This window comes from Schistosoma mansoni, chromosome 2, assembly GCF_000237925.1.
Source record: "Schistosoma mansoni strain Puerto Rico chromosome 2, complete genome".
Lineage (NCBI taxonomy): Eukaryota > Metazoa > Platyhelminthes > Trematoda > Strigeidida > Schistosomatidae > Schistosoma > Schistosoma mansoni.
The window spans coordinates 19,652,892-19,724,980 of record NC_031496.1 but is presented as its reverse complement, the minus strand read 5'-3'; the positions used below and the strand labels follow the sequence as shown (position 1 = coordinate 19,724,980).

Here is a 72,089-nt window from a genome sequence, read left to right as displayed (position 1 = left end):
TGCTGATTTAGTCAGGCATCAAACTACTAGGGCTGATGAGACAAATCAAGTGGTCAACAAAATTAACTAATTCACTCTCTATGAATGATCTTAAGGGATAACTCAGACCAGTCCTAGAGCATTATTTTGAATTTAGAAAAGGATAAACTCAGACGAACCATAATTGAACTGTTTGTCAAGGGAACCATAAGACTGCACTTTGTCGGCATCCTTATACAGAACTGTGTCATCTGCACATTGTGAGTCGATAAATGAACCTCCTGGTCGGAGATCAATTCTTATAAGTTTAAAAGGAAGCACTATCTCTAAATGACTATGTGACAAAGATAAAGATGGGGGGAGTCGATGGTAAAGGATGAATGGAAAATGTACTGAAATTTGTTTTCACGGTTTTCCTACCAATAGTGGTTCCTTCAGAGATCTTGGTGATTAAGTTTATTCAACTTCAAATATATCCACTTAATGTAACCGTCTTTTCACTAATTGATTTCTTTTTAGTTACTATTGTTGTGGTTTCTCGTTTAGTTTACCGAAAAGGTCTTGATTTATTGGTTGCCATCATACCGTCATTATGTTCTCTGTTTCCAGAATTAAGATTTCTTATAGGTATGTTACTTGCTTTTTAAACACTTTTCATAATATCCTTATTCATTCGGCTTAGAAAATCTAATCTGATTGACTGGTGTATGGTAAATAAGAATATTTAATAATTTATCATTTTTCATGTTCCTCTAAAATACATCATCCGGGTTTTGTAAAGCTGATCAAAACAGTTCGCTCATATTTAATATTACGAAATGTTTTCCGATGTAGCCATTGATATTTCCCGAATTTTTACTGATTCTTAAATGTGATTAATGGTGATGAGACTGAAAATGAATATTGAGAATAATCTGTTTGTTCATGACCATTGTATATTAGGGAAACGATTGTTAAAGTCAGTAGCTTTACCGAAATTAAAGTACCAGGTGCATCTAACAAGATTTTTTTTCATTTTGTGCCAACCATCTGAAAAATAAAGTTTAATTTCTGTAAAACATTGTTTCGTGTGGGCAAATATATCTCTTATACATCTTCATCTTTGAGGTCCAATGCAAATTTGATTATGCAATCAGGTTTTTTAACTATCTTCCAAGTCATCACTAGGGTTAGGTAGCGTTGCCTGAATTTTCCATTCCTCTTTAACACCACCATTTATGACATTTTGGGAACAGTGCTAAAGGTAGTACGTGTTAACAATATAGACATTTTATGTAGAAAAGTCTAATCTCTGTAATATGACGTTTTTATTTTGCGATTACATACATGCTACTGAAATTATACTCAAGTAGTTTGAATCAGTGTGTTACATCCCATCGAGATTTATGAATGGTAACTTTTGAGAACTATTTATGAACAAATATTATACATATATTCTTAATGTATAACTATTCAGTAGCTAGATTGTATATATCTATACTCCTCTTATTACAAGCTTTATTTTGACCTATGAACTATTATTATACGATTTACCGTTCTTGGGTTATGCCCAATCTATTGATTACATTCTTCCACATTCACAGCCACTTTTGGCTAGATCTTGTACAAATGTTATTTTCTATTGTACTGTACGATGTGGTCTGTTAGGTTTGTATATAAACTCAGTATGTTTGAAATACATGATTCATATCGCGGAGGCTGAGATTGGTGTTCTAGACTTAACAGGCAGAGCTAGGCAGGAAGAAAGACTGATAAAGACTCTAAACTACTCGTACGGGTTTTATGCATCATTGGCCCGGTCGATAATTAACTGTTCTCCAATTGACGGTATTATTACGTTATATATTAATAGGGCACAAGTTATAACACAGTGTTCATCAATACATTTCGATGGTCAAGGGAACCTGTTTATTTTGTTACTTGGTAATAAACCTTTGATGTTCTTGCAATAATGGTATTGCGATAGACGAGATTGGTTTTTTGGATAGCTAAAGTTGCATATGTCAGTCCCAACTATTTTTATTAATTTCATGAAAAACTTGATCAGCAGTCAGATTTTTGAAGCACCCAATTCGTCTTACAACTTCAACACATTTTTCAACCAGGCTGAGGGTATTCTGTGGATCCCTGTGCTTTTCAATCGCTGTCGCTGCAGCATTAATCACTTTCCCAAGATTACCACTCGAGTAATATTGACATCTAATGACTGATATCCTTTCGTATAAGTAACCGTATTCCACAACATCGAATCGTATGATTTAGGCACATTCTGCATATTGTATCTTAGGTGTTGTTTGCTAACATTGGGGCTTCATGAAACTAGCATAGAAATAGTCAGTTTATGTCGTGGCTCCATAAAATGAGGAATAGTTGCATTGGATGTGTATTTGTTGGTATAAAATAATTCTGTACATCCACTCTTAGTGGTCATGTGGTTAAACAGTTCCAAACATTACTGCATATAACCAACAATTGTAGTTTTTAGTCTCCTGATGTCTTTTACATTGACATCAAGACCTACTGTTTTACCCGCTTGAAGGATACCAACTTCTTTAATAATCATTAAACCTGAATTTCACATGATGTGTTAAACCAAACAAACCGATATTTTAAGTCTCATTCTTTTGCATTAACATCCTCACACTTACAGTCCAAAATACATCCATGTGTTGAGCAAATTATGTTTATGAAAATGTAAAAGTGGAGCCAGTCTTTTTACTTTTCCTATTCAGAAAGTCTAATCCTTAATAAATGATAAAATCACAGATTTATTTATGTAGTTATTGGCCTTGTTTAAAACAGTACATGGATTAGCATAGGTGTGAAATTATTTTGATGGAGTTATGATCATGAAGCTCTTTTTGTTTTATGATAACGTTGTTAGCACAGACTTCGAATAGAAGTGAGCTATTTAAATTTCTGTCCATGTTAAAGCGTCCAGTACTATGTTACATCTACGCAGGTTATTCTAGCTTTTGGACAGACCATATAATTTATTCTTCTTGAGACATTATTCACACATTTTCTTACCTTGTCAATTATTTGCTTATAACCCTGATTGCTTTTATATGGGTGTGTGTGTATTGCTTACTGTATTCATCACATATCTTTAGCTTATTTTTGTAACTATAAATATTGAGTCTCGCTTTGTTGAATCGTACCTACTCCGTTTCACTTCTCCTTCCAGCGCCTCGTCTTGATATGTCTTAGGAAACAAGTGGATGAAATAAATTCATTCAACTTAATTCGTATTTGGCTTGTCATTACAGCCATCGCTGAAACAGGGTTAACCTAGGTGTAATATACAGAATTAATCGGAAGATTTATGTTCATGGTATATTCATTCGTTCGTCCAATTCGGAGTCAGATCTTGGGCTACAATAATGTATGACTAATAGCTAACACTTGAATTTGATCGGTTCTTGTTTACACTGATCATATCACTTCTAGTTGGAGTTTACCCCGATAGTACTGTGTTGAAAAACAGTAAAAGCGTTACGATTAAACCAACCAACTCAGAGAACGCATCATCTTCCTAAGCCACGAATCTCCACTATCTCAAAGTCATATATGTGCAATATTATCTGTTAATTTATTTAAAGTCTATGATTTTAGGTGGTGATGGACCTAAAAGACTTGAACTTGAAGAGATACGCGAACAGTATCAGTTACATTCACGTGTAAACTTATTAGGAAGTTTACAGCCTCATGAAGTTCGACCTGTAAGTTGTTACATAGCAACGTTTATTTGTCGTGGTTTATCTTCTTTTGGTTCAATACATTTAATTGTGTAAAAGCTTTATATTCTAGAGAGACAGAGATCTAGATAATTACAAACGAATATTTTGTATTCGTACATCAAAAATGACCTTACTAAGCAATTCTGTTAAATGTTTGTTCCAGTTGAATATATTATTCACTTTTAATAACTAGCGCGAATTGGAAAATAAGACTGTCGACCCGTTGTTGTTACTGTGATAACAGTAAAAAAAGAGGGAATTTCGCGATTGTAAAAGCACTTAAACGTTTTGTTTACTAGTACACATTTTGCTTTGTGATACTATATGCTCTGATTTGTGTTCGTAATCTAACGATTCCAATCAAGTTTATTGTAGTAAGAGCCATTGTAATTTTCAATGATTTTAACATTTTCGAAGACGTTAGAAAGATAAATATTAACTAGAACACTTGATGAATCGACAGTATATTGTTTTTTAAAATATTATAATTTTAGACATCTTTTTTGGCTATTAAAGTGATACTGTTTATTTACTTAAGTGGACTTCAAAACTGTATCTCTGATATTACTAGCAACCCAGTTCAATACTTAACAGTGTCGTCGCAATCGAAATCCGACCGTCGCTACTGCCTTGATGTGGCGGTCGGGCTTACCTATTGTGATGAACCAATCGAGCTATACTGGTTGGAACAATCGTTCCTCAAGGTCCTACCATGCCAGACAGATCGGTTGGAGAGCAGTAAGACTAAAAGCAGCAAACCGAAGGTCCAAAGACGTATTGCTGACTGTACAGAGGTGTGACGGCAGTAGAGTGTTTCCTTCAGACAACCAACATAACAACGATGCTGCCTTCCCTCAAAGAGGGGTGGGGTTAGGAAAGGTCGACCCTAAAAATGCACACCTCGTCTTATCCCACGGATATCCGTCTCCGGCGGTAAGGTCCCAATAAGTATGGAGCTAACACAAAAATTACTCATAAAAAGGTCGTGTGTGGCCGACCTCAAGCAGTTGTCCCTTGGGCACTGCGGTCACGCTCTCAGGTCATTAAGACCACTTCTAACCCAATTTTCTTTTCAGATACCTCTAGAAGAACCCTCCCATGGTGTGGGAAGTGAGGAAGTGATAACTGCCCTCATTACCTCTAACAGCACTCAAGATCACTGTATTCATAATCAATCTCCTTCTTCAATTCCTATCATTCTTCCTACCTCGACTTTCAACACTAAGCTTCCTCTTTCGGCTTCCTTTTCAAGTGTCACCATGGCCAACGATTCTAGTACGCGAAACACTGTCCCAGGTCTACTGAAACCTCGCTCCAAACTACACATTGGAGCCTTCAACTTACGTACCCTATGTCAAATCGGTCAGCATGCCTCCTTAGCTAAGACCCTAGAATATCGTACCATTGATGTATGCTGTGTCTCCGAAACACGCATACAGGATCCTAGTGTGGTCATTCACTTGATCTCAACCTGCCAAAACGGAGAGCCGACGAGATACACCCCCCGTGTATCTGGCGACCCGGTGGCTAGTTGTAGTGAATTTGCAGATGTAGGCATATCACTTAGTATGAGAGCGGAACAAGCTCTATCAGAGTGGGTCCCCGCTAACAGTCGCCTATGTGCTGTTCGACCAAATGGCTCCGTATGAACTCGGAAGGATAGGAACACACGTCGTTGCCTTTTCGTCGTTTCTGCCTGCTCTCCCACTGATTGTAGCCCGGATTAAGTGAAAGATGACTTTTACAGAAAGCTCTCTGAACTTGTTCATTAGGCTAAAATCCCAGACATGTTATTCGTTGCATGTGACTTTAGTGCTCAAGTAGTAGCTTAGGCCAAACAGAAAGACATTTAGGTAGGTATTTTAGTATCCCAGCTCAGCGAACAGATAATGGTGATCATCTGTTGCAATTGTGCTCAGACAATCGTTTATTTTTAGCAAACACTAATTTTAAGCATAAGGAGAGATCGTCTAACATGACCACCTGCACCAAACCAACGATGGACTCAAATAGACCATATTGTCATCAGTCATCGTTGGAGAGGCTCGATAGAAGATTGTCGCTCGTTCAGGAATACATGTTTGGACTCCGATCACGCTCTAATACGAACATGCATCTGCTTTCGCCTCACTGGACGCAGAAAAGCCACACTAAGAAGACCCATTAGACTTGAACTGAGTGACAAGAAGGCCAAAATTAAGTCCCAGGAACAACTGAGGTCACACTTAGGTAGTTCTGTAAACGAGGCTGACCCAGATGTTGCTTAGAAAGATATACGAACAACTTTGGAAACAGCAGTGACATCTGTTAGTGATTCAAACCAAAGGATTACAAAAAAACCAATGGATTTCTTCTAAGTCTATTGCACTGATGGTTTCTCGAAAACTCATCCTATAAGGCTCTGAACACGATGAAGAGCGAAAGCAAATCAGATCTAGGTTAACCAAAAGTCTGCGGAACGATCTTGAGCAGTGGTGGGCAACAAAAGCAAAAGAGATGGGAAAGGCAGCGGCTATAAGTAGCACAAGACAGCTTTTCCGACTAATAGAAAGAACTGAAATTAAGAAGTCAAGTGTGAGACAATCTCGGAAAAAGATGAGACTCTCATCTGCTCTCAGCCCAGACGTCTAGAACGATGGGCGGAACACGTAAGAGAACAGTTTAGCTGGCCTTCAGCTACTGTACAACTAGCCACCATTCCCAGACAGTCTGAATTGTGCGTTGGAATAGGTTACTCGACTCTAGTTGAAGTTCAAAAGGCTATAGCTAATCTGAAATGAGGAAGAGCAGCTGGCCCAGATGGATTGTCTCCAGAGATCTTTAAGTATGGTAGTACAACTTTAGTGATCAGTTTGAATAATATTTTAGCTAAAATTTGGGAAGTGAATGTAATCCCATCCGACCGGTCACAATCTTTGATTGTCCCAATATATAAGGTGTCAAAATCATCCTGTGATAACCATAGAGGGATTAGTTTGACTAATATATCATCTAAAATACTAGCCTCAATAACTATTGGGCGCCTTACTAAGACTCGTGAACTCCAAACACGAGAAAATCAGACTGGCTTCTGTCCTGATCGTGGCTGTGTCGACCACATATTCACTATTCGTCAGGTGTTAGAACACAGGCATGTTTATGGGCGTACGACAGTGATAGTTTTTCTTGACTTGACTTGACACTCTGTAGACGGAGAGATTCTGTGGAAGTGTCTGTCACTGAAAGGTGAACCCCAGAAGTACATAAACCTTGTGAAGGCTCTTTACTCGAACACTACCAGTCGAGTGAGAGCTTATGGCGAACTGTCATATGATTTTACAACCTCAAGTGTTGTCTGGCAAGACTGTCCACTATCTCCATTTTTGTTTAACTTCATCATAGACCTATTGCTGGAAATAGCACTCTCGTCGACTGAATTTTCAGGAATTGATCTCCTACCAGTAGGTCCACTTATCGACTTGAAATACACAGCTGATAGTTCTGTTTAGTGAAGACGCTGACAAAATGCAGAGTCTTTTGATAGCACTGAGTAACAATGCCAGGATGTTTTTGATCCGTTTCTCCCCATCTAAATGTAAATTGTTGCTCCAGGACTGACCTGCGTCAACACCTGAACTAAGGATAGAGAGTGAAGTAGTCGGATGCGTCGACAACTTCACTTATATTGAAAGTCTGATCAGCCCTAATGGGTTGGTGTCTGGCGAAATCTGTGCACGGATTCAAAAAGCTCGTTTGACCTTTACCAACTTACTTCACCTATGGCGAAAACGAGATATCCGTCTATCAATTAAGGGACGAGTATACTGCACAGCAGTTCATTCTGTCCTACTCTATGGCTGCGAAACGTGGCCATTAAGAGTAGAAGATACTCGTAAGTTACTAGTATTTGACCACAGATGTCTTAGGAATATTGCTCGCATCTACTGGGATCATCGGATAAGTAATAGTGAGGTTAGACACAGGGCATTAGGGAATGATGGTAAATGAGTTGGTCATGTTGTGAATCTACATCGACTGAGATGGTTGGACCACGTGTTACACCGATTACCATGAAGCGCAATCTGACTAACGTTGGGGATGGTTGGAAGAGAGTTAGGGGTGGCCAAACCGAAATGTGGCATCAGTGCTTGAAGTCACCAACTTATAATCTGAGCTATGTTGGTATATTCAGACTACTTGGTTGTGGTCCGCTTGACGATCGTAACCAATGGTTGGAGACTGTGTGACATAGCTCCTAATGGATCACAATGTCTTCCCTTAAACCTTGAGATTAAAATTCATATTTTTCTTCCTGTACTGTATCCATATATATAATCCGTTTTTTATATATTACCACCACTGAATTAACTACTTTTTTGAATTCGGTGTTCATCTTGTGCTAATGAAGTCATGGCAACTTGGACCGATGCACAAATATACCTGGTCCCATGTTGTAGCTGACTGTCTGACTGACTCACAATGGAAAACTAAAGGTAATTTAAACTGGAAATCTTTTACGAGCATATAGTTAGTTCATTGCTAGGATAAACCCCAGACTTTGTAATATTTTGCCGTCCCACCACTATTGTTGAAGTCGGTCAGTAACTTTTAAACTGGTGGTTATCCATGTTGCATTGTAGTTTGTCTTCCAAATTTATTTACGTCGGTCTGACTTGTTTTAATTGTGACTTCTTCCCGAAACGTCCACTGAATAATCTTGTTCTGTTTTCCCCATCTTGAATAAGTTCGACTCATATAATTCACAACTTAGCTAAATATAGTTGACATTCAGTTTTTTATTTTATTTATTCTCTACCCTTCAATTCGTGTGTATTGTGTACAGTCCTAATAGAATTTAGAAGGGATAGTCATGATCTAGGTACCTGCAGCCTGTTCGAACTTCTGGGTCACCGCAAACGTGGATTTATACCCATAAATTTTCCTGTTTCAGATTTGTTTTTACTCGTAATCACACTTGATAACTGGGTTTGCTTAAGCTCTTCTAATGAGAAGGGCAATCGATGGCAATCAGAAGTGATCTAAAGAACAAGTGCATTTTATTAGCTGTGAAATAGATCAATTTCCTAAGGATTAGAGTGGTACGTACATGAGTATTTGTGCATTTTATTCGGTAGCCCGATACACTTTCTCGCTGGAGTAGCCAGTTGAGGGGGGAGTTGGTGTGTAGCACACCGTGTATCAGTATCAGATTTCGGACACCGCCCGTCACAAAATCTTCCACAATATGTTTACAGGTTACAAAGTTAATTACTGAGAAACTCAACAACTACCACCACGGTGGCTCGTACATTTTCTTTCTCTGTTGTCCTTTGAGAAAAATAGGTGATTACTCAAAAATTCATCCATTAAATATATTATCTAACGTAGGGATGTTGTGGAAGCAAAACTGGTCGTGAATATTTACTGATATCGCTGTTTAAAAACTTCGGTATGCTTTTTGAATATTCACAAGTTAAATACAGTATTACACATTTTGTGCTGAAAATTCTTAGCTGTAACCAGAAATATGGTACTAAGGCAAATACTATTATTTAAAATTACATAAACTACCAAAGAAAACACTAAACTCATTACATTACTGTCTTAATTTTTTGAATTTTTCCCGTTTTTCTTCAGCTTTTAATACAAGGTGATATCTTTTTAAATACTTCTCTTACTGAGGCGTTTTGTATAGCCATTCTTGAAGCAGTCTCATGTGGGTAAGTAGTTTTAAAATATGTTCACTGCCGAGCAGGAATTAAAGTGATTGCAATATTATTACCTACCACCGTTCTTCTATGTATAACCGTTTTGATTGTAGTTATTATGACGAAAATTTGGAATCTACTGAACGAAGAATATTCTTTTCAATAATTTCTCATCAGGTTCTACAATTATAATTATTGAAAAGAATATTCTTCGTTCATATAATTGTGTTTTAATATGATGGGAATTTTTCAGCGATTAAAATCTACTGAACGTTAAGACAGTGAATAACTACCCCTCCGTGATCTATATTTCACCTTTTAGAGGCCTTTGGTTCATAGATAATTACTAGAAGCATAGGTGGCTGTAATTTTAAGTCTTTTCACATACTTTTGTGAAAAGAAATCCCTGTGATATATTTAAAGTTAACGTTTAACTCATTACGTCACAGATTCAAATACTCGTCACCCGCTTTGATCGAACAATCGAATGCAGAGTACTTTTATCGATTATATCATAATTGTAACTTAAACTCAAGTGTACGAACCATGAACTAATGGCTAGTTCGTATTTGATATGTAATTTAATTATGTAGCATTTCTCTACGATATTTTAAATGACATCATTCATGTCATTATGGAGTTAGTTTTCAAATATCTGTTTATTGTGATTTCGTAACGTGTATCTGAATCTGATATTCTTAAAAAAATTTGATAGCCCTTAAACTGCATATTATTGTCAATAAGGAACTAACTGAATTGGATATTATCTCTGTTATCGTTGATATATTTTCTGTATAGTTTAACAGTCTTCATTGTTCGACCAAAGCAGCACACACAGACCTTTCCATAGCTGTTACTCCACTAACGATCGAATAAGTCAGCTTGGCTATCCGACAACTTAAGAGTGTGAAAGCGGAAGGACCTGAAAACACGCCAGCTGAAGCACTGTAGTCAGACATAGAGGCAACTGCAAACATGCTTCACGTTCTGTTCAAGAAGATTTGGATGGCAGAACAAGTACCAACAGACTGGAAAGAAAGACACCTCATCAAAATACCACACAAGAGATCTAAACAAATGTGAGAGCTACGGAGGCATCACACTACTACCGGTACCAGTAAAAGTTTTCAACAGAGTGTTGATGAACCGGATGGAAGATTCAGTAGACGCACAGCTTCCAGATCAACAAACCAGACTCTGTAAGGATCGGTGCTGCACAGGCCAAATCGCCACACTATGGATCATTGTTGAACAATCGACTGAATCGAATTCGTCACTAGATATCAACTTCCTTGACTACGAGAAAACGTTTGACAGTGTGTATATGAAAACTTTACAGAATCTTCTTTGGCATTATGCTGTACCTAAGAAGATCGTCAACATCATCCGTAATTCATACAACGGACTACAGTGCGAAGTCGTGCATGGAGAACGGCTGACAGACTCATTCCAAGTGAGGACCGGAGTCAGACAAGGCTGCTTACTTTTCCCCTTTCTCTTTCTTGTGGTGGTTGACTGGATCATGAAGACCTCCACACCTGAATGGAAGCACGAAATGCTATGGACAGCTTGGATGCAGCTAGACGATTCTGACTTGACAGATGACCTAGCCCTTCTATCGCATACACACCAACAAATGTAGGTGAAGACAACTAGTGTAGTAGCAACCCCTTCATCAGTAGGCCTCAACATACACAAAGGAAAAAGCAAAATCTTCAATACGAACGTCAAAACAGTTTTATTTTACGGAGCAGAAACTTGGAGATCAACTACAACTATCATCAAAATGTTGTGGGTCTTTGTAAACAATTGTGCATACAAAATACTCCATGTTCGATGGCCGAAAGACATGAGCAACAGCGTCCTATGGGAGAGAGTTAACCAGCTTCCAGATGAGGAGGAAATTAGGAAAAGCTACTGGAAGTGGATAGAACATAAATTGTGGGAGCCATCAAACTCCATCATGAGGCAAGCGCTAGCTTGGAATTTTGAATGGGAAGGGAAAAGAGGAATACCAAGGAACACATTACGTCTGGAACTGGAAACAAACATGAAAAGGATGAATAGCATCTGGAAAGGGTTGTCCAGGACAGAGTTCAATTAAGAATGCTGGTGTGGGGCCTATGCTACACGAGTGGTAACACACGTAAGCAAGCAGGTATTGTTCTACTATAACTTTCTCTTTACAGTTCGCATGGACAGCCGAAACAAAATAACAAATTCCTTCATTCATCGTGTTGCATGTATAAATTCGTATACCACTAAAGCATGTTCCGACTTGTGGCCATTTCGCCACCGTTTTCTTTAACGATGGATTAAAAAAACTGTCAATGATTACGATAAACACTGTAAAACAGTTAACTAGATTGTTATATTTCGTACTTACACCGATGGTTTTATTTTAGTCTGAGAGTCAGTTGTGGAAATTTGTGATCTCGTGTAAACTGTAACACAACTCAGTTATTGGACTGAGTAAATTATTCATAATTCATTGAATATAAAGTTGGTGATCACTGTTTCCCTCAACTGGTATAGTTTAATTCACTTATCAATGTCACATTGGTAAATATCTCTTTCGGTTTAATCTATTTTAAAACTTGGACTTTTCATGTAACTTAGATCTCAAAAGTATACGATTGATTAATTACAGATTTTCTTGTAAGAAATGCAGTAATTTATTCAAATAATTTGTGTGCTAATTAATTTTATTGAAAAATTTTCTTACAGCTTAATGGTTATCAGTACAGCTGTTGGGGGACTTCCGGAAGTTCTACCCGAGCATTTTATTAGACTTGCACCAGCAAACGCTTCAGAATTAGCCACTATTGTTGCAGATTCCATTATTCAAGTTCGGCAGCAACGTGAAGATTCGAAACTTACAGCTCATGAACAAAAAGCTATGGATAATTTGACTTCAAACAAGGTGATTTTTATACATGTATGAAAACTGATTGTTTTTCTTATGAATACAACGGGTGTTTTGTCCATTAAACATACTCGATATTCATCATATGTATACTAAGACCTGTTTGTAGTTTTTAACCTTCATTGAGAGACGACTCTATATATACTTGAAAGTAACTGATTTCTGCTGGATATATGATTTGATTAAACGCGTGGACTAATTATACAACTATCAGTCACTAAACTATAGGTTACATCCTACTTCCCATCTATTTAATAGTTATCACACGAAAGTTGTATTTTAGTTCATCCTGAACAGTTAAAGCTTTATATTCACCGTTTTATTATCCAAAGTTGATGTTTCTGATTGTCAATTTATATCTTGTTTCTGTGAGTCCATGTTAAAAGAGAACTATTTAATCTGCCAGTAAAAAGATAACCACTCTTGATTCAAAATATTTTATGTATTTGTTTGCTTTTTAAAGTTCATACTCTGGCTTGTTATATCCAACGAACCTAACTGAAATTTAAAAATTAAATTAGTGAGAAAAGTAATGTTAAACAGGGAAGTCTTGTTTTAAAATTTGTTCAATACTTTAAATAAAATAATCTTAGCTCCTTTAAAGTACTAAAAAGTTCTTTATTGGTCCTAAGTATGCTAAAACGAAAAATCCAGAAGTTGGGGTCCGGTGAACCGGAATAATCTTTGTCGCCAAAATATCACATCAAAAATTGGCTTTTCAAGGTTCCGTTGTGTATACATACATAAACATTACACAATAACAGCTTAGTGTGACTTGCAAGATTTCCTATTTTCCTTTTAAAAGTAAAATTTATATCCGTTACACGAGATAAAAGTATCTGGACTCACTAACTCAGTGGAAAATGGACTAGCATGTATGGCGAAAGATACTGGGTTTAAGTGTCGTTTTGGAAATCACTGAAATCTAGGTACTACATCCAGCCACAAGTCTTAGATGGTATAAATGCGCATTCTAGATTCCCTTAATCAACACCAATAAAAACTAAGTGCTATATACCTATATATAAACATCAGTCCTTTTTAAAAATGTTATTTACCTACTCATTTTACAAAAGCTGGACATATGTACCTCACCTCCAAATCCTCTTTGTCGATTTTCATTGATCGCCGATTCATCTACACATTTTGATGGTACTGAATTTAATTGTAATTCACTTACTGATCATTGTTGGCATATGCATAAATGGATTCGTAGTATGTATTGTTGGCCTCTAGTTGCTAAACGTACGGAAAAAGTCTATTCTGCTGCTATGTCTAAACCACCTGTTTCGCTACAAGACAGAATCTCAAGGTAAGAATATAAACTGGATTTCCAAATGTTTCTGTGAAACAAGTTACCTGATTTTAATCTTCAGCTTTTAGAGTGAAAGTAAATGTAACTCTCAAGAGAAAGAGATTTTCATCCGTGAGATATTTCTAATCTAGATCTCATTACTAGACAGTTTCCAACATGTATTTATTGATAACTTCATTTCATCTGGCGTGAATAATATGAATGAGGATTTCTAATTAGTAGTATGAATAGTATATCCAAAAGAAAGTAGTATGGTTTTTTTCTGTTTCTCAGTAAGTAGCACTAGTAGTTTGTTTTAACAATCATTTTATTGTACCGTAGTTTTCTCAACTAATCAATGTTATAAGCCTGAAAATTAATCACTGTATGGAATAGTTCAAGTAAACTGACTTCTTGCACTTAAATGATGATAATATTCAGCAGCTAAATGAACGACTATTAAAAGATAAGACTAAAGATATCAGTTTGTTGTATTTGTACTAATTTGGTCAGAAGTGTTATCCTTTCTTTCTGGAGCATTTAGTTATTCCTGTGTGAAGAGTTAACAAAAAAAACAAGGACATTTCTATAACAAAAACACCTGACAAAAATTCTATTTATAAATCAGCAATGGAAAAAACATTCAGCCGGTCCAGTTACTAAAAAGTACAAATAAGCACCTTTCAAGATCATAAGAATGTATTCTTTGCGGAAAAAGTGATTTGTATGAATTATGTTTGTATCTAGATATCAAAAAACCTCTTACTCATTCGTTTATAGTTTCCATCTTAAAAGTTTTAATTTGCACGTTCCACTTTATAATAATGAAGCTAATGTTTGTAAATATCAACTGTTCTTCCGTAAACAATTTGATTATTGTATAAGATAACTTGCAATTACCTGATATTCTCATTTTCTTAAATTAGCCCATTACAAAATGTGATAACTTTGACTTTTACTGTCAGTTTGAAATAGATCACTAAAGTAATCATAAAAATTGGTAATTCGTGCAAAAGAATAACCATAATGATTCCTCCGTGACCTGCATTCACCTTCTATTACTCTATAACTTAGGTGATCGCGTAATTGATTAGTACATGACTGACCGGATAATTAAAAACACTATGTAAATTACACAGAGTTATTTAACGTAGTTACATTGACTTAGGAGTTAAATGGTTATAATGACACAGTACAATATAATCCACCACCCAGCTTAGTGTGTATGCTTTACAAATATGTCTTAGTCCAACAATCTGATCAAGGGCATTAGGGATAAAGTTATGAGTAAATTAGTTATCATCAGCCACTGAGAATCAACTGTAACAACAAATAAGTTATATGATTTTCTATATTTTGTGTATTAAATGACAGTTTTATTTACTTGATATATATCTAACAGTGGCTATCTTTGCACCATCGTGATATTAGTCTGGCTGTAAAAGATCAGGTTTTTCAGCGTGACGGCGACATCTGTTCTGTGTATTTAGAAAACATGTCCTTTCCAAGTTGAAGATGTGAGGCTACTATGTGTTCGATCGTCTCTCTCCGGTGGCAACACCATATGAGTGATGTTAAAGTTCACCAATGTGCGTTCAAATCCAACGATGATAATTCAGTTATTATTACCACTTTGAAACACTGACTTCAGTGACTTGGACATGTTTCACGAATATGTTACACATGCAGCCTTCCCTTCTTGTGTTATTTACCAACGCCAGTTGGGAAAATCAATGACATGGCTATTCAGAGGTTTAAAAAGTTATATTGTTCAGACTAGAAGCTAATAACGATCGGACTGTAGTTTATTTTCCGCTCTTCATAAAAGTAAAATGATCTTAACTGAGATCATAAACCGATCAATGTTTACCACCATTCAAAACCTGAAAGCACTGAACGGCCGTTTTAGTCCTAGTATTGGATTCCTCTGCAGTGCACACCCACGCACTATACTATATCCTTATATACAACCTATAATTTATATACTACTACCAACACTAAATTAACTACTATGAATCCGGTGTTGATCTTGTTGTGCTAACGAGGTATGGCAACTTGGACCGATGCATATATGTGCCTGGTCCTACGTTGTAGCTGACTGACTGACTGACGCACGCGAGACTCTGACCCAAAACATTCGGTCTCGTACGCGAACGCTCTAGACAACTAAACCGTCATCCAACGGCATTAATTTCTAACTTCGACCAACCTACAACATCGCGCGACCATCCTCCATTGTCTTCAGTGTGTAACTGCCTCACACCTGACACGGCTGAACTCCACTGGTCACGGCTTCTCCACAACCCTGTACTGATAAAACAGTTTTCCTTGACTGAAAAAAGTTTTTGTTAGCTATATTTTTATTTGAACAAAATTCCTATTTAAATACTATTCTTGTTTATTTACTTGATTATACTACCCTTTTCCATTTTATTTCTTCACAGTATATTCCCTTCACTCGTTTGGCGCATACTGTTTTCGGTGGCATATTGTACTAGAATCCATTACTTATCTAAATGTTTAGGTTTAACCAGTTTTAACAGACATTATCTCAATTGTTTTTCAGGATTTACTAAGCTTTGAACTAGTTTTGGTACTACGTTATCAAAGTTGTTGAGATCAAATTTAAGATGCTTTACATTTGTGCATAAATGTGTTTACTTTTCGTTATGTTCTGGTTTGTTTCTTTTTAATTCAGATTATACCAACTTGGTCCACTTACTGGGAAAATGACATGTTTTGCCGCTATTTTACACTGGCTTCTTCTTCAATTTATTTCGTGGCTTAGACCTGAACAGGTTTGTTAGTATGCTTTGATAAGCTGAGATATAGTTATTTTTCTGTATTTTATTTTCGGAAATTTCTCAGTCAATTCATTTCCTTTTAAAGAAATAAGAGAATAAATGATAGTTTTATCACTGATTTTTTAAAGATTATTCATGGCAAAGTTTCTAAATGATACAATAAAATCAAAATAGTTAAGTTTAGATAAATCAGAACTGGTTCCAGAAAATTTATCAGCTGTACGAATGCACCAAATGCAATCCAATCTGTAATTGTTGTGTAACAATTTAGACTATATTAAGGAACATTGTCCATGAATAATTATTATTTGTTGTTCAAGTAAATCATACATTTTCTCACCTCTTGATCAACAAAAGACTGCGTTGAAAGGCATATTGCCTATAGCTGAGTAACGTAATTTTATTTGAGGGTTATTTACTTGTAGCCAAACTCACTAAGGTAGGAACATATGGGTGATGATTTTGTCAAGTCGAATAATTCATCCAACAAAAGCTGGCTACTACCATAGAAATCAACTCGATTTTTACTACTTGGACGAGTGCACTTGCAATTACACTGAACTACATCGATGAAAGTCGTGTAAACACTACATAACTTGCAGATATTAGAGGAAAATGAATCTTTCATCTAAGGTAATTCATAACTCCGTAATATTCACTGAGTAAGCTCGCCTCCTTTTATTGAGGTCTTTCCAAATACACTAACAGTAACTTATTTATTAAATGAGCACAGTTGAATACTATCATAATGTTAGGTAGAAATACTAGCCAGGTTTCAGTCTCACCTTGAAATAAGTTTTCAAAATATGGTTAATTTAAGTATGATAGTGTTGCAGAAATCTTTCAATATTTACAGATAGTATCTGTAATAGACTATGGATAAATGATTTATCTGAGAGCTGAAAAGCTTCTTCATGTTTATATTCTGTATTCAGAGGTTCTAACAGTTTCTTCAGAATAGTTTTATTGTTATTTCCAATGAATTTTAGAAAAGAAGGTAAACAGTGATCTACCTAAGATTTTCAGAAATAGTAATGTTAGATATAATGCACTAAATAGCAATTCCACGAGTCAACCAGTACTCTAATGGTCACCACTTAATCAGCGCCTGAGTAAGAAATAAGACTGTGGTACATACGTCAATGTATTGAGATTAGATTAACCCGGTTAGGTATTCACAAATCAATTGTTATTTCTCTAACTAATATTAGTAACTGACAGAGAAAATCACCTTTTTCTAAGTCTATTAACCTGAAATCAAGTTCTTTACGGTAATCTATTTTACTGTTCTTTAAAACTCAGATGATCGATATAATGCCATCACTTGAAACACCTATAGAAGATTTCAGTGATAGCGAATGTGAGGATTTTTCTGTTGATTCACACAAATAATATTCAAATGATGAATACAGTTTTCAATATCACGTTTATTTTGATTGTATTGAACTAATAACTGTATAATTCTCCTGTGCATAATTTTTATTTATTCGTTAAAACGTAATCATTATTCTTTTAAAGATTTAAACTCAAATTGTTTGTTGTTCTACTCTTAAATTTTACAACCAGAAAAGGTTTTCATCTGTAGTGTAATAGCTAAGATAATATCCCTACGAAATCCGCGCTAATGGTATTATTTTCAATTAGGATTTTAGCTTATCACTTAAGACATTTAGTTCAAGACCTATCTACTTTTCAAGTAGAAACGTAACTTCTCACATGGTGTTTATATACATTTTAAGAGAATAATGGTGGCTTAATTTGAGTTTGAATTTGTGTTGCCGTCGAACAAATCATGTCAGGTACCAGTATTGAAAGTCATCATTCACTGGTGGTTGTATTAAGTGATTTTCACAAATGTTTTGTAAACTGAAAAATCATTTCTAAGACCTTCTGTAGTCTTAAAAAGTATTCCCTATGGTGTCCAATAACTGACTCTTTTTAGCAAAAATAGTATGATTATGAAACGGTAGAATACGAATGTAAACCTTGCCATTACTAGTCCATGTAAAAACCACCTAGACACGAAATAAACATCCAAACTTATATTAAGAAAGTATTGATCGATCATGAGTACAGTGCCACTCATTTATGGATAACCAAATGATAGAAGACATTTTTCTATCAATAAATACAGTCGGTCCTGTCTTTATGATTCTAACCCTCACATTCACATACGAAGTTTCGATAATGTTTAAAGTTGCAACATTTTCTTCCCCGAAGTTCCATATCCCTTCTCAATTTTCAAGAGGACAGACATTTCACTAAACCTATGGATGCTGACTAACTATAATCGATCATAATAAACTCATACTGCCCTTAACTACTGTGTGATCTTTCTACCAGTTTTAATATCCTAAACTTATTATTATTAGGATGTTTATCCTTGCTTACTTATTGGCTTAATCATAGATTTTACAGCCCTAAACTCTTCCATATCCCTTAATAAGCTATCTTTCCTTGCCATCTTCGAACTACATATCATCTGACCAGCATCTTATAATTCATGCCATGAGTTAACGTTGTGTTAGTGTGATATACCAAATCGATATCTAACCCATAATACAGAATCCTTAGTTGTCTAATTTGCTTGTAACATGTAACTAGCAGGGGCAATACATTCCAACAAGGTGTGGACATGAAGTTCAGACTAAAGCAGTATTCAAACATACCACAAACGTAATATAGGCAAACATCGAAAAGGAAGGGAGGATGGCGTTTTTGACTAGTGAAAACTGCCTGTAAAGTAAGACATTTTCCTTTCTTACGGCTATTTGTGGTCTACCGGGACTTCACTAATTGGTGGTATTGTTACTTTTCTATGCCGATCACCACTTTGACTAGTGTTTGCAGTTTTAAAAAATTCGGCCCCTTTGAATATCCTTCGTTCATACAGTTCTCTAAGCATTTGCTGCAGGGCTAACGGCTTATTTTTCATGAGTTATCCAAGTACACAAATGTAACTATTAATTCCGAACCCCTTCAGCATGAAATTAACAGTGCTATACAAATATACGGTTACTGGGCGAAATCGCCTTGATTGTAGTGATCGCGTGCTATTTCTGGAGATCAAAGTGACCGGTATGGTTCCTGGTTTGTAATGCCAACCATACATAAGGAAATTCAAGCTTAAGACCGATGAATGGATATCGTGTTAAATTAGACAAATCCAGAGCAAGTGCCCTTTAGTATCTTTACGTTGTGGTTCTGACTTAAAAAGTGGGCAATCACAGTGGTAGTGACACTAGTTCTGGTTCGATGGTAAATAAGATAAAAGAATCCCAGTTAAATGGGAGCAGAAACCGGAAATACTGGAGGGAAGTGCAGCATAGAGACAGAAACTTAAACAAAATGGACGTACCACATAATTAGCTAGGTTGAATAATTCTTATCAAAAAGGGCTATCCGAATGGTTAAAGATAGACCGATGCGGGTCCGTAAATTGTCTAAAAGAAGGAACGATGAAGCCAATCACAATGGAAAGGACATTTTAAGTCAGTGTTATCCCCCATTGTCTTGGGCCTAGAGCTCCCTTAGGTAGAGTTGAGTTACTTCGATAGAGAATCAACGGAGTAATGGAAATTAATGCGGCAATTCGGGACGTACATGCGCTCAGGGTCGTCGATGACGGTCAGTGCTTATCATACCTTATATAAGATAAAGGCAGATTTCAATGGACGTGTGATGATGGACCGTTTCGTTGGTTATAATAAAGTTAGAGAGATCTTGGAGCTATTTTTCAGACAGCCTCATTGTGGTGCTTATATGAACCAACGATTTTTTTGTATTGATAACTGTTATGATTTTGAATTTCAAATGCACTTCATTCGTTCGTGGTCACTAATACTTCTTGAATAAATTGCGTTATTGCTGGGATTAATAGTTCATACTATAATTGAAATACTTCAAATGATTACATTCATGTAATTGCTTGAGTAGACAAGGAAGGCTTGTTTAGTAGTGTGAACATTCGTTATAATGATTCTGGAAAGTTACCAAAACTGGCTATAAGTGTGGAATAATGTGCTGTGATCCTGGAACAAACGTACTTTACTGCCAATTTAGACTTATTAATAAAAGAGAATCGGGAAGTTGTTGCATCAGCTACTGTAAGTAAACTTCGTTGATGAAGTGACGGAAAACGAAAAAGATCTCACCTTTTCCGAACTCACTAATTTTATAGAGTCCCCTGCCAGGATCGCTAGTAATAGGTTCGGACAGTCGAGGACCCGTCCCAGAAGGACACACAACGTGAAGATGAGTCACCACTTACAGCCTGGGCGGCAGGATAGCTTAGTGATAAAACATAAGTACAGTATATGCTCTAATCACCGAAATACTTAACAATGACTGTTTATTGGCGCTGACTGTGAGACCATGGTGTTAGATCTATTTTGAAAGTGAAAATCCCTCCATGCATACATTCGTGATTTCTTCCTTACGCGTTCTTTATTTGTATATGTTGTTAAATATTTTGATGCTAATTAAGACTGTAACGTTTAATTTTCTTGGTTTTACTATCGTTTTTATTTAGTCTCTATGTTCCTTACTGAACTGTATCTAGTTTATTTTAATTGCTATTATTCTGGCGGCTGCCATATTGGCTGCTCGCTCTTTGATTGTGCGGTTTGATTTTGACTGGGATCGTGCATTTTTGGTTGTAATTTGGAGCATTTTCCCAGAAATCGAAGCACTTTGTGTTATAAAACAGCCGCTCAAACGGAATCTTACTTGATCTATCCAGAAAGGATAGAATAACGCTTACCTTTTGGTGTTTTCGGTAATTTTCATATATTTCTTACCACTTTGCTATTCATTGTAATTTAGATTGAATATTTTGGTATCAATTGTCGGTTGAATAACTGGGTGGTAATATTTGTTTAGGTAAATGTGTACATTTGTATATATGATGAAATTTAGAACCGTTATTACCCCCAAAACACCTTGTTCTGATTTCTATTGGGGATGCGCGTCCCTAATTTTACTCGTCAGTTATTCAACAAATCAAACCTAGTTGGAAACTAGGTTTGGATCTTACACACGGGTCGCAATTTGTAGTTGCGCGACGTCTTCTCTCCGTTTCCACCTACAAAGAATATATATGGCGGTGTGGTCTTATCCAATGTGGGGTGTGGTGATGCCAAAAAACAAATGCAAGGATTCATATGATTACACTATGAGTGAAACGGCGTTACCTAAAGTAATGGATTATAAAGGTCTAGGAGTCAAAATACTCAAAGACCCTAGAACTGTTTAGCTGTCACTGTCAAAGGCTTTGTAGTCTCATGATCTATTCATACGCATTTGTTTACTTGGACGAAGAAATGCCTAGGGTAGCGTAACCGACTTTTATAAATCTGTATTTGTAACGCTTGATTCAAGCAGAAAGTCCTTGTTTCAAGTATGAAGAAACTTTTCGATCATGCCGAAAGTATGCCAGACCTAGTTTAACGGCGAGGGTCAAAAAGGGTGAAAGTTACCTCTGGCCTAACATATGAAGTCACATTGAGAGATCTCAACCTATATCTGTTATCTTACGGCAGGGTACGAAATCATTTAATACTGGACTACTGCATACTGAACGATAATCTTAGTATGAATGCCTTATCATTCCTTCCGTTCCGGACTGATAATCTAAGAGGAAATTGTAAGTAAGTGCGAAAACGGAGGTCAAACAGTCTACTCCTGGAGTTACTTTTTTTGCACCGGGTAGTCAACCATTGGAGTTTCTTCACCAGAACATGTTACACCAGCAGTTTTTGTTGAAACATTGAAAGCATTATTGGGCCCTTATAGTACAACTAATTGCAAGGATTAGTGTGGGTTGATTGACCTCTTATCCTTACTACAGAAAACTAAAGATGATAGTTTGACCTTCAAGTGCTCAGCAACTTCCATTGATGAAAGATTACACAGGATCGTTGCCGGCTGGTCCATGGGGTAGTAGTCACATTCCGTTTCTTCTACCCATTTTTGATAACGTACTCCTGTAGCGACGTCAAGTCTATTGTGTACGATTATCAACACAGTCACAGTACATTGATACCACGAGAAGGTAATTACCATCAGGTATTAACGGTGAAGTGTGACTTTCACATAAACTAGATAACAACACTCCCATCCATATCTAGTGGCCAATCACTGACACAAACTACCTACGTTCTTGATCCACTAAATAAGGATGTTATTCTAACTGTAAATGGCTGCGTGTTCTTGTCACTTCCGGCTCATCAGCGTAGATCACCAACGTAGACTGTCTGTGTCGATTGAGGGCTTACCAGAACTGAATGAGAATTGCGTGACATCCTAGCTCACATCGAAGTCACACCTCACGGTCAGTACCAGACATTGATCACCCTTTCGTCGTTTCAGAGCACTATGACTATCTCGATGAACATACCACAAAAACAACGGTAATACAGAAATATGTTGGTAAGAGTAGGTAAAAGGAACAAAGTACTACCACTTCCTTGTGGACCAGTTCATAGTGTGCATTCGGTTGATGCTCGTTGTTTGTCCTTGACCTTGGCGAGGGTCAGTAAAATCGTGAATATTCAGCGGCTCGACCACGGGCTGATTTGCCTAGTGTTCGGCAACATTTCAGCCAACGACACTGTAGATTATCAACGTTGATGATCTATGTCAAATGGTTGGAGCCTTGCTAAAGTAAGACGTGAATGGTGTGACGAACCAGACAACGTCGAAATTTACACCTGGCGGACAGTACCCAACGCGGATTACACTATCAACATATCAAAGTACTAAGGCTGCTTTGAAGACTGTATAACACAAAGGGTGTGATTACGTAAATGTATTAGTAAGAATGAGTACAGAGGTGTTAGTGAGACCAGCATCGCATGGGCCAGTCCATGACGTATGATAAAGTGATGCGCGTTGATTGTCCTAGATCTTGACAAGGATCGATGATCTATTCGATATTCAGTGACCTAATTACCTGATGATATAGCTAAGGCTTAATGACATTTCAATGCCCTTACAACACTGTAGGATCACGGCAATTTTTAAACTGGATTTTTATTTCTTCATTGTTCACGGTCGACAGTTAAAGCTAATTCTGAATAACTTTGTACACCTACAATTTCATTCTGGAACTAGGAAAATAGTATTTCTGGCAAGACTATAATTTTTGAACGAACCAATCAGATTTAAAATGGTACGTCTTAGATTCTGGCGCAAGATCCATCCACTCATTTGGCTGAATACCATTTCAGCATTATGGTTGGTATGAGTTCAAGATGAAAACATCGAATATAATTTCTGACCCCAACGTTCAACTGTAAATCCTAATCCTAGTTCCTCGAACTGATTTATAACCCTAAGAAAAGACAATTCACCTGGGCCGGATATGGTTCATTCCGCTATACTGAGGGAAGCAGATTCAATCCTGGCAACACTCTCTTAGCGTGATGTTCGCACACTCGCTAAGCCGAGGCGAACTACCGGAAATTTGGAAGCTTGCTCACATCACACCAATTTTTAAATAAGTTCGACGCAGCGAGCCTTCAAGTAACCGACCCGTGGCTATTCTCTCTATACATTCAAAAGTTATGGAGTCCCTGATATGCGGTTGTATACACGACTATTTATTATCCATAAATTTTTCATCCAAACAGCTTGGTTTCAGGAGGGGTCACTGCTGTATAACCAACCTGCTGACTGCGGTGAACAGATGGACAATCATTCTTGATCACAAGGGGAAAGGTTGACGTCATTTACCTGGATTTCTCAAAAGCTTTTGATAGGGTCAACCACATATGTTTTATCAATAAGCTTAAACAATTAGGTATCGAACCACTTCCAATCTACCGGTTCACTTCATATCTAAAAATCAACATTTTAAGGTCAGGGTTAACTTCACTTTCTCTCAGGCTATGGAATGTCCTAGGGGGGTGGCCTAGGGCTCATTACTAGGAACTCTTCTCTTCTTGATTTACATAAACGATCTCCCACAACAAGTTTCTTCCGACTTATTGTTTTTTGGTGATGATGTGAAACTTTGGAGAGGGATACGTAACCAAGAGGACATACCGGCACTTCAGGAGGAGCTGACTCGACTTCAAAGATAGGAAGACAACAAACTGAACTTACTGTCAACATTTAAAGGTGTAAAGTAGTCCATCTGCGACATGTTGCAGACCACAGTTACAACTTAGGAAACTCCTCTTTAGAAGTTTCCCAAGTCTAAAAAGTCTTAGGAGTGTTGGTAGTTCGCGAACTGTGACAAAAACGCCTTTCAAGCAAACCTTGCACATTGAAGTAAATTTTTGGCCAGTTTGACGGAAGAACTTTCCACATAATCTTCAACAGTTTTGTTTGTCCCAATTTAGAGTACGGAAACATAGTATTTCCTCCCTCTCTCCAAAAGGATAGGGACACTCTGGAACGTATCCAACGTCGAGCAACGAAATCAGTTCGGGGACTCAAATTTAAACCTTATGAAGAGCGCCTCCAATTACCTAACCTTTACCTGTTAGAGTTTAGGCGTCTTAGAGGTGAATTTCTTATGACTCACAGTATCCTTAACACTTGTGATCATCCACTTAAACATCTTCTTAAGCTTAGTCACAACACTAACCTAAGAGTTTGTAGTGGATGTCGAGTCGAAGACGGACTATGATCACCACTACAATTCGTTTACGCGCCCAGAAACGACTTGGTTCCTTTGATAGCTCGTAAATCAAAAGGCTTTATTAATCCAGATCAAGTATATTTATTGGCGATCTCGTGGTATAGAAATAATACCGAGACGTGCCAAAGAGTATAGGCAAAATGAGCAGTGCGTGAGCAAGTTCGAACCAAACAAGGCGGAGAGTGAAACAATAAGTGAAACTGATACAGTCAAACAAATATAGTAAAACAATCTCTGGTACAATTGGTTGCAATAATAATAATTGTTTCCGTTATTCCAATCGTGTTCTTATCGAGACTGGCCGGTCACTACAAGTTAACACCCCGAAACTGGAGACCCAACATAGCAGAACAGACTGCAGAAACAACTTCTACTCCGTAAGAGTTGTCAAATGCTGGAATTCTCTGCCGACTGAGCTAGTCCAAGTGACTTCCCAGGAGTCGGTTAAGAGGAAATTTGACTTATTCTTAAGGACTATGGATAACATATTAATATGATTTACCAAATTCATTTTTTTTCCTCTATAATCGTTAATATACCTAGGTTATTGTCTGGAGGTATTGGTGATCCACTGCTACTAGACACGGAAGCCCGTTAAGCGAAAACTTCTTCTATTCCGTCCTCAACCATTTGAACCATTTGAACCAACTATTGGAACTCTAGTAAGTAGGTCGCTATCAAGGTCATTATAGAGTTGCCCAAATTTCGTTCAGAAACCAGTCTCACCGGTTTTGTACTTTGCCGTACATGGGATCGCATAGTCCTTGAAAACTGGTTCTCCACGTGCTGCTGAACAGTTTTTTCACAATTACATCTCAGGTAAGCATTGATTTCCAGCTAGTCATAAACTATGTGCAGACTGATTTAGCTTTATGTGAAATAACGTGAACAAAATATATATCGTTAACATTTTACTGGCCCTACATAACCCTTCTGAGCTTTCAAATGGTTTGAGGAGTATGGGTTTAGTATGTTGTACCCAATCTCTATGAGACTATCTGGAATATTGGATTCAAGCAGGTAGTCCATATATTACTCAAGTCCTTGACACACTTGATATCTGGAGTTTTCAAGCTAAGTTAGTAATGACTTTTTTCAAACTATTCAACGACAAGCGGTTAACATGCCTAAATCTTTTTCCTGTACGGAAAAGCGGCACTTGCGGTTGGTTGCAATACCTTGTGGTATCCTTTTGTTAGTCCAACTCAAGTATTTTGGGTAACCGATGTAAAAATACAAACAAATTTTATATAATCATATGTTCACTAAAATCGCGTCATCAGTTTCCAGAATTTTTCCAACTCTTTCCTCGCGTTACAATTAGCAAGATTAAGATATGCTGTAACAATTAGTCTATAGGCCAGTGAACTACTACACAAACCCGTCCTATTTTCTTTGTTCCGTATATCTGGACGAATAAACTTCGCAGGATGAAAGATAACAGTAAGAGGTGAAAGTGTTAGTTATCAGAGGCCGATTCGTTTTTGGGGATGAAAACTCAAGAGCCTTTCACTACCCATTATGCTAAAACGTAGAAGTCCTCAGGTACAGGCCGTTAACTCTTGCCTAGTGAAAAATATACTGCCGGTAGGTTTGAGAAGACAGCAACGAAATTTACTCCGAAAATTCAAAGAGAAGTGATAGGATTGGAAAACGCTGCCCAATCCCGCTGATTTAGCGTAACAAGAGAGAAGTGTTTGTGTGCCCTCACTCCCCCTATAATGTTTGTAAGGCCGTCTAGATGGTAATGAGCCCAGTCACGCTCTTAAATAGACAATCTCTGTAAATAATCCTGTTCAACAAACCATTCATAGGTCACCTTCGACTCATCAATTGTTCTTCGGGCCTGTGTATAATAGTTAAGTTAGTAAGTTGGTGCAATTAAAGCTGTCTAAAGTAATTGTCCTTTGGATTTATTTTAGTTTGTGCCATAGAAAATCTGGAAACGCCGTTCAATATTATGGCAATATGCAACGGAGTTTCCGGGTCATTGTGTGCTACTCATGACTTTTCTTATAACGAGCAGGATGTCTACGAATCATAACTTGTATTTATACACACATCTGTTCTCAATGTAATTAATCTAAGAGCTAACTTGGAGGAAATCAAAAGAAAAACCGCGGTGTTTTTATTTTGTAGCTGGTTACCTTTTGTCCTTTTAAGGTTTACAATTTATTTCTTAATATGCTATGTTGACTCCATATTTCCAATAAAAATGTCGTTAGATGCTTCCCAATCGTTTCTCAGGTAAACTTTTGCTATATTACGTAAGGTGACTGTCAGTTTCTGTATTTTCTACACATAATTTCCTTATCTCGTTGGACATGGTTACCAACTCATTTTGACAATAATGGGTTTCAGTGCATTTAAACGCAGATCTTGTCATCCAGATTTGAAGCGAAGTTCATGGAAGAGGGATTTTCTACAACTATCAAGGAATATCAGACCGTTTTAGAGTCAGTGGATAAAAAGCTTACATCAGTCATTACTAACGATCGATTTCTTAATGACCTTGTTCCGAAGTCGGATCACGAAGAAGCTGAATCCATAAACCTGCCAATAAATAAAGAAGTGATGAATACCATAGAAGTTCACTTTGGGCGAGTAAGTTCTATTTCTGTAGCATACCTGTTCTAGCACGAAATAACAGCCTCAAACATAAATACGTATTTCAGTATTTTCGTTGTTTCAAGTTTGATCTACAGATTTTGTTAAGGTGTATTCGTGAGATTTGAGACGACAAAGAAAAGTGATTCTGACCGAGGATACATCAGTGATTTTTACTAGTTTGAATGCATAACGGATGGCTCGCTATATATGTATGTTTGTGGCGGGGGGGTTGTGTGGCTAAATGCTCAATTATTTATTTGCGTTTGAAGCCTATCAGTAAGGAATTATAATACAACGGTTATCAAGATCATAAAAAATATGACTAAATCTTTCTGCCCGTGGACAGCTACTATCATCAATGAAATTTGGTTTGTGATGAAAAACTCTCTGCTACTACCATTATCAGATGCTATTTGTCTCTCAACCATCTGTACTAGATGTTTAGGTTTGTCTACATGGAATCACTTCGATTTTTGTAAGTAGCTTATTCTGCTTTTTTGAATCATTTAGTAATCACCTCTAAAGTTTTAGTGTTACTATGCTATGCTACCGCTTGTTTGGTATCATATTAATACTATACACCATATGTGGTGGTGAAAAGCTAATTGAGATGAGATATTCTCCCACTTTTGTTTGCTCTCTATCTCAATCATTTAGAGTAGTATAAAGATTCTCGCAAAGTGGTTTAGATGTATATTGGTGAGTTTCATTAAAACGGTGTTACTCTATGCAGGAAGATAAAAACATCCCAAAATCACCCCGATAGACTAAACAAAACTTATTTTTTGCTAGCAAATTCTAGCTAACAAGTAAGCTTGCATGTTGTGATTGAGTGTGAGTGGCTCTACGTTGTGTTGACAGTGGTCTGCTTTACCAACACCGGTAGTATATATATATATATATATGACTAATTGGAGTCGCTCGAGTTAATTTATGGGAGATCGGAAACTAATACTTAGTTTCCCACACAGTTCAGTAATCTTATGATTCTAACTGCGAAAATCTCAATTTTTATTACAAACTGTGCTCAGGATGTGTCGACGGAAGTGTCTATTAGAAAACATAAACCAATCTTTTATAAATTATTTGGCTTTGTCGTTTCACATCTGTCAGTTATGTGTCAATAAAATGTTAAATACAAAATTTCCCTAATGACCTTCATGAAAATTTATCCCAATACACTCACGTTGATTTTATTGTATTTATCTCTGTTATTTGTTTTCGCAGGCTATGCGCCTAACGTTGTTGAGAGGAGATGGTGTAAGACTACCTCTGGTAGTTCCTGTTGATGCTCGTGTCTTGGAATTGCGATGGGCAGTACAAGATGCAGTTACTTCATACATGAACCATCTCTACAGTACACTAAATTTACCGAAAGATAAAGGTGAAGGGGGTTCCGCTGACTGTATTTCACCCACCAATATTCCTCCAAAGTCGATTAGCTGGCGTAATTTGTGGAAAACAAAATGTCTAGCTCTGGTGAGCCCAAATAGTTTGTGTCCACCAGAAGGTCTTCCATCTATCAGTGCTAGACTAGATGTATTAACTAATAAGTTATCATATCACCAAATTCGTAATGGTGCAATGATCACTTTTGCTCCTCGGCTTAAGCGTAAATGAACGTCAATATGCTTTTGTTACGTCACTAAACTATATTTAAGTTTTCCTCTTTTGAGATTTGAATGTTTTTACCTACTAAATAAAGCGCACGTACTATTTGGTCATCATGAGCTATTTTTATAGTCCTTCTCTCTGTCATCACTGCTATTACTTTTTTCTAAATTAATACGTTTGTTAAGCGTTAACCAATTCACTTAACAACTAAGGTGCCAACTGAGGGATTTGTGATCTAAATTAATTGAATATTTGAAAAAGAACTTAGTCTGACGACCATACCTGTAGTTAGTAGTATCTGTGCATGGTTCTTCAGTTTGCTAGTTTGTATAGGCTCAGTATCACAATCTGGACAACCTAGTCAACATGCCTCACAAAAAATCATAAATTTGGGGTAAAAATCGAGATGTCTTACTGTTTGGTATGGTTGGTGAATGGTTAGGAATTTTGACTGGTTTACGTATATTGTTAGTTATTCAGTATGTTTGGAGAAAAAAGATACCAACAATGATCATTCTTTAATCCCTCTTTGATCTTTAGTAATATGAGCGTCTTTGGTGCGCATGTAATTTGCACTATCCTGAAAGTTGACAACTTGCCTCACAGTGTTCCAAATCCCAACAGATGAGTTAGTAAGAAGGCATCTGACAAACCGTTACCAAAAATACACAAGCATTAGATCCTATATATTTAATGGTCTTAAAAAGTTCGTTTCCGTACGTTAGTTCTTACTACCGTTAACTCTGTTAAGCCAGATATTTCCATTCGGCTCCATGAAAACAAGAATGGCCTAGGGACGGCTGAAGGTTATTCACTTTAATGGACATACTCAACTAACGAGTTTACAGAAAAACGCTCGTTAAACCAGAGCTTTGACAGTAAACTCATATCGACTATTGACGTGTCTAAATGTGGAAGGTTTGAACGAGTCAGCTGATATATTTAAGTATTGAAAATAAATCGTTGGTATGGGGATTATGTTGTAATTGGATATGATGATGTGGATAAAGCTCAAGATGGACGGATTTTTAACTAAAACACCACTTAAATGACGAAGATTCACTCTATAAAATATATGATTGACAGTTCTACAGCTTACCAGATAAGATATTAGTTACCACCTATTTCAATCATCTGAATAAAGGAGTATCAAGTCAAATTAATCAAGAGATTGACGGAAATTTGTGTTTCTTGATTTCAGTTTTGGATTAGAAATTTTGGGAAATAGAAATAGTCTATTTGAAATTAATGTATATTCAAAGACATCTAAATCTGCCGATTGATAGATCAATAAGAAACCTTACATTTGTTTTGTAGACTGGAATTACCCTTAGAAATAATGTTTATAACAAGTTCCCCGAAAAGTACATTTTATACGTCAACACTCATGATAGTACTTAGAAGTAGTTTGGCTTTATTGAAACAATCTACTGACGAATAGTGACTAGAATCCACTGTGTTAACCATAGCTGTATTTTCAAGAACAGAGTTTGGCTTTTCGTAAAATGTATTTCGTAGTTCAGTTTAAGTATTTACAAATTTAATATTTTGTGAAGCAATGTGATATGAATAATAACTATTGTAACCATAATTTTGGCAACAATCAAAATAAATGAATTATAGTGAATAAGTGTGTAAAACAGTGTGATTTTATTGTTCTATCGCTCGTAATATCTATTTGCAATTAACGTATTAATCACTTTCACCACCATGTCTATCTTCAATCATATCTTGATGCCATCGGTTAAATGCTTCCGTTAAGCATGTCACAGGGCGGGATATCGCAGATTTTAAAGAATTACTCCTGCGCCAATAAAGACGATATGCTCGTATAACACGTAACTAAAACTCCAAAATAAATGCAGTGTATTATGAAGCATTCGGTTCCCAACTCTTATAAATAGTTAGTATCTGAGAGCAACCGATCAGTACCTAACCAATATTTGCGATTTTCCTTCAGCTATTATTGCGCTTGCTGTAAATTTTATGGATAATGTATCCTTACATAGATATCTCATAATTGCGTTATAGATATATGTCCTTAAGTTGTAGACAATATCCAATAAGACTGCATTTATTATTAAAGTCCGGTTTGATAATTCAGTATTGTATTTAATGAGACTGGAAATGTACTTGCTCAATGGAAAGGATCTCATAAGTGATGTTTCATAGCTTATTTCATATTCAAGATATTTCAGGTACCCTAGATTTCCAATTGGCTGACGATGATCCTAGTAAACTCTGGAATGTGGAATAACATTTTATAAGAGACCACTAATAAATTGAGGAGTGCATATTACGTGGACAATCCTCAGTTTTTGTGCAAGCCCTGAAATATAATAAATATTTATACTTACCGGTTCGCTGTAGGTAAAAGTGTTCCCTGAACGTGTATAAAAGTAAAATCTGGGAGATTTGAGAGTACTGTTTGAAGAGAACCTAGATTCTGTTACCAATAAATCATCTATATCTTGGATCCCAGAGTCCTGAGGAAGTCTCCTGAATATTCCAGTAAGAATGGATTCTTTGGAATGTTTTCCCTGTTCGTACATAAGAAAATAAATTATAATTGAAAACAGTACCATGTGGCAATTATCTAAGTATTTGCGTCCAAATTACATGAACTACTTAGTTCCTTGTATGCTACGTATGAAACATTGTGGCCATCAGAATGGAGGCGAGATTTCTGAGATAGTAATGAACCAGGTCAGAAGGATAAAACAAAATGGGCGAACCATGGCTAACTACCATCCACTTTTTTTATTCACTTGTAAGATCTCTTTCAGAAAAAGATACTTTGCCAATTATGATTAGCAGATATAATAGTTGGATTGTTGTACTAGATTATCATCAGTAAATGAATTAAAATGGATCAAATTAGTGAAAAAATGATGAACTAATTTTCAGAAGTTTTTCAAAGTGATAATTATCATCTTGACTTAATTGATCAAGATTTTCAAAGATATTTTATCAAAACCGGAGCTCCAATAACAAGTTCAGGGTAAAACGTTGGTATTTACAAAGTCGTCAAACACTATTGAAAAATTCTATTAAATCTTACCCATTTTCTACTTCGATAAAATAAAACAGAATAGAGAAGTTAAAAAAAGCACTTGGATATCTCAATTCGTTTATCATTGATGTAGGTGTCTTGGATGAATTTGTATTAGTCCGATAAACTGTTATTCCCGACAGAACAACAACAAAGGTAATTTACAAGGCGACATGTGAAGTAGAGTAACTAATTTTAATGATATGTGGCAGTGAACGTAAATATATTTAGTCACTTAGCCCACTGACTATTAAATGTGATTTCCTTTCACTGATTTCTACTCCGGACTCACTGAGAACGACTGCTTTGTAATGGCGTTGAACAAAGCATTATCTAGTCTATACTCTGGTTCTCAATTCTGAGTCGGAAATCCTGGATGTGACATGACGTATTATCGTAGTATACTTGAGAGAGAGAGAGAGAAAAAATTTCATGCCATCCGTTATATCATTTAACTACTATGGAAAAAATGTGAGAAAAACAGCTTGAAAGGGACATATAAGATCGAGCAATGAAAATTAACCAACGATTTTGAGGAAGATAGGAAAGGAATAGAATTGAATCAATGCAAAAATTTAATGCGTACTACCTGTTGTACGAACTAATTCCTGATATATGAACTATTGTGAAGATAACTGTCTTTAAGATGGGTCTCAGAAAGATTTAGATGGTCTGTAATTTTGTAATAACTTTATTTTAATTGGCACAATTTAGATTCATCAATGAATTAAGACATAAGTAAACTGGTAACATTTGGGAAGTATCGAATATGTCTGTTACGCAATATGTGTTACAAGATAAAAGATTTGTTTAATATCTTTAAAAGTTTATGTTCTGGAAATGAAAAGACAAATATGATTAACCATTTTAAGATAGTCAAACAGAAAAATAAGTCACTTCTTATTGCTGCTTATAATAGAGACCGAATTTAGAACTGGTTTGGCGTGTTTTTGGGATGTCCGAGAAAGGCTGATGTGACTTATTTTCCCAGGATGAACGATTCTATAATGCACAGGATTGTCATGCACTTTACTAGATACCCAGGTGTAAGGCTTATCTCTCACAAGTTAAACCAACTCGGATTGAGAACGCGATATAGAGATGGATCAACGTATATTAAGTTATTACAGTTACAAAGGGCTGAGTAAAATCTGTATTACGCTTCATACATATCTGTCTAAATGCAATCCTTAACCAAACACCGTTCAATTTCACCGACATGTCAATGTCATACATGTTTTTGATCATCAGGGAGTTTTTTGGTAGGTGACGATATCATTGGACCCAACGTCACTAGACTGAATAGTCTCTGTGACATCAGTTATTCATTGCGTCGGAGTACGAAAATTACAAGTTTAATTTTATATAGGATTTAAGTTAGTTGCGATACAATTACACAGTACATACTACGTAATACATATATATATACAAAACTTCACAGCTTTGATTCTTTAAAACCTAAAAATATGTTCGTATGGCGATATAGTCTGGTGGTGAAATGTTATCATAGTAAGTGAAAATATATTATTAAATATTTGTGAAATGACGTTAAACAAACAAATTATGGATCGATCACTAATGTGCACAAATACAGGATTATATCTATTTACAAGACTCAGTGAACTATAAAGGTCCAATAACTAAGGTATGATACAAACAAAAATTATTATAAAACGGGACTAACTTTATTATTAGAGGTCACTCCGAATGTCCTATAATAAGGTGAAATTGGTTCATAGCATAAACTTTTTCTAGGACCAAGTCCTAACCCCATTGATCGCAATGTTAGTGATTCAGTTGCTATTTCATTGATCAAATCAGGGGACTTTATAGAATTGAAAGAATGCGGATAACTATTATTTTCAACAATCGGTGCATAGTATGTCATTTCATATATACTATCAATATAGGTATACAGATCTCGACTTAAAATACGACGCATTAGAGACTGAGCTTGTTGAATTCGAGGAAGAAAATCTTTCGAAGTAACTTTTGATAATGATCCTCGTCCATAAAAAATATCCCATAAAAGTGAGTCATGAAGTTTAAGAAAATCATTCAAACTATCTGGATTTTGACATTTGAATGCCTCCATGCTAATAGATCGAAGATTAAGCACAGGTTCTATTAATTCAAGAGCATCAATAATCATAGCCTACAAAAAGGAGAATAAAACAATATTCCAATATAGGAATCCAAGTTTTGGAACGTCTGGGATGGTGAGTGTACAGTTGGTTGAAACCTATTAAAAACTTAATGTTTGCATACTCTGGACTCAGGAAAGAAGGTTCATATGGATGAATATGTCTTCGAATGTTGTATTTTGATACTATTCAGTAATAGTCAGCTTTTCTTATAATAGTTTGAACAAAGTTGTTCAATGTAGTAAAGTTATGATTCATTTTATCAAGCCGCTTGTTCACAAATTTATAATTATCTTAGTATATTTTTAGTTTCACTGTGAGGGGCGTTTCGCAAAATATTAATGCCTAATTGTGTACGTGGGCAAAGGAAGAAGGTTATACAGAGGTTTTTGATTTAATTTAAAAAAATTTAGCTATGTAGGTCACCTCCCAATAAAATGATTTTTTCAGAACTACAAGTATAAAAAAGGCAACTCACTGAAATACACAACTACTCTGAATTTCAAATTTAAAAAAACATTGTATAGATAGGTGAAACTATTCAGTAGGTGGGATGTTGGATTTATACAATTAAACAGTATTGACTTTATCTTTTGAACCGTTGTCAGAACAAAATAACGTTCAGAGTAATTTTTCAAAATCTCATCACAGTTTTGGTGAATCCCAGGATCTATTCACACACAATGAGTCTACAGTAGAGAGATGGTGCGCGTTCAAAAAGCGGATTACCAACTTTGTGGAATAATGGTTCGTGTTCAAAATGCGGCTCACTAACTTTATTGAAGAATGGTGCGTGTTCAAAATGCGGCTCACCAATTTTGTAGAGGATTAATTCCTCTATATCTGACTCCAATAAATAAATAATATCCCGCTAACTGATTATTTACTGCAGGCTAAATCTCCTAGTAGAATTACGGGTTTACTCGAGATTATTCAAAAGCCTGAACACCAGTTATAGAGATAATTTGTTGTTGAAGCTCGGTAAAATCCACAAGCGTACAGATAGCAAGCACACCGGGAAAACAAGTGTGTGTGTGTGTGAGTGTTAAAAATCCATATATATTTTTGAGTGTTAATGGATTGTGGATAAATTATTGATTGTCTTTGTTTACAACCAATGAGAGAACAAATTAAGGATTGATGTGCAGACATGCGCTCAATCAGACTCACACATAAATTTACAGTGGATTAAATGTTAGGATTACAGAGAGCACACAAAAAATACAGTAATTGAATGGGCTTGCTACAAAATAATGTCTTGTACTGTATTTTCACCATGTTATCTATGGTGAAAACAGTGGACTATTTAGTATACATATACCACTACCCTTTTTTTCCCACACTTCAGTTTAAATCATTAAAAAGACTGCATGTATTTGAAAGACGAAATAATGAATCCTTTATTAATATCTGAAACAACAGAGAAACAGTTTAACTTACAGAAATAGCCGTCACTGTTTTATGTTGATAAACTTTTTGATGAAGATGCTGTCGTAAACTAAATGTTCGAAGCAAATTTTCCAATTCTGTATCTCTAAATGATAAATGCCAACATTTTGATTCATTCTCATCACCTTTGTCTTTATCAGTGTGTAAAAAAGGTCGGTAGAATCTTAAAAATCTATCAATATCCACACTAGTTCCACTAGCCCCTAAACCAGCATGCAGACAATCTCGAAGTAGATAATCCCATTTGTCAACATCCATACCATTTAAACTATTGGAGAGAATCTGGATTCATTAAGACAAAGTAAAATTTAATATTCACCATAATAAGTACAGATGACTAATTTGTAATTGTAATTTTTCAAAACCTATTATTCGATATTTGTTCACAATAATTAGAAAGTTCACATCCTTCAATCTCAAGTATCTCATAGTCACACTTATATTATATTCAGAAGCATATAATTATCTAATATGATCTCACAGTATTACAACCGTATTTTAATGCAGATAAAGAATAGAAATCATTACAAAACCCTTCACTGAAACAAATAGTTATCCTAAGAGTTGTTTCTGTTACTAGTAAGTATACAAAACCAATTAACTATCTTCTCAAGTATTTAATGATATTAACCATTACAGTGATCAGGATCAACGAAGAAAGTTTAGGAGAAATTCCACCAATCTAATGTTACGGTTTTCTAAAAAAAATGGAGAATCACAAATAAAATTATTTATTGAAGAGTTCAAGAACAGAGTTGAGTAGAACAACATGAACTTGGTTTTTGTCGTTGAATTCTTACCAACTGCTTACAATTTTTAACATTTAAAAAGCAAAATTATAAAATCGGTTTAGAATACTTACGTAAAATAACGTTTTTGGATGTATTTGTGATCGCGCTTCAGCAGAGTACATTAAAAATGTGAAAAGAACTGGAGTCTACACAAAAATCGCATATATATAAACATTCTACAACAATGCTAGTGACAAAATTGAAATCCAAATATCTAAAAATAAGTGGCCGCGTAACGAGTAAACGCTAATGATAAGTAAAAATATATTAAGCTCAATTAGTTAAAAGTCAAAATTATTGAACCAGAAAAATCAAAAAAGGTGGTGCATCAATCAGTCAATTAAGAAAATGGATTGAAAAGAAACTAAATGATGCAGCAAAATCGAGTTCGTATTACATGGTTAAAGAAAGTGACACAACTGTTGCATTTGGAACATATAAGGGAATAAATCAATTAAAAAACTAACATCAACACGAACATATAATTCACTTAGTAGTATATGCTCGTGAATAGGTTGTCTATTCTTAACTATATTTATATTATTTTAACTAAACAGTGAGAGTGGACGTAAATTATTATTCATTAATGTTCTTATTTTAATATTATCAGATGAAATCAATTCTTAAATCAAAGCGTCAGTATTGTAAAAGTAAAAATAAAACATGACAATTCAATGTTGAATTTATACACAAATTATCTCCTACCATGTTACAGTCATATTTAAGTACTAAAACAAACTATATAAGTTCGAATAAACAACTATACTTTATGTGCATAGTATTCTCTCTTTTTTAACCAAATATTCAAGTAATTTGTTTATCATAATATGTCACAACGAAAATGTAGTATTTTAAATCGAGTAAAATTCAGTGAATAGGAAAACTGATATTTACGCTGTAATATAATTTCCTATTATACTGCAGTGGTAAATAAATCCTCAAAATAAATAGTCCAGTAAGTCTTCGATGTTGATGTTGACCTCATTACTTTTACTAGACACAGACAAGTTAAAAACGCTTGATCAAGCATCCACACCAGATCATCATTGGGTATGTCAAGTTACACATCCTTCGCAACAACTAGTCATATTAGATCACAAACTTCTCGATATATCGAATGCCTTCCATAAATGTCCATAAAATCCTTCATTCCTGACCTCTGGTTTGATTGCGTTCGGGATCTTTTGGTCATAGAGGTGTTACAGACAAAGGCGTTGTCAAACTCTAAATATCAGTAAGTTCTTTAATATCACATTCAACATGTACACTATTATGAAGAAATCCGAGGTGAAGTTTGTAAAGATCCATATTGAAAAAGCACACTGATATAACGAGGTTAACTTGTCTAACTGATTTTTGAATTACTTCTATGCTTTTTAATGTGGTTAACAGAAGATTTGGAAATGTCAGATTTAAGAATTTATTCATTCAGGAAGATGAAAAACCATAGTGTTAGATAGAATCGGAATCAGTAATCTTTAAATAACTAGACCACAAACAGCGTACCTTTAAAATACAAGCATATCCTACATTAGAATTTATGTGTAATGTGTTCAAGCACAACTGATTTGATTTTGTTCGTTTAATATGTGTTTATCAGTGAGATGATGTTTTTGTTGAAGAATTTTAAAAACGGCCAATACTGAATTTTTGATTGTTATGTTATGGTCATGGTATATATAGTCTTAAAATAAGTATCGACTCCGAATTTTCACTCACTTAGATTTACGTATTTATACATGTGGTGATCTCGGTTAGACAATATACTAAGTACATCAACACACAGTTTTACCTTAGAATCTATTGTTTGAAACTTAACCTCAGCAAACAAATCAAATCATAAAACAGCCACAGACCAATCGCCATAATCATCATTCACCAGTTACAACGTTGTTAAAAAGATAGTAAACAACCAACTTCACTCTCTTCAAATCCAAGACGATAAATCTACATATTTACATCAGTTCAGATAAAATAAGCGATCGATTTAGAACAGATACTTTCAAGTATTGTGAATAGGTGTATTAAAATTAAGTATAAAGAGTTGGAATGGAACTTTACAATTGAGCTTCAACTGAATAGATGGTTACTAATGTAATGAACTGTTAACTACACATGAAAATACTTTAGTATTAAAAGCCGAAATCTTTGACATAACGTAAACATAGTAGGATGACAAAATTTATTACAGCTTTTAAAAATGTATATAAAAATTAAGAATAACTTACTTCATAAATAAAAGGTTTATTCTTCAATGAATCCTGTGTAAGTTCAAATTAAAGAAAATGAAATAAAATACATTAAATCGAGATAGTTATTTCTAAGATAATAATTATATAAAAACATGAAATAGCACCGTTGAATATAAAACGATAATTCTGGTTGTAAGCGGGACAAAGATATAGGCAATGTGTGCAGTAACTGATTTTTAAGTAGAAACTAATGTAATTACTAGTCTGCTTGTTTCTGATCGAATTCTATCAACCAGGCTGGAATGTAACTCCTATTTCAGGTGTCTTGAGATCACATATACTGTTCTGATAGTAGATGGAAGGAGGATATTTGCAGGAAATCTTGAGACTAGATTGCATACTAGTTTTCACTTATCAGTAAGTTGTATTTGCCTTCTTGGGGGAACTAGTGATTTTTGTCAGACCAACGTGGGTCAATAAAATCCGATCAATAATAGGATAACAGTTACGACTCTGGTCAATCATCATAAAAATCTTGGTCCCGTAGGTGGCCAATCACAATCCTGGTAGGACACTGGTAACCTCTGACTGTAACAATGGGTAATGTGGGTTTGAGTCTTACGAAGCACATCACCATGATAATTAGAAGTATTCGAATTATTGTACTAAGTAGGAATCACCTCAACGGTGCAATTGAAGCCTAACAGAACTAGATTAGAGCAAACGAATGTATGGTATTTGGAATTCGTAATCTCCAGGTAATCAATTACAAAAGAATCATTAGCTCGTACGAATACCATAATCAGTTTACTCGAGATTATGCTAACAAATTTCACCTCGCATGAAATGTTCATTTAGGGCTTCGTATTGGCTATGGTCAACACAAACTGATATAGACCAAATGTTTTTAACGAAGTTGGTACAGAAGTAAGCTGATAACATATATAACTACTTCCAAGAGTAATCATCACTAAGATGGAATTAAACTTAATTTTAGTGGTCAACGTTTAACCTTATTTATTACTTACTTACTTACGCCTGTTACGCCTCGTGGAGGAGCATAGGCCACAAACCAGCGTTCTCCATCCAACCCTGTCCAGTTCTTTCCAGTTGTTATTCATCCTTTCCATATCTGTTTCTATTTCCTGACGTAATGTGTTCTTTGGTCTTCCTCTTTTCCGCTTCACTTCACCATTCCAAGTTAGGGCTTGCCTTGTAATGCACATTGGTGATTTCCTTAATGTATGTCCGATCCACGTCCAACGTCTTTTCCTAATTTCCTCTTCAGATGGACGCTGGTTTATCCTCTTCCACAGAAGGCTGTTGCTGATGGTATCCGGCCAATGAATGTTGAGTATTTTGCGTAGACAACTGTTTATAAATACTTGTACCTTCTTGACGATGGATGTAGTAGTTCTCCACGTTTCAGCTCCGTACAGTAGGACTGTCTTGACGTTCGTATTGAAGTCTCACTTTGAAATTAGTTGACAGTTGTTTTGAGTTCCATATGTTCTTCAATTGTAGAAATGCTGTCCTTGCTTTGCGCATATCCCTCTAACTACACAAACCACGCTAGGCTGCATGACCGTAAAGGGATACGACTCCGCATATCTCGTCTCAGCAGTCACTATCCTGTTCCTCTGATCATTATACTAATACATATTTAGCGATAACTCAACGCAAGCGACAACGTACACTGACTTCGCATTTTATTATCATAATCAGTAGCAGTACAGCAATGAATATCAACCGTTGATGCAGTCATCATCCTACGGCTGGACTATTTTTATCCCACATGAACTTCAAGCATGTAAATTCGAATCCGCGGTTGACATTAGAATCACGGCTCGTATTATCCCCTACCACCCTTTTTTTCGAAAATGAAGGATGTGAAAAAAATTTAGCAATCGGTGATTGGTGAATTTGTCTTTGAAAGTGTGTGCTCAAGTGAAAATGAACAAACATTTTGTCACCTGTAATAATTTTTTAATTGGCTGTAAATGGTGCAGTTTTGTAATCTGATTCGTTCAAATCGAACTAGAATAAAGTGCTTTTATTGGATGTAAGAATTGACATTTTTACATCCGATTATCATTTACAATAATTAACTATTTTCGCATTGTTCCATCTGAGTTTTGTAAAAAATTTTAACTTCGAAAAAAAACAAAAACAAATCCTTTTAATTACCCTGCTATACTCCTGTATATCGGGATAATTTCTTTTTATGAAGTAGAAATGCAACTAAAGTTATCAGTTATCGTGACAAGAGTAATAATAATGTGTAGATCATTGAAAGTTAAGTCAGTAACAGGAACACGCATGTGCCGCTTAAGCAGTTGACATGCAGCAGGTGTAAGTGTTTCCTGAAGACGACGTAGTTGAGGCTCGCGACCCAGCACAGCTCTGCTACGGCATTCAGTGGAGTACTTTTGAACTCTAGCTTCTATCCAATATCCAGTGCGAAGCAGAACACTAAATATCGATCTGAACACGGATGTTTTTCTGTTCAGCTTATGCAACTTTAAAATTCGATGGGTCGTCTCAACGAAATTTGTATTGCTTTGATCTAGAAGCATTGCAGCTGGTCTAAAAGCGTTCGACCACTTGTGCTTTTTGGACAATAACTGATCTCTCAAATATTGGTAGAAATTCCCGTCTGCTGCTTCGATAAATGACACATACCATTGGAAGCTACAATACATTGTAAAGCATATTTCGATTTACCTTTCCACATTTCTTGTTAGCATAAGACGGTAGAACATTTGAAGAAGATCAGATCGTAGCCTCTACGAATACGATGAATGGGTTAATTCTAAAGAAAGGAAAGCTTACCCTCTTGATGACATTTCGAAGCAGGTGCACGCGGCACAAGAACACTTTGTAACGCATATTGAAAACATCTTGAGCTGTAAGACGTCTCCCATATGATTGGTACGCGTAGTGTATCACATTGAATGCTGATGTTCCAGATATCAGCAGTGGCTTCACTGTTTCCAATTCCGCCGCCGTTAATCGGCGCATCCATGTGTTACAGTCGTACCTCAGGGAATTGCATTCGTGATTGTGATGCACATTCCCACGAACAACAGTCCAATAACCTTCAAGAAACTTACAAAAGATGACGGCCGGATATTGTGTGTCCATTGAAGTCCTCAATGAACAATATAATAACACTAATCAAATTACCTCCTTCGTCTAATCCGCTGCGAAGAACCGCTTGGTGTTTTATAGCTCTTTCTCCAACATACAAATTTAATATACGGCTTCCGATCTCCATGGAAATGAGAATCTCTCACCGCATAATGGCAGTACGTTGCTATTTCATAAGTTCTAATGGCGCTCCTTAACGCTTCCAGTGATGGAAACGCTACCAGATACAATGTATTCAAGAATACATTTTCCGTTTCTGTGACTACGTGAGGAACAACAGAGCCTCTAATTTGCACGTTACTGACGTCCATATTGTGAAGAAAATTATCTATATCGATAAGTACATAGCTTTCATACGAATTTCAAGAATTACATAACCAATTATAACGCATTTACAACTAGGAATTTCATTGGACGAAACGGATTGAAAAAAATTGGAAAATGGGGTGAAAATTTTTTGATTAAGGGGGACAAAAAAAACTTATTAAAAAAAATCGACGTGATCCTAATGTTATTCGTAATTTATCAGGTATTGTACAATTTTCTCCCTACATGTTAACACTATTCACATACCACTTCAGTGTTATTTTTCGAAAACAGACATTTTTTTATAAATGTGCTATTTTCTACAAGGGGGCTATGTAGTATCATTTGGCATGTTAAGCCCATATACTTTATTCTAGCTACTGGGCAACCAATTCACCTATACATTATGAGTCATATTTTGATCTTGTTAATTATTCGCTTATTAACCTTGACCATTTTTTATATGAGCGTATATGTGTGCACACTTCGTATCTTATTCATCATGTCTTTCATTTTTGTCTGACTATAAATGTTGATTAACGTTTGCTTAAAATGAGTTGGCTTACCAGCCATCTCCAATGCGTCTTATTTGTGCTTGGCTCGCTAACATATGCTCATGTGCCCATAGCTTTATGGCCTACGTCATTTGTTAATAAAAATGTAGTTGCCGCTTTCTTTTGCCTTCTGATTCTATACACCGTTAAGATTGGTACGATAACGGTTATCGAGGTGAACTATTAACGAAGCACGGCACTACAGTATCATATAGTTGCTTCATATCCCCTTCTCTTGCAGATTTTTCCGCCGTCATTGCTATTTCTCCCATGTATTTCTGCTTGTCGGCTTTAATACATTTCTTCACTTCCTTGTTTGCTTCTGCTCACTCTTCTTGTGCCTTGACTTCCTCTGCTCGCGTTCGTCTATTGTGTGGAAATATTGTGCTGCCTATAACCAATTTGTTGAATGCACGTATATTTGTAAATCTATCCTCATTTTCATTTCTCTCTCCCAGTCCATGCCGTCCAATTATATCTTCATATCCTGTGTCGTCCGCCTGGACTTTAGCATTCAGATCTCCCATCAAGATGGTGAGGTCCTTTCTTGAGCACTTAGCTATGATTGATTGCAGCCTCGAGTACAACTGATCTTGAATGTCGTCGTTGCTATCATTGGTGGGTGCATAATATTGGAAAACATTCATTGTGATCCCCTCCTTCTTTGTTTTGAATGATGCTTTGATCATTCTGGATCCATGAGATTCCCATCCCAAAAGTGCATTTCGTGTTTCTATGGTCAGCATTAGAGCAACTCCCTGAGTGTGTGGAGTATTTTACTCTTCTTGACCAGAGTACAGCAACATCTCTCCCGTATCTAGCCTTTGCTGACCAGCTTGTGTCCATAGGGCTTCTCTGATTCCGAGCACTGCCAATGTTTATATCCCCATTTCCATTGCTATTTGACTGGTCATCCCGGTCTCCCACATTGTTCGGACGTTCCATGTACCTGTAAAAATTGTTGCTCTGATTATTAGAAGGGGCATCGGCCTCGTGACTTCCAAAGAATTTCGACTTTCATCATGAGGCGTCGTAATTCTCCCTTCTATTATCAGGGCAGAGTTTACATGGTTTGGATTATATTTTTCTGTTTAGCGTTTTTTTTAGCTAGTTTTCTATGGGATTGAGTCGCTAACCCCATGCACAACCCTCCTCCTTTGCCCGTGCTTGGGACCGACATTAACTCTAGAAGAGCTACAGATAGAGTTAACCTAATTTATATAAAACCTAAAATCGTTGGATTCGACCTCGAAAACAGTCAATTCTTATAATCTTTCAGCGGTTTCTAAAATTAAATTGTTGTCATCATAGATACTATTTTCAGGCTAAATTAAATTTATCTAATTAGAGAAAAATGATAATTTTTAACAAAGTCTACAAGATATGGCATCACGTTCAATTGAGTATATTAAATAAATTATTCAGAACGATTCTTAAGACATTACCTGTTGTGATAATACAGTACCAGCATCACCTAGTATCAGGCTACGTATGAGATTCATATCAACGCCAAGATTATTTAATTCACTTTGTAAGGTAGATTTTGAACAAATAATTTGATAAAGTACATGTCCACTAACTGTTTCATGCTATACAGATGCAAAATGAAAGGGGATGAAGAGAAAACTGGAGAAATTAGCCTGAATTAGTATGTATAAGGTAGAATTAAAACTGCGAAATTTTTAAGGTATGTACAGAATCTCACATATAGTGTCAATGTCTTTTCGATGTCCGCTTGATCCAGGTAAATACCGATCCCATTATGGTAGGAGTATATTATTCGTTTGTTATTATAATCGTCACAACATACCGACTACCCACACGACAACCTATAATCTACTGAGTACACTGAATAGACTTCAGTAAAGTATGTATTACTATCATATTATATTATGTTACGACAAGCACAGGTGATAGGGTAAATATGTATTACAAGTCATATATATCTGTCTATCCAGCCATTTAGGACGACAAAACAATCACCCCGTGTACCACCTACACAACACGACCCTCGCAGATTTTGTTCGTGAGTATTCGGCCTTGAATTATTCTGAAAATCTCACCTCTATTTCTTATTATCACTATCTTTTGACGGACTTACAACTGCAATCCATTTCAAGTAGTAGTGGTGATGGTATCAAATGTCTCATATTTCGGTTGGCTTGAGATCACTCACAATATTTTTGGATTTGTAGTAGATATGTGTCTAATAACTAGATTGTTTCGAACCCTTTAAACAAAATTTTTTACCACGTCTGTTTTTCATTCATCCATAAATCCACTTCGACCTTCGTGGCCGAAAGTCGCGTGCAAAGGTCAAATTGCCTGCTTTAAACTCAAGAATTTTTAGTTATTTTCAATAGGTCTAGCCTTCACTTTCTTCTTTGAAAAAGGGATCCTGCATTGATAAATCGATACACCAACATTTTCTTTAAATGAGCAATAATCCACATAATTAAAAAGGGGCTACAGTACCGATGAATTAACTAAATCACAGATTTTATTCACAGGTATATTCCATAATCCTACATTATCCACCCAATCAATACGTAACAGGTTGATATTACAATTTCTCGTTATATAACATTTTCCTGAACCCTTCTTATTACCAAGGGTAAGACTCAAGAAAGGCAATCTTCAGATCGCTGTCTCGGTACTCGACTCACATTTTGCGTTATGAGATGAAGTAAGTAGTTTCAACCAACCCATTTTGATCCATGTGGCTTTAGATATCATAGTAATATCAGAGCCAGTATCGACTTTTAACCTAATAGATCTACTTTTTTGATAAGCTGTCATGATTTTTCTTTTCATAGAAAAGTGTATTCTACGTATACAATAGGCCATTGGGATCGCACGAAGTTTCCTGAGGTATAGCCGCTTCATGATACCGCTTATAATTGCGTGGTTGGTCTAAATTCTTCGATCCGGTTCTTCATTGAGCCGGAATACGATTTATTATAATCACATTTAAGATCAATTTTATTCGAAGTGGTTTTTCTGGATATTATAGTAACGTTTTTAGTAGTTGAGATCATGAGTCAATTGATATCCACAAAAACCCTTTCTGATATTAATCAACATATGCTCATTAGTGACTAGCTTCAAGAGGTACTTCCTGGAGTTCTAGTGAGAAGTAGTGACCATTGAAGTTTAACCAGGTCTGTTGTGAGATACTAACTCACTGAAGACAATGGTGGATGTGTTACTCAATTTCGTGGATCGTTTAAAGTTAGACATTAACACCGTTGGATGCCAGCTCAGTGGTCTACAGGTTGAGCGCTCGCACACGAGACTGATAGGTCCTCTGTTCGAATCTCACGAGCGCACTGCCACTGAGGAGTCCCACGATAGGACGAAACGACCGTCCAGTGCTTCCGGGTTTTCCATGGTGGTTTAGCTTCAATTGACTCATGGTATCAACTACTAAAAAATCAATTTTATTCTTAAAATAAGAGAATTGAGTGGATTCGTACCCACTCTAACACCAAAAATTTGTCTGTGGTTTACCTGGGCTCCGGTATTGCGCTATCGGACTACTCTTGTTTCTAGGATAACATTTCCTCAGAGAATCGATTTCCAGAAATGAACTATTGCTCTAAATCAATTGTAACGTAATCCGTGGTAACTGTTGGGATCTACGTATGGTCTGTCATTATATATATTTTTATCGTATAACCATTAAGTAACTATATTACATGTATATTCATATTCCTTTTGTTATAAGCTTCCGTTTGACCTATTAACTACTATTATACGATTAACTATTCCTGAATTATTCCCAAATCATTAGCTAGTCAACCACAGCTACTTTTTGGCCTAGTTTTGTGTAATTATCATTTTCTGTTTTGTGGTACGATGAAGTCTGTTTTGTTTGTATATAAACCCAGTATATATGAAATATGTAATTCATATAACAGAAGCTGATATTTGAGTTCTGGACTGAACCGGTTGGGCTAGGCGAGAAGCTACTATCTCAAAGGTCCAATAAGAACTCTAGGCTGCTTGTAAAGGTTTATGCGTCATTGGTCTGGTCATATAAGTCAGTGTCCCTAACTGGCGATATTATTTCGTGATATATTAATGCTGCTAATCTGTCGTTCTCCTATTCATTTTAAACTATTTATACATATTTTCATGCACTTTTTTTGAAAACATTGTTGTTTTAAGCATTTTCATCATGTAAACTAAATCTCATTATTAGTAGTCTACATATTGCTGACTTTTCTAATGTACCGGGAATTTGAATACATGATACTAAACAGATCACAGAATATAGTACTGTAAATGTTATCATTTTGTAAAGCCTCATAACAGAAATCGAGCAGTCCTATGTTCATAATATCAATATACGTTTAGTCACTTGACTCAGCTTAAATCCCCATAAAATAAGTATACATTGGACTGGCTGAAATCGAGTGTAGAGATTAGCCAATCAGAATCGAGAAATATCTATTTAGGTTTTGGAGAGAAACTTAGATTTCGATGGCTTTTGCCTTTCATTACAAAAAGTGCAGAGTAGAAATACCTTTTTATGATCGTCAGGATGTTTAACATTGGTTTGTGAAGATTTATTATGTCATCACAGAGACAAATTACAGTGTTCAATGGTACAAGTGCTTATTTTTTTAAGTACAGATTCTACGCAACATGTGAACGAATCAGTCTTCGTCCAATTTTATTTTGCTGATAGTAGATTCAGAAAAATCCATTTGATTACTAATTCAGCAAGTAAGTCGTAATGGGAATCGTAAATATGATAACGATTTTTACTATTTTTACTTTAATTTCTTCATAACTGCCCTCATACCTCTAACAGCACTCAAGACCAATTTCATCTGTACAAACCCTCAGCGAATTTGTCTACAAAGATTTCTTAAACAGTAATGGATTTCCTATAGAACTATTTGTGTTTATGAGAAAACCTCGGGGACAAACCTACAGGGTCGATAAATTCCCAATTGGACTGATGTATGCAGCAATGACTAACATTACAGTAGGAGAACCGGTATCTTACCCTGGAAAACGAATAAACTTTCTAAAAATCAATAAATCCCCACAAGTCCCATTATTTCTGTTGCGAAAATTTTTTGGAATACGTAGACTCTTTTCATTGGTTGAGGTGTTAAAATCAGGCCGTTATATTAAAAATCGCCCAAGCTCATCCCCATAATATATATAGTCGCTTTTACCGGTTTGATTTACATTGATTCAACAGTACACTAAGTCAAATGTCTGAAAAAGTATATTGAACATTGAATCACGTGGTCATTTCATCATCATCAGCTTTATAAACAAACTAGATGGTCTGACAAATGGGTGACCTTGACTTATTTTCACATCTAAATGACTCATGTTAGCATTATATGTCTATGGAATGACAAGTTTTCCAAATGAACGATACAATAGTGAATAATAGACGCAAAACACTAGGTAGAATCATATTTAGGAAAAGCCCAGCCCGACATCAACAGTAAATACGTCGGTACGATTTTAATTAACATTTGTTGGAATTAACAATGATCTTGAATTAGTGATTTCTAGAAAGCATAATTATCAGTTTGGCGGTTTTAATAAGCCAACATACTCAGAACACATTACAAGAATTGACGTTGTTTCGTCCCAAATCCTTTGGCTTCTTCCTAAGGCACTTCTTTAGTAAAATGAAAGGCTCTAAGGTGGTCTAAATTAGTCTCAAGAATCAGTAAAGAATAAGTTTGGCAATAACGACTAGAAACGTAAACACAAATAACTTTCCCAATGTCTTCACGATACGCCACAGATCTATCAGATTCATTTATACCCTAGCGTGCAGCTCCTCTGTAGTTAATTTGAAATTAGAAAAACGAATCTCAGAACGGTAAAAGTTGTATAAAAATCAAGCACGGATTTTCCAATGTTAATTTTTCCACACTTATTATAAAGGTTAATTCACTTACATTATATTCACTATATTCTGACCCGCCCCTTTTAATGAACTCTTCCCATAAATGAGAAAAAGGTCCATGACCTGTTTTGTAATAAAAAACAAAAGTTCATTCAACAGTTTATAGTTATTATACGTTTGTCTACAAAGTTCATGGTTTTCAAGTAATTCATCTTCATTAAATACGAACTAATCTCCATAAAAAATGATGCGACAAACGCAATCGTCATTGAAATATAAGGAATGCCGACACCTATTTTACTATTTTAGTACAGAGAAGTTTCTCGGTAATCAAATTAAGCTGGATACTTACGAGTGTAATAGTGAACATTGCATTTAAGTGAGCTGTGATTCGTACTACTAGCAAATCGGATTTCACAATAAAAGTTTTTTCTTGACTTCGTAAGTCTAAAGTGAGTTATTTGCTTTAATGACTGTTTTAATGTCACTTTTCTGTTGAGTACGGGATTATAGTATGGAACCGTCTTAAAATGTACGCCAATACTTGTTTAGGTTATAGAGGTACTTCTGCAATATTTTTACACTTATTGTATCAGTATTCCTACATTTTGTCTGTTAGAAGCTAATTTTCGTATTGTTTGGACAAACTGAAGCGCTACAACGACAAGAAATTACTCGTTGCAATGCTTCATTACTCATTGATGAAATGTCAAATTATTTTGCAAACATTCTGTATCCCTAACCTTTTTCACCATCACTGATAACACTACTAATGATACTACTTTGATATTCAACTTGATAATTCCATTCTACTGTGGTGATAAGGTGTGGGAACTTGAACCAAAGTATATTATGTCATGTTTTACTTTGTTTACGACTAACTGAATATTGTATATATCGTTAAGAGTAGTATTAGAAATTGAAAGAAAACACGATGAAAACATTCGAAAATTTCAAAAGCAAATGATATAAACGGCAGCTAACGTGTGCATTTCGGTGAAGTATTCTGAAAAAATCCACCAAAATAACACTAAAAAAAGTAGTTGAACTTGTGAGTAATCTTAACTGAAAGTCAAACAAATCTCTAATTCCTCCTATATTTCCACAATCCCGTAGCATGTTTCAAATCATAATGATCATTTTTGAAATGAACAAAAAATGTTGTCGAACGTCTTAAATTTCAGAATTATTAACTGGAAATTAAAAAAACCCTGCTTTTATGCAATTTACTAATCTCGGATTCATTTTTATAGCTACCGGTTCGCTTGTAAGCACTTCATATAATCTCGCCAAGCGACCTTTCAAAGTAGAAATTAGGAAAGAGATATTAGCAGAACAAAAAAACGGTAGTGTTAAAGAGTTAATCAGAGTTCGAATATTTGGTTCATACAATATCAAACATTTAAAATTCAAAATGTAGAGGGAACGAGCTAGTGAGCAGAGAATCTGGTAAATTGAATGAAGAAAATTTGAGTCGGTCATGGTAGACCTGAGCAAATTGTAGCACCGGTTCTGACTTTTATCAAAAAACACATATCTCTTTTTTTTGAGTACACTGACATAGTTCAGTCTTCTAAGTGCCTTAAGTGATAAGAAAAAAGTGTTTCGGATGAACGGCACTCCTTTCAACCGTAAGATTTCGATTTAGAAGTGCTCTGAGTTGATGTCTAGTGTGAATTTTGAAAAGGAAACTAGGTGCGTTGACTATTTTTCATTGGTTCTTAAAGGCCGTTTAACGAATAGACTTGTACCATTCAGTAAACACAATTTCTCAGGTGATCTCACTTCAGAACGTTATCATTCCACTGAGTGTGATGGATTTCCAGTGCCTACTGTACCAAAATGTTCAGATTGTAAGTGGAAATTTAAAACACTCAGAAATTATGTCGTGTGTCGACTCACCTAAATCATGGCATAAGGCAGCAATTCTAATGGCTAACTGTTCTGAGTAGCTCAAAGTTGGACCTGAGTAATTTTTATCATTGTGAATAGTCTCAAGCAACTTTTTGGCCATATGATAAGTACCGATCGAATGTTCAAATCGCGAATGTTGACAACTTGGGAAAACAAAATAAGCAATACCTAACTGCTTTATTTCTCGAAGACGCTGAAATTCAGGGGAATCGATCAACTGAACAGCTAGTGACTCCAGCTCTATTACACCATGAACTGCATCTTGAACAATCTGTATTATAAAATTAGAATGTTCAGCAACGGAGTGGTTTATTTATTTATTTATTTTATTTAAACACATATATATTGGTACAAAAGGGCACCAGGTACATATGCACCACACAAAATAATGAAAGTAGGAAGAGAAGGGATGAAAAGATAAGGCGGACTGAAATGTACAACCAGAAGACTCTTTCAGTTAGGAAAGTTAGAACCATTCTTTATGTAGAAAGTAAAAGAAGGTTGCAGCAGGATCGCCACTGGCTTCTATTCTGAGCCATATCTGATAACGTCTCTAGCCACTGTGTTGCACCATCTCTCGGACCCCAACCAGGGAGTCGTGAAGGACCAACGGAAGCTAGCCCTTTGCAGCTCTCTTTCATGCCACGACACCATGTCATACACTGACCTCCTCTCCGCTTTTTCCAACCAGTCCCAGGGTCGGCAAATAATGCACGACGTGGAAGTCTCTGGGACGACATTCGTAAAACATGTCCAAGCCACCGAAGTCGGTGTTTCAAGATGGTGACACCAATTGAATTATCGTCTCTGCGCCCGAACACACGATGCCGAACCTCTGCATTACTAACATGGTGTTGCCACTGGATGTCAGCAATCCTTCGGAGACAACGATGATCGAACACAGAGAGACGTCTAACATCCTCAACTCGGAGAGGCCAGGTTTGACAAGCATAGAGCAAAACTGCTCTCACCGACGCGTTGTAGATCCGAACTTTTACAGCCAGACTAACATCATGAAGGCGCCAAAGATGGCCCAGATTGGCATAAGCCGCTCTGGCTTTCATTATACGTGCATCAATCTCATCACTCACGCCACCACCAGCACTTATATAGCTACCTAGATACACGAACTTCTCAACTACTTCGATCTCCTCACCATCCAGGGTGAGTACAGGATTAGAATCCTGCCAGTCTTGTAGGAGTACTTTGCACTTGGAGGGTGCAAAGCACATGCCGTACCTGCGGACACTGATTGCCAACTGATTAAGTGCTGATTGCATGCCTTGGGCATTATCGCACAGTAAGACAATATCATCCGCATACTCAAGGTCGAGAAGTCGTTCTCCAGGCAACATATCCACACCGCCATTACTTACATCCACCAGAGCTGTCTCCAGGATGTCGTCGATGGCAAAGTTGAAGAGGAATGGTGAGATCGGGCAACCCTGCCTAACCCCACTGCTCGAATGGAACAAGGGAGAAAGGTGGTTGTATGCCCTCACTCTGCCTGAGGTGTTCGTATACAGGGCCTTTAAGATGTTAATGAACTTCTCAGGCACACCCTTCTTCAATAGACAATCCCAGAGAACAGTCCTGTCCAACGAATCGAAGGCGCCCTGATATCAAGAAACACTACGATTGTTGGCCTGCGATAAGTATGACGGTGTTCTAACATTTGGCGGAGGGTGAACATGTGATCAATGCATCCTCGACCAGAACGAAAACCAGCCTGCTCCTCGCGAGTCAATCGTTCGCGGGTTTTAAACAACCTACGAAGAATGATAGAAGCCAATAGTTTAGACGCAATCGAAAGTAGACTTATCCCCCGATAGTTATTGAAGGAACAACGTGAACCCTTTTTAAAGATGGGGACGACTATTGACTCATTCCAAGATGTTGGAACACTTTCTTGCTCCCAAACCTTTCCAAACAACACAGTCAATTCCTTAGTCAGAAAGTCACCACCATCTTTAAAAAGAGATGGAGGTAAGTCATCTGGGCCAGGTGATTTGTAACGTTTCAAGAGTTGGAGTTCCTTGCGGACTTCCGCCTCGTTTGGTGGATCAGTCGTCACCGGCCATGGGGGGCAGGACAAGCTGGTTGATGTTGCCGGAGCAGCAGGCCAGTTGAACTGCCCTTCGAAAAATTCCGCCCATCGTCCAAGACGTCGACAGATGTTAGTGATTGGCATCCCGTCATCCTCGTAGATTGTTTCACTCACACCAGACTTCTTGCTGCCAGTGGCTCGGATGAGTTGGAAGAGCTTCCGGCAGTTACCAGATGCAGCTGCTGCTTCCATCTCATTAGCACGCTCCGACCACCAGGCTTCCCGGTCCTTACGCAAGCTTTGCCCGATTTCATTACGTAACAGCCTTCGTTTGTGGTCAAACTCACGGTCACCTGGAGTAGACCGACGGGCTTCCATCAGTTGTAAGGAGCCAGAAGAAACCCAGTGCTTGTAAGCGGGACGTTTCGCGAAGCCGCAAGCGGCTTTACTCGCCATTTTCATGGCGTCGTGAAGATGCAACCAATGCTCATCTATACTTTTCGGTGGGATGGTAGCTAGCCTAGAGGCTAGCTCCGCTCGATACTTACTTGCAACAGAAGTTGCAGCCAGTTTACTAATATCAATCCGTTGGTGGTGGTCAATCCTTCGGCCACTGAAAAGTAAGGCGAGATTGGCGCAGACCAGGGCATGATCAGACTCCAGATAGGTACTCCAAAAGGAGCGGCAGTCTTGTACACAACCACGCCAGCGGTAGCTGATCGCGATGTGATCAATCTGAGTCCAGGCTTGGGATGCAGAGGGAGGACGCCAGGTGGCACACCGGCGATGACTGTGCCGGAAGTTAGTGCTGGCCAGAAACAGGAGTGGTTTAGGTCATAATTCATTATTTTCTTACATAAGTACTATATAAATCTTAGTCAATTGAAGATTATAAGTCCCATCAGCACACCAGTAGTGAATAAATAATCTAATTTCTGTATAAATGAAACACCCAAATATTGTCTATTTCCATATATAAATTATTTATGCAAAATACTAATCCGCAGAATTAAAACTCCGGGATTATTGATGGTATTTGATAGGGTATGTTTGAATTAAATTGAATTACTGATGATTTCTGTCATAAATACGATCCATACTGAACGTCTCTACAATACGTACTCAGGTAATCATGAAGCTTTGTTATCCAGAGCTCTTTAGTTCAAAGTGCTTATTAAGGAAGCAAAATTATGATAGAATATCTGATTATATTAGAACTGGAAGAAGAGCATACCCCAACTATTGAAGAATCTTTGATTTGTTACATAAACTCATACATTTCCCAAAGCATTACCTGTGTATATTTGGACCAGTGAGTAATGTTGAAATTTGGGGCAGCGTACCAAGTAATGGCAAATCTATAAATGAGGTAGAGAATCTTTAACGAATGAGGTTATTGGGACACGTATTACATATGTCTAACCACCCTACGCCTCGATGAGTGATGTTGTCTGGTAAAGGAGTAGGCTGATAGAAAGCTACGGATGGCAAAACCAAGATATGACGTCAGTCAGCGAAGTCACTGTCGAATTGAGCCATATTAAAAGACCTGCATTACTTGGTTAGGACCTTTGCTGTTATCATAACCACTAGTTGATGATTTATGATGACACGGTGCAGAGTCGGTAGTAGATCCTAAGTTTACAAATCATTTTATTATTTTATATAATTATTTCACGAATTCTTATTTTGGTCTCGAATCGCATTTTTTATATCTAATCTTTTTCTATACCACTTAAATGTTGCTAAATCTTTTCCAGAATTAAACTTCGCTCTATTATTATAAACAGGTCTTACTTGCAGGTCATTTCTATATAACCACTTTGTATAGTTTAAAACAGGTCACCTTATCACCTGGTTTATGCTCACGACTATTCTACAAAATATTGCTTCTTCGACCCCAAACACGGGGTTTTAAGCTGTAAATGGCAATACTGACACTTTACTAAACTATGCCAGAATGTTTTTCAAGGTAAATGAAAAACTATCATATTTCAACTGACGTCTTGATAACCCAAAACAATAACTATCAATATATTGTCAAGAGAATAAAATTCCTGAGAATTTTCTCAAATGAATGGAGAATGTCCTTCGTTCGTAAGCGACTGAGGATCGACTCTTACGTCCCTCCTGAAAAAATTGTACACAGAGGGGCGCTGTAGGAAACCTTATTGAATAAACTATTATTACTATTTTCAGTAAACACGCCATCTAATGTCACCCAGTTCCTCTTGACATATATGCTGACATGAACAAAAACACGAAAGGTCATGTTTTTTAAACTAATCTCACTAAATGAATAATAAGCAAATATGTTACTAGCACGAATGTGAATTGTCTCAAGTTTCCACCTACCAGCACAGTGCGGTGAAAGTAAAAATTTCGATAGAACATGTAAAAGCTTGCACAAAGAATTGTGCAAACTTTCCCGCAACTGGAATTGGTAAATAAATCCTAAAAATTAATAGTCTGTAAGTCTTTGATGTTGACCTCATTAGTTTTACTACATACACCAAAGCTAAAATCGCTTGGTTCAGTATCGACACCAGACTATCAATGAGCAAGTTGTGCTACGTATCCATCGTAACAGCTAGTCAACTTAGATCACAAACTTCTCGATATATTGAACGCCTTCCAAAATATTCTCAAACTGCTTTACTTCTGATTTCTAGTTTGATTGGGTTTGAGATCGTTCGGTCATAAAAGTGTCACAAAGAAAGGCGTTGTAAAACACTGGATATCCTTGGCATCTCAAGAATCAGTAATGTAGGGCTCACCTTCAGAAATGATAGTGATAACACGTCAAGGTAGACAGTGGCCAAGCATTTATAGTATGCTTTCCATCCCGCACTCCTACTGATAGATTTACTGTTCTTATACGGTATTTTACATCCAGCTTTAGGGTCACTTACTCGCTTGTTTCGTTTTTTATAGATATTCTGTGTTTCTAAAAGGTGCTTCACACAGCCGTAAAACACAATATTTGATTGCTGTGCACTATACAAGACCCTTGGATTGGTAACGAGCATTTCATCTACTCCACAAGTAAAATCAGTTGGGAAAAGCCACCGATCATTGCGAATCCATGCCATAAGCTCTGAATTTGGTCGTGTTCGAGTAAACAGCCTCTATAAGTTTTACGTAGTTTCTTAGCACATATTTTAACGGAAAACTCCCACAAAATACTGAGGAAATCTACTATTGTTAGGTGTCGGCACGCCAACAGTCCGAAACCTCTCGTGAGTCAATATTTGATCATCACCCTCTTTCGTGTTTACCGAAAGCCCAATTCTCCAGAGTTCACGCATAATTAGTGAATTTGAAGTAAACTTTGGGGAGCTATTGATAAAACCACTTTTTCTGATGAGCTAGGAAACTGCGCATAGATATTCCGATCTTCCGCAAACGTTCTACATTTTCCAAACGATCATTTTCAAAGCCCATACAATTTCAGCAATATATTCCAATTATAACATATCCATTTTAACAAGGAACTGTCAGTATTCAAAATGCAACTGGTTGATAAATTACTTACATTAAACGTAACAGAGCAAAGTTTATGTGTTAAAATTAACATTACCTTTGAAGACATCTTACTGTTGTAGAGTGCAATTCGACCAGATTGCTGGAACTATCGTTGGAGTAAGTCTTCAGACTAGATGACAATAGGCTGTTCACTTTATTAGCTTTGAACTAACTGCGACCTCCCAATTAGACGTATTGACCCAACCAGTTAATTTTCCAGTGGTTTTGACACTAAAAGTCGTTTAAATCCCACTGTTGCTAACGTTTAGCTAATTGGTCTCGGGATCGTATCACGAAAACCAAATGTCGCAGGTAAACACCATTAGAAACACATATAGCTTGCGTCAAGATAAACAATAACAACAAAAATTGATATCTTGGTACGACAGCGTATACATAACTTTGCACAGTCGTAAGATTTTATTATAAAGTCAGGTTTAAAAGGGCTAAAAGCTCATCGTCTGTTCTCCTACAAAAATTCTAGTTGTTCTACGTAGGGTATGGTCTAACTACTTTCTATGTTCTAAATATTCTTCGTCATAATATATAATCGCGTAGCTTCTTTGGTGAGCAAAAATCCCAAGATTATTTTCCAGTTACTGAGAATCTGAATCTCCTTCAGATTGAGAAACTAAGTTGAATGGTGAGTGAAATGTCTTTGAGCCTCGGCCAAATAATCTATAAGGCTAAACTATTTCTACGTTAGACGACCGATCATTGACCGTCTGATAGTCTAGCAAAGATAGTCAGGGTCATGGGTGACTAATGCAAATTGATTAGTTGCACACTGTTGTGACATTGTGTGAAGAGAGTTTTTGGTACGAAAGTGGCAGCTGCGGCGTGGAGTGACTGAGCGTGTCGCTGAGTTGTAGCTGGTAAATAATCAAGACACACACCAGACCGGTTGTGTTTCTGGGTTTAATTGTAGTTCTCGATAGTCACACGCGTAAAAAATTCGTAAGCTGAGTCTTTCACCCCTTACCTGTATACCTCGTATAACTAATATAGTTGTGGACTGATCAGTGTAACAATGGTTTTATTCTGTATTTTACCTACTTTTACTGATATTTTTTGAAAATATTTTCATGCTTATTCTGTTCTCTTGTCAGTTTGCCATAAGTATCTGAGTGCCACGATAGGTTAATCTACGATAGGTATTTACTGTGAGGTATTTTGTCGACCTAAACACGCAATTCCCGACAACTCGTATAGTCAGAGAACGTCTGCACAGATCATCTACACTGGCGACCTACAGAGCAATAATGACATGGTTCACAGATTCGTAATGTTTCTGGCCTTTGAAAAAATTGGTACCTATTTATGTAACTCCTGTAAGTAGCACTGTTTTGCCTTGTGTCTACCAAAATAGTTGGAAAAAAGATGACCTCAGTACTCACTTTTGACAACTTTAGCCACCCATGACAAAGGCGAGATATCCGTCTATCAATTAAGGGATGAGTATACTGCGCAGCGGTTTGCTCTGTTCTACTTTACGGCTGTGAAACATGGCCATTAAGAGTAGAAGATACTCGTAAGTTACTAGTATTTGACCACAGATGTCTTAGGAATATTGCTCGCATCTACTGGGATCATCGGATAAGTAATAGTGAGGTTAGACACAGGGTATTAATGAATGACGGTAATTCAGCTGATGAGGTTGTGGATTTCCATAGACTGAGATGGTTGGACCACGTGTTACACTGATTACCATGAAGCGCAATCTGACTAACGTTGGGGATGGTTGGAAGAGAGTTAGGGGTGGCCAAACCAAAATGTGGCATCAGTGCTTGAAGTCACTAACTTATAATCTGAGCCACGTTGGTATATTCAGACTACTTGGTTGGGGTCCGCGTGACTATCGTAACCAATGGCTGGAGACTGTGTGTAACATGGCTCAGAATGGCTCACAATGGCGTAGGTGTATACACTCTGTCTTCCCTTAAACTATGAGACTAAAATTGCTTCATATTTTTCTTCCTGTACTATATCCTTATATATAATCCGTCTTTTGTATATTACCACCACTGAAGTAACTACTTCTATGAATTCGGTGTTCATCTTATTGTGCTGATGAAGTTATGGCAACTTTTACCCGATGGATATATGTACCTGGTTCTACGTTCGAGCTGACTGACTTTGGACAGTTAATATTTTTAAGTCTTAAAATTAATTGACACAAGAGGCAAGTCCACTGAGTGCCATTAAACTACCAGGATGTGATGTCTTTTGACTTATTAGGAGTTATTAAAATCATAATTTTAACCTTTTATGATATGCATAACCAAATGTGTGACTTTAGAAATGATAATAGACCCCCGATTCTTGAATTCGGGTGGATTTCAAACTGCATTTCGGTGTCCATTTAGAGCATAGAAAGTTTAATTTACATTGTTCACTTTGACTATGCTGATATTACCCTTTTTAAGTGTCATGTTCGAAATACTGCACGAATAATAGCATTAGTAGAGAGAATAATTGTATGGAGAGATTGTATGTTTGGTTTCGTTTACAGACATATTCCATAACATACTGAAATACTCTAATAGTCTTAAGCTTTAATTTAGAACTTCGATGAACATAAATATTTACCTACTTGTTAGTCGTGAACCTCACTTGGCAGTAATATAGTATATGATTGTTATATTACCTAGGTTTTATACCTTCGTTCTTGGTTGTAGTTAGGTGTAATCTTTGTTTTGTCGCCTTAAAATGTCATTGATTAAGACCTTACGAATAATGGTGTGATAGAATGGACATAAAAACGTTTTCTTCACAGACTATAACAGACGCATACAAGTAGATCACAAAAGTACGATATTCACTATTTTCTCTGGTGAACTGGGGACAAATGCTGATTTCTTGTCGAAGGTGTTTGATTTGACTTTAGATAGAAGTAGGTTTCGTACTTTATATGCTACAAGGGATTTCTCTCGTTTAACATTAACCGACGTTGTGTTTCTCAATGACTTTGCCATACTAGGTTTAAAGGAACCGAATCTCGTTTTCAGTCAAGCACGAAACATTGCAGGCATAATGACCTGATTAAAATTGAAGGTGTTCAAAGAAGGTTCACCAAAGCTGTTTTGGGGTATTCTGACAACAAAGACTATCACCAAAGATGTCAACAACTCAAACTAGAACCTCTCTGGATCAGGTCTATCAAGTTAAACCTTATCTCTCTCTACCGGCTTCTTAACGGTATTTCTTACTCTTCGCTATCCACCCCTTCATACTCTATGATACCGTCCCACAATCTACGCAATAAGGAAAATATTCTAGCGACTCCAAAAACCCACACAAATTTACGCCGGAATTTTTTCGTTATTTGCTACTCAACCATGTGGACTAGACTGCCAATGAACCTCCGATGCAGTGAAACTATAACTCGGTTCCGAAGTCTTCTTGATGATTTTCTTTCCGAAAGTGGATTGTGTCACCTACTGAATATCAACGTGCTTAACAATGATTTATGCAAAAAAGGTCCGTCATCTATCTAACTGACTGAAAAGCAAAGTGAAACCTTTGAAACTTTTCATGCCTATTCTATTTCACTTTTATTCATCTTAATATATGAAGTCTGCTTATGTTCGTATTTATAATTATTACTGTTATTATTATCATTATTGGTCTCTCGACACATTAGATATTCTCCCTCTCCCACCTTAATTGTTTTTAATAACCTCTAAAATTATCACACATTTGATTTTATCTGTCTTTGAACTCCACTCAACTATTACGCCACCCACCCTTTATGCTTCCTTCATTCTAATAACCTCTGATCTTTCCTTACATATATATATCATTGATGACCTTCTGTTATTCCAATCCTTTACATTCAATTATATTCATTGTTTCATACTACTTATTACCCCAATGCTAAAACTCCAATACATATTTAGTTGTAAGCAGCTGATGAGAAAACACGAAATATAATGAATTCGTACTATTCTACATCAATATTTGTTCTGTCTTGATTTAAATTCATCAAGGGAACCAACTGCACGAAATTTTTTCTATCTCCAGTCTCAATTTGTTCCCCATAATATATTGGTGATTCTTACAGTAGGACGAGTCGATGAAGACAGTCATGTGACTTCCAGGTAATACCTTATAGATTAGGTAGTCATATCATGACAAATCCACAATTTTTCGATTAGGTCTATTGTTAGAGCGGTACTAATAACGAACTAGACCATAATTCTACATATTTACCAGACAGAACTATATCTGCTTATCCTAAGTCAACAAGTGAATCACCTGGTAGAAGATCAACCCCCCAAAAGTCAGACGATGAAAGTGTTACTGCTAAAGCATATGTATGACAAAGTTAAATAAGAATAGGGAATGCTGACAACCTTGGGGAACACCGTTTGAAGTAGCCGATTCCAATTTCGGTTCGCCTTGAGCTCGTACTCGAACATTAATTTCGCAGTAGAGAGCCTGTAAAAGGTTAATAAACTACTTAGGTACGCCTTTCAATGACAGACAGCCACAGAACCTCACAATTAACAGAGTCGAACACCACTGTGAGGTCATCCACGATCAGGTCTGATACCTCCATGGTTTTTTGACTTTAGGTTTACAAAGCTGACTCTCCTGTGATTGTTACAGGTTGGGGTTTTTCCTTTCTTATAAACTGGGACGATTAGCGATCGTGACCAGTGAGATGGAATTACGTTCACTTCCCAGATTTTAGCTGAGATGTCGGCTTATCTAACTGGACCACCGTTCTTAAAGGTTTTAGAATCCAGTCTATCAAGGATTGCTGCTCTTCATAGCTTTAGATTTATTATATCCTTTTCCATTTGATCGAGAGTTGGATGAGGCTAATCGCAATGTAGTTGAACTAAGACTATCGTTTAGTCTATTCGGGTCTCGCCACCTCAAGAAACGTTTTACCTTGTATTTAAGGTTTGTATTTGACAGAATTCGGCTGTCATCTGGGCATACTTTCAACAAAAGGTTACCATTATTTATTCGCGGAGCCACGACACTGAAAGATCCGCCTAAGTGCTTTTCGGTTTGCTCAAGTCTACTTACTTGGGCATCAAAATCAACTACCACCACTTTAAGGTGGGACGATTGTGCGACGTTCTTGCCAAAACTCCTGTTGTTCTATCTGTGACAAGCTTCGAATATGTCTTTCAGAGCGTGGTTTCAGTAGACGAGGAAAAATATTTCGTGGACCCAAATCGTTGGCATTGGTGGGGTGCAGTGCTAAAGATAAACGAGGACTGCGTGTTACCCTACTACCTGGAAGACTGCACATTTCATTCCCAAAATTATAACAGGACCTGAAGCAAATGTTAAAAATCACCGACCCATAAAGATAACTTCAGTTGTATTTAGAGTGATGGAAAAAGTAGTTGAGGCGGCGGTAGTCCGACACCTAATTACTAATAACCTCATCTCCCTCTCCCAGAATGAATTTCTTAGATCCAGATCATGTGATACGTGCCTGGTAGACTACCTCAATGATCTAACTCTGAAAAGAGACAACAGACTCCTTGTATCAGTCCTATTACAAGCAACCTGAACGATTCGCTGAAAACGAAGCCTGCTCAAGATCCTATAAAGCATACAAAAAATAGACTCAAATAGCTTCGAAAAAGAAAGGAAACTGTCATTTGTGTTGGAATACTGTTTTCAGCAATGTATTTTATAACTACATATAATCTCATAACTTCAAGCTTCTTTTTGAACCACCCCTATTTACATAGTTCCTTATCTACTCTTACCTTGTTTACACTTATTTTCTATAAGATATTAGAATGCTCTTGCTTAATAGGTACCTTAATAACAGAGAAATACACCAAGCAGTTGTACCTTAACTATTCCTCCGTGAAGATCGCTCTGCTTCTCGTCCTCTTTTTCTTACGCCATTTTTCAGCCCCCTCTTGAGATGTGCCACCAAAAACGGATATGGAACGGGTGACTTCGCCTGCATCATTTTTAAGGCCTCAGATATTCCAGAAGGATATAAAGTTGAAGCTTCTGAAATCCCCTAACTTCGCATGGATCTATTCTCAATCACCAGTTGTATGTCGCAACGCAACATTCCTAAGGCGCGCCAATTGTGATATTGACAACACGTTTCTTAATAAAAACCATCTACATCCATATCTTATAAAATATCAACCCAGCTGACTAATTTACTACAGTGAAAACCGTAACTTCTGTATCAATTTGATCTTGCCTGTAAAATGGCATGCCTTATATAATAAGCTGTTATTTGAGAATAAATCATTATTTTTATTGTTTGTGGAAATAGAATAATTAATAAGAGGTTAGAGAACGATTTGGGCGTCGACAAAATGTTCTGTCCAGTGTTTATGTGACCCAATTGATGAGTTTTCTAATTCCGGGAGTCCCATGTAAACCATTCATAATCTCCAAAATTATCATACAAATAATCTTATCTGTCTTTGAACCTCATTTAAGTAAAGCATCACATGTCCCATATATTTTTTGGATTCCAACACCAAACGACCTATGGCCTGTTCCTATACATATATATAGAGAGAGTTATCATTGATACCATTTGTCATTCCAATTCTTTTCATTCATCTATATCAATTGTTTCACACTATATTCTACTTCGGTGTTAACTTTCAACACATAGATGGTTCTACGCAGCTCATGAAAAACTATAAAATAAAATGAATCCATATTATTCTGCACCCATATTTCTTCTGGCTTTACTTGAGCTTATCAAAGAAACTAATTACATCGAGTTTCAAGAGTTTACCTTTACTAACTCTCTCCTTTTATTGCGAGAAATCAATCTCACTCCCGAATACTGGTTATTCGAGGTAAACAACCTGATACTCTCATGCTCCTCTACGAACAGCAGTAAAACTTCGCCTCTTAACCTCAGATTGCTGCTTCTAGTTTTGCTGTTCTCCAGCTGACCTGCCTTGAGTGTTAAGACCCGACAAAATACGTATTCCAACCAATATAGCTCAGATGAGTGTGATAATTAGGAACATTTGAACTATAGTACAAACTGGGGATCCCAGAAATAACGCGATTTAGTCAAGAAGTACTATATGAGCTCGAACGGATGTATTGTATTTGGAATTCGAGATCAAGCCGTCATCAGATGTTAAGTCGTTGATCTCTCTACCCACTTTCGTGCACTTTTCTACTGATGCCTCTGAGTCAAATTTTCAATGTTCAGCCGATACTGCAGAGTTGCTTCCCTCCATATCTGCCTGACATATGTTAGAACGGGCCGGCTCAACTGTTTCACAGGCCATCTTAGACATGAACTTGAATAAGATGACTACATGATCGCTTCTTCCTAGAGGTGGCAGGAAATTCATTTGACTGACGTCGTCACCGTATGTGAAGACTAAACCCAAGATGGACAAGGAGTTTCGTAATTCATATCTGGTGAGATCTCTAGCGCATTGAGATCTCTGACAGTTTGCAATCAAATGACGCTGTCGATGACCCTATTTCTAAGTTTACCCAGTTTATATATGGTGCATTAAAGTCGCCTACGATAAGATTTTTACCCATATCACACCAGTACTTAAGTTTTCTTAGACGGAAGTCATCTACTGTAAGATCTAAACCTAGTTTCCAATAGGTCTGGATGTGGTCGAATAACGGGGGAATAGATTTATACACTCGTGCCCCAATCTAAATCAGAACAAAGTGTTTTGGGTAACGCGGTTCTAAATTTCATCATATATACAAATGTACACATTTACCTAAACAAATATTACCACCCAGTTATTCAACCGACAATTGATACCAAAATATTCAATCTAAATTACAATGAATAGCAAAGTGGTAAGAAATATATGAAAATTACCGAAAACACCAAAAGGTAAGCGTTATTCTATCCTTTCTGGATAGATCAAGTAAGATTCCGTTTGAGCGGCTGTTTTATAACACAAAGTGTTTCGATTTCTGGGAAAATGCTCCAAATTACAACCAAAAATGCACGATCCCAGTCAAAATCAAACCGCACAATCAAAGAGCGAGCAGCCAATATGGCAGCCGCCAGAATAATAGCAATTAAAATAAACTAGATACAGTTCAGTAAGGAACATAGAGACTAAATAAAAACGATAGTAAAACCAAGAAAATTAAACGTTACAGACTTAATTAGCATCAAAATATTTAACAACATATACAAATAAAGAACGCGTAAGGAAGAAATCACAAATGTATGCATGGAGGGATTTTCAGTTTCAAAATGGACCCAACATCTACTACACATTCCGTACTACGATATACTACAACTAATTCAATGTCTTTCCGTCTACACTTCAGCCTGCAACGCACCAGTTCACGGGTCCCTGAATCATGTGTCAATGTCTCAACAGATTGTATGGTCAAGATAATTTAGTGTACAGGATAACCCCACGGTTTATTCTATCAGTCCTACAGGATAAAAAATCACTCAACTGAATTTCATCGTCAAACACCTCTGATGTTAACTGTTTCTAAGACAGCAATAACATCCAGTTTTTTTATATCTACCATTGTCTCGAGCTCTGCCATTTTACTTAGTAGGCTGCGAGCATTTGTGTAACACATCTTGAATTCTGTGGAGAACTTTCCCTTACCAAACAGAATGGTTTGGGGATGGTTTTGCTCCGAAATTTTGCAATGTGAAAACCCCTAGAGACAAGGTTTCTTTCACTGTTTTAGCGGCGCCTATTTATTTCTACTTCTGCAGCTCGTCTCTTAATACAGTTGACCAGGCTGAGATTCTCTCGGTTGTATATTACGAATCCAATCAGTTGGCATGAGTTTCCCAGTATCAGGTTTCTTTCTTCAAACGTAGCAAAGGTGACTTTCAAGAGGCGGTTTTTCTGAGTACTTGCAGAATCCACCTTTTGTCCTATTCTATAAAGCTTACAGATGCTAACTCCTGAAACTGTTTCTGGGAGTAGCTTGCTAAGTCAGAACTAAATGTAATCAAAATCGTACTCAAATCTAGCCTTTGGTTCCTTTTCCGAAGATTCTCTTAACTTATGAAAAATGACTGACCCATTGGTGAGACCCGTCTTAGCACTCTGTGAAATTTTAATACCTGAAATCGTCTCTTCCTTGCAATCCGTTTCCAAGTTGGCGTCAATCGCAGAGGTCGTATTCTGTTTCCCTACTTTTCTTTTCCTGGGTGTGACTGTAAGGCACTCATTTACCTTATTTTGTCTCTTGATCACAGCCTCTACACCGCTCAGACTTAACTCTCCCAAAGTTTGTTTTGCGTTGATATATAGATCCGGAACTGAAACCGTAGGTTCACACACCTTAGTACTGTCTATAATTAGTTTGTTTACCACGCGCTTTTCCCTTTTCCTTGTAACCGTGCCTACATCCGTATGCTTGTTATCTGCTTCCCTGATAAGGTCCAGTTTTATGGTCTCATTTGAATCCAAAGCTAGGCTCATGATAACGCTCTCTATTTCCTTGAAATCGGAGTTCTACTCATTTGTTGTTTGTTTTTCTGAAGGCAATTTTCTAGCTATGTTCAACTGCTCAATTGCCTCTAGAATCAGCAGACACTTTGTAGAACAATATGCTTTGCACAGTCAGCGTCATTATGACTTGCAGCACTTTTTATATGCCGCCGGTGTAAGTCCGGTGCACATATTGTGATAGCACTTATTTCAGCTATCACATTCCATCCCATCATCGACCGGGAAATAGCATGCAGGTCTACCTGGGCGATGTTTAACTTGCGCCATAAATCTGATCTCTAGATAGAGTGTCTTTCAAAGCTTGATAGGTGATAGACACACAAACAAAAACATAAGTTTGTTTATAACTGTACTAAACGGAAATAAAAAACAACATATTCCGACTTTGGTAGATACAAAAAGTACCTTAACACCGATGGATGCAAAAAATACCCAAAGTTATACTCAACGAAGAAAAATAAATATCAGTACCCTTAGTTTTTTGTATCTGTACTCGAGAAGTACAGATGATAAACCTCTCTAGAAAAAAAGCGGTACTCTTGTGGATTATTTTAACTGAAATAAATTCAATCAAAGCAATAACAGTAGTCTTGATGCATAATTAAACGATCAGTACTATAAAATATACTCAGAAGAAAAACACCACTGTTCTTTTTAGATCGCGCGCTTCTTTGACAATGATAGAAAGTTTATTTCAGGTCGTCGTAACCGGCAACTGTTTTTCAAATCATAAATTACAGACCCATAAATAATTATTAATAATTGACTATATCAATACTCTTAAGCATAGTTAACAACCCAGAAAACTGTATGGACAATCCAGTTTTTCTACGAATGATCAGAAGTTAGAGATTCCAAAACTTTAGCTTCATCATGTTAATTACTATGGTTCCAACGGACTTTTAAACTTTATGAGTTACTCACACCATTTCTAGTAGTTTCTTCTGCTGCCATCAACGCCATTTCACAACGCTTGTTCGAGACATTTTGTGATGTGTTTTACACGGTTTTCTTTAAAACAATTGTTTTTTGTAAGAGTTTATACGCTTGACTACGTTATACAACTAGGCCAATCACATGAAAACTTTTAAGACGATGTCAAGTGACGTTTCACTGATGAATAGCTTTGTAGAGGTAAATTATATCTTGGGCTGAAATTTCACAAGATTGGTAGGAGATATTAATTTTGCCACTAAACAATAAAATTGGTATTATATGTTCACCTTATCACACAAAATGTTAACTCTATCTGATAAATAGTCTATATATAGCAGAATTTTGCAGAGGTTTGTTGCCTTTTGGCATCTTTTGTGGAAAACTGAATAAAATCATATTTCAGCTGAGACAATGAATAACAAGCACCCAGTATCACTGTTATGCTCACCGTTTTACACCTAAACAACTTCAAGTAAGCTTATAATACGGTTTCTTGCTTAGCTAAAATATCTTTTATCCGCAGAAGCAAACTGACTATGACTCCGACATCTCTTAACACTGGTTATAATTTGATTAGCGGGACTTCCTTAATGGCCTTGCCAAAGTCAATAAAGTTCGCATGCATGGTTAAATTCTCATCTTTCGGAGCATAACGATGTCCTAGTACAGTTAATGGATTTGTGAGATACGAGTACTTTATATGAGTAACTCAAGAATAAAACTGTAGTTCTCTTAGTGAAGTAACTCTCCTTTAAGGTTTAATGAATACTTCATCTCAGCGAATGAGTGTTTTATTGTATATTTTGATCAGAAGTGATAAAACATAACAATCCTGTTTTGCCTTGTTCAATTTATGGTTCATATTCAGTTCTTCGTAAGGTGTAGTTGAAATCGGACTACTATTTCAAAACTATACTTTTATTTCAGTGGCACCTCTTTTTTAAGAATTTTCCTTCCAAACCCTGCCACTTTAGGTTTGATATTCAACTTTATACTTCTTTGAAACGATTGCGGTTCGATTCGTGTGCCAATAAAACAAGTTTCGTGACAGGCCTTTTGAGTGTATAGATTAAGAATGTACGTTCCAGCCATGTGTATAATTTATAAAGCTTATGACTACACAGAGTTTGTGTTTAAGCAATTTGTCTACTGTGCGTACGTAAGTATTCCGACGTAATGATGCTACTACATAAACAGGGAATTTTAAGAATACTGGTTTGCAAATCCTTTACACGAAGCACGAAAACAACTCAAAATGATAGTTCAGTGATAAAAATAGCATAAGCACAAATTGTTTCAGAAACAACACTTTTTTTGACATGTCAACTGAACTTAATCCAGTTAAAGTAAAAACGGTAATCTAGAAAATGTAAGAACTATCATAACTTAAAGGTTTACTCAAAGAGGAAAAAGCTGTTTCAATTTTCAGTAGATAAATCACAATTAAAGACTGAATGTACTATTTATTCTATACATCTATAGATTTGTTAAACAGAACTAAGTTTCTGGTTGGGATGCATCGTCGATACCGTGAACTAAGAATTCTTCATTGAAATGGCCTGGCTTTCAAACAATTTTTAAAAAAGTTACAAAAAGCCATTTTATCTTCATCCGTATTTTCTGACTTCAGGAAGTAATAAAGTTCTACAAAAAAAGAGTCACTGAATAAAATAGGGTTTTCAGTAGACTTTCCAGTCTGAAGTTAGTTTGAGACCGCTGGAGTATAACTGTAAACAAAGCGACTCTTGAAAATTGCTTTATTCTGGTTTTGATTCCCCCAACATATGTAAAGAGAAATGACTTTTAGTGCTGCTGAACGTAGGGAGTCATCAGAAGAGTGCTAACAGACGGCATGCTCGTTAAGATTAAAATTTTGGCTATGCTACGTATCCGTCGCAACAACTATTCAGCTTAGATCACAAACTTCTCGACATATCAAATACCTTTCTAAAACATCCTCGAACTACTTCACTTTTGATTTCTGGTTTGATTGGGCTTGGGATATTTCGGTTAGGAAGATATTACGAACAAAGGCGTTGTCAAAATCTGAATATCCGTAACATCTTTAGACCTATTGTGTTTGTCTTGATCGGTATTGAAATATGTATCACTGTTATTATTCAATAACACAGATTATATTGTGAATTATATTAAGTCAAAATAGTGAGTTATAAGACACCACTTTTTCAGTCCAAAAGTATCACACCAATTCTGAGTCTCAAATATCCTGGATCTGATCCTTAGGTGCAAATTTTCAAACAGCGCGAGAGTAGAACGAAACAGTTATCATATCTCTGTTGATCTTCATTTGCTACCTAGGTCATGGTCGTAAAGCGTGATGTGAAAAACCTTTAAAATATTTGAAAGTTACCATATTAACATTAACAGTGGTTTTGAATACAAGTTGATATCGATTGTATTGTTATACAGCTTTACCTGTTTTTAATTTTTTTTACTCACTCTTAAACTCTTGATCATCTGTTACTAATAGTAGATTACAGGATAACAAAGTTAGTTTACGTGACTCTGCATAAACATTTTCAATATCATACTACTTATGTTAAAACTTACACATCAACTTGTGTTTACCTGCTACAGTGACTATTGTCCCAGCCATTATAACAACAGAACTGACAAAAATGAACCAAATAAACGCCGACATGATGTTAATTTTTTCTCTTGGTCTGTTTCTGTACAATATGCCTTCGTAAATTCCACCTCTTCCATATGGATGTACATCAATCTCTTCTTGTTCTATAAGCATTTCTATTGTAAGCGAGGATAATCTAAATTGCGGATGGAAAATTATAGATAAATATTTAAGTAACCATTTTAAATATTCACAGCTACCTATTTTGCTGCTCCACATCCGGTGTAATACAGAGTTCTGGTAAATTTGGATCTAAACCCAAGGCTTGCCGTAAGGCCATTTTTAGTTTCTCTAGGTCTTCACTATCTGAATGAGGTTGGTGGCAACCAACAACACGATAAATATAGTCAATGCTAGGTTTTTCATGCTTATTTTGGGAATTGAAGTCTGAGTCTTTTACAATACTCTAAAAAAAGAATTACCATACAGGTGTGATGGCGCAAATACGAAAATGTCTTTATACAAACCTTTACATTCCAATGATGTGAAAATTATTCAGACAAAACAACAGCAACTACTGAATAACAGACCAGAATAAAGACAGAGTAGTGATAATTCATATAAGTATTAGGGACAAATATTGGTTAATACAGAACACACTTTAAAACAGAAATGAAGTAGACAGTAAAAGTAGTCATCTTTGTTCAGTAAACGGTTTTCTCTGAAATAAATGATAAATTAATTCCTAAAAACGGTATGAACTGAACGTGTTAATCCTAGACCTAAGATAATTAATAAAACTTTCGTACCTGCCAAATGGTTTATACACACCACGAAAATGATTGATGATTTAAATTTTAGATTCAAACAGGCTAAAAAGACTTAATCACTAAGAAAAAGTGGAAAGTCTTCGGGATACCATTTGTTTCTAAATACATCACCGTGGGCTATTTACTTCCTTTCTTATTCTATCATTTGCTTTTTTCATTTCTTGTTCATGTAATTACTATTTATTACAAACATTAGAAAACTATTTAATTAGATCTAATATTTGATATTAAAATATATATTATTTTCATACTAGAACAATGATAAGAAAATACCATAATAAATCCACATGGTATTGTTTACTTGAATTTTCCCATTGATGTTTAAGACTGCAATTTATAAGTCACTTATTGGCATATTTGTATACTGTGAATATTGCCTCGATATTGCCTCAATTCACAAGCACTACAGGCAAAGATGGATAGTGGCTAGAAGTGGAATCCAGGACGCGCTTTTCGTCCTATTTGGGACTCGTCAGCTGGATGTAACTGCATCTCAGAGTTGATGTTTATTCTGGGACTCGAACCCAGTACCATTCACTTCAAACGCCATCACGTTATCCACTTGGCTACTGAGTCCTGATAGCCACTTGCTTTTGCAATGAGGTGAAGTTCAAATTCACTCGGTATTGTTTACCTGAATGATACGTCTGTAGGTTGAACGCTAAATTCAGATCCTAAGCTATTTTGATAACCCCAGGCTAGAACTACTCAGCGACTTGAACACCAGGGAGAAGACTCGAGTATGAGAGAAAACACTTTACTGCAAGGTTCATTTATGTACAGAAAATACAGGGATTTTATAGTAATTAAGAGACTTTGAGTTTACATAGTAGCAGTGTGTTAATCAGCCAATCAGGATCTCGTTATTTTAGTAACATAACTTCACAAAACGTCTAATTAATCGCTGATTGGTCGGGGCTCTTTATGTGCCTCTGGAGGCTCTGTTAGAGTTCTCCGGAAGCCGACTTAACACCTGTGGACCATCCTCACACTGAATATTCCCATTGATGTTTAGGACTGCAAGTAATCAGTCTCGTATTGGCATATATGCGGTACTGGGTTCGATTCCTATGGTAAACATCAACTCGAAGATGCAGGTACATGCGGCTGACGAGTCTCAAGTAGAACGAAACGCGCATCCTGGATTACACTTCTAGCCACTATCTATCCTTGCTTATAAATATCATAGTAGTTTTGAAACTTAGGGGGTTGGAAACGTTAACGACTCTATGTTTATTTGAACATCTAATAATAATTTGTCGCGGTTTCTTATGACTATTTTAGCAAGTTCTCTTGAATAACATACTTTGAATGTATTACTTTAGCAATAAGCAATTTAGTGATCTTCAGCTAATGCTTATCACTATTTCTCAGTAATAATTGGAATCTCTTATTCAAGAAATTCACTTAATCATTCAATCTAATTGACTGTACTGTACTACATTCAGTATGATTTAATTTCATTATCCAAGTATGAAATTTATTTACTATTTCCAAAATGAAAGTGAAGTTTAGATATTTTCAGATTTTGCTCCTTTAGCCTATTCTAATAAACTTGAGAGTATTTGTCTTCCAATTGATATTTATAAGAATGTCTGTGAAACTGTAAAAACATTTGAGTGACCGAGGAAGCTGTTGGTTATAAACCTAAGAAAATAATTAAATCTTTATGTAATATGATCATTTTTCTAAACTTTATTTTATCTTACAAGATGAAACTAATAGATATAAGCAATCATTGTTATCAGATATATCAAGTTTCAATAAATTGATAGTTTAAAATTGTTTGAAATATAAGATTAGAGAATTTATTGTTTATATTTACTCCATATTAAGGGTGAGGATCATTTTGTTGTTAAAATCTTTATTTAATTCGATCAATAATATTTATTGATACAAACTTCTTTGAAAGATAAATTTATTGAACAAAATAAAAATAAACCACTACATACCTTAGATATGAACCATGATTATGTTC

The 72,089-nt window shown here is 36.3% G+C and overlaps 4 protein-coding genes across 5 annotated transcripts in view; 2 read left to right on the top strand and 2 right to left on the bottom strand.

The window, feature by feature from the left end:
• Positions 1-17,958, top strand: part of Smp_046880.1 (putative glycosyltransferase) — a gene marked incomplete at both ends in the record, with an annotated part of 20,511 nt that extends 2,553 nt beyond the window's left edge. Inside the window, 7 exons of one of the 2 annotated variants that reach the window (XM_018796006.1) lie at positions 499-606; positions 3,595-3,701; positions 9,336-9,418; positions 12,134-12,329; positions 13,409-13,644; positions 16,325-16,424; positions 17,733-17,958. In XM_018796006.1, coding sequence (XP_018650262.1) covers positions 499-606; positions 3,595-3,701; positions 9,336-9,418; positions 12,134-12,329; positions 13,409-13,644; positions 16,325-16,424; positions 17,733-17,822 — 920 coding nt within the window. Of the gene's footprint in view, positions 1-498; positions 607-3,594; positions 3,702-9,335; positions 9,419-12,133; positions 12,345-13,408; positions 13,645-16,324; positions 16,425-17,732 lie in introns of both variants that reach the window. The other variant, XM_018796007.1, reaches the window with a different exon arrangement.
• A 7,784-nt stretch (positions 17,959-25,742) lies between these two features.
• Positions 25,743-29,411, top strand: Smp_046870.1 (hypothetical protein). The gene is made up of 3 exons (XM_018796005.1): positions 25,743-25,896; positions 27,439-27,681; positions 28,915-29,411. Exons 2-3 carry the CDS (start codon positions 27,484-27,486, stop codon positions 29,305-29,307), a joined length of 591 nt encoding a protein of 196 aa, XP_018650261.1. The 5' UTR covers positions 25,743-25,896; positions 27,439-27,483; the 3' UTR covers positions 29,308-29,411.
• Positions 29,412-30,993: 1,582 nt separating this feature from the next.
• Smp_147300 (putative sam/hd domain protein) lies at positions 30,994-56,379 on the bottom strand (the record flags this gene model as incomplete). Its single annotated transcript, XM_018796004.1, has 9 exons — positions 30,994-31,143; positions 31,659-31,841; positions 34,038-34,508; positions 35,938-36,228; positions 38,966-38,998; positions 44,385-44,528; positions 48,879-48,949; positions 50,729-51,011; positions 56,368-56,379. 9 exons carry the CDS (start codon positions 56,377-56,379, stop codon positions 30,994-30,996), a joined length of 1,638 nt encoding a protein of 545 aa, XP_018650260.1.
• Positions 56,380-67,253: 10,874 nt separating this feature from the next.
• Positions 67,254-72,089, bottom strand: part of Smp_156730 (hypothetical protein) — a gene marked incomplete at both ends in the record, with an annotated part of 6,281 nt that continues 1,445 nt past the window's right edge. Inside the window, 3 exons of the mRNA XM_018796003.1 lie at positions 67,254-67,351; positions 69,281-69,477; positions 69,542-69,747. Coding sequence (XP_018650259.1) covers positions 67,254-67,351; positions 69,281-69,477; positions 69,542-69,747 — 501 coding nt within the window. The remainder of the gene's footprint in view (positions 67,352-69,280; positions 69,478-69,541; positions 69,748-72,089) is intronic.

What these genes read in the sequence shown, in the direction of transcription:
- Smp_046870.1 (XM_018796005.1), top strand. Translation starts at nt 27,484, where the DNA reads ATGGAAGAGGGATTTTCTACAACTATCAAGGAATATCAGACCGTTTTA. An exon ending in TAGAAGTTCACTTTGGGCGA is followed by an intron (nt 27,682 to 28,914) that starts GTAAGTTCTATT and finishes TTGTTTTCGCAG; the next exon opens with GCTATGCGCCTAACGTTGTT.